Source organism: Rhynchophorus ferrugineus, unplaced genomic scaffold (genome assembly GCF_030347505.1).
Source record: "Rhynchophorus ferrugineus isolate W39M unplaced genomic scaffold, kcgeb_rfMv2 rfM2, whole genome shotgun sequence".
Lineage (NCBI taxonomy): Eukaryota > Metazoa > Arthropoda > Insecta > Coleoptera > Curculionidae > Rhynchophorus > Rhynchophorus ferrugineus.
Window position 1 is genome coordinate 831904 of NW_027472581.1, and position 72089 is coordinate 903992.

At 33.8% G+C, this 72089-nt stretch overlaps 2 protein-coding genes across 2 annotated transcripts in view; one reads left to right on the top strand and one right to left on the bottom strand.

Moving 5' to 3' along the window:
- Nucleotides 1-4264: 4264 nt before the first annotated feature.
- Gsc (goosecoid homeobox) lies at nucleotides 4265-58555 on the bottom strand. The gene is made up of 4 exons (XM_076395775.1): nucleotides 58488-58555; nucleotides 56199-56836; nucleotides 43483-43730; nucleotides 4265-4554 (listed from the first exon to the last, which is right to left on the bottom strand). The coding sequence occupies exons 1-4, from the start codon at nucleotides 58553-58555 to the stop codon at nucleotides 4384-4386; spliced, it is 1125 nt and encodes a 374-aa protein (XP_076251890.1). The 3' UTR covers nucleotides 4265-4383.
- Nucleotides 58556-68600: 10045 nt separating this feature from the next.
- Nucleotides 68601-72089, top strand: part of LOC143190895 (uncharacterized) — a 6566-nt gene continuing 3077 nt past the window's right edge. The window contains exons 1-4 of the mRNA XM_076395477.1: nucleotides 68601-68791; nucleotides 68844-69312; nucleotides 69392-70012; nucleotides 70700-70864. Of these exons, the coding sequence (XP_076251592.1) occupies nucleotides 68633-68791; nucleotides 68844-69312; nucleotides 69392-70012; nucleotides 70700-70864 (1414 nt within the window). The 5' untranslated portion in view covers nucleotides 68601-68632. The remainder of the gene's footprint in view (nucleotides 68792-68843; nucleotides 69313-69391; nucleotides 70013-70699; nucleotides 70865-72089) is intronic.

A 72089-nucleotide genomic window follows, 5' to 3' on the forward strand; every position in this document is an offset into this window, starting at 1 on the left:
CGTCTGGTCGGTCGGAATGTGTAGCTGTCGCTGTTTGTTTATTGCGATATTAAATGATACATGTGGTCGACGGTAGAATTGACCGGACATTAGGTTAGGTAAAGGAAGTAAGGTAGCGCTGTGGAAGTGGTACTGTTACAAGGGGATGGAGAAAAGAAAAGAGAGCGAGACGTCGTCGTGGTGGTGTTTTATAGCCGGGAACTGCATGATACCAATCCACCAGCGTTGCCAACCCTTGAACTTGCTATAGGTGGATGTGTGGTAGCCTAAATGGTTGTAGCGGTCGCTACATAACTCCCCTCCTAGTGGAGCTGTCGTGGAACGTACCTCTATGTGGTGCAGGTTCCGGAGTGCACCCGCAATAACGCATTGAATCGCCCAGGGACTGCTTATGAGATTTGTTTGAGGGTATCTATAAGTTTGGTGCGTTACATGTCTCATTTCGTGATGCAAGGGTGTTCGTGTGTTGATGTTATGCATGAGGAGCTTCTGTGGTCTTCGTCCTTCGCGTAAGTCTCGTGGGATAACATCGACCATGTGATGTTGATGGGTTCCGTTCCTTGTTCTATCCTTCCATGAACGTGTCAAGCACCTGTCGAGTGACTTATGTTGAGCTGGTTTACCTGTTAGGCACTTCGATCACGTCGGGGGTCTCTAATTGTAGGAATGTTCGTCTGGCCGGTCGGTCGGAATGTGTGGCTGTCGATGCGATTGTTTGTCTGAACACCCACTACTATTTTGTGGAAGGAATTCGCTCTGAATTTCGCATGGAACTGAAAGCACTGGTTGAATAAAAACTTGTTTATTGCCATATTAAATAATTCATGTGGTCGACGGGGAATTGACAGGATATTAGGTTAGGTGAAGGAATTACGGTAGCGCTGTGGAAGTGGTACTGTTACAAGGGAGTAGAGAAAAGAAAATAGAGCGGGACGTCGTCATGGTGGTCTTTTATAGTCGGGAACCGCATGGTACCAATTCACCAACGTTACCAACCTTTAAACTTGCTGTAGGTGAATGCATAGTAGCCTAAAAAGTTGTGGCGGTCACTAAAATACCAATACCCAATAGGGTATAGTCTATATCATCAATAAAACAGATTTTACGAACAGTTACGTCACCGTACAAGATATAATAGAGTTTGTTATGTAGGATTGACTATTTTGTAATAAATTGGGAAATTTGCGGAAAATGCAATAATTAGAAATTAAATAGATACTAACAGGTCAATTGAAAAGTCCCCGGCCTATCATAGTAAAACACATTTTTTGGCAAAATTAGTTTTTTTTATTTAACATCATTCCCTTCAAGGGTGATGATTATAGCGACCCTCCAACTTTTCGATACCATTTTTGTAGTACGGTTTATTCTTTGCTTCAAAATAGGCCTCAGTTTCGGCGATCATCTCTTTATTCGACGAATATGTTTTCCCAATAGAAAGAGAAAATAGTCGCTGGGGGCCAGATCTGGAGAATACGGTGGATGAGGAAGCATTTTTGCCATCGTTTTCACTGACTTATGACACGGTCATTGGTGAATTCATTTCTTTTTCTTCAAATGCGACATGTTTTTTGGCGATTACGTCCTTCAAACGGTCTAATAACGCTATGTAATAGTCGCTGTTGATGGTCCTTCCTTTTTCAAGGTAGTCAATGAAAATTATTCCATTCGCATCCCAAAATACAGACGCCATAACCTTGCCAGCCGACTGTTCCGTTTTTCCTACGCTATGGAACGTGTTCATCGTGTGCAGTCCACTCGGTTGACTGTCGATTGGACTTCTCATCGTTTGGAGTGCCATTGTCACATATCGACACAAAAACTCGGGTTTATAACGCTTGACCATCTTCAAACACTGCTCCGAATCATCAACTCGTCGTTGTTTCGAGTTTTCTCATACCCAAATATTCGTGAATGATAGGATGTACACGTTCAGTTGATATCTTTAGAGTGTCTGCTATTTTATTCAATTTCAATGTATAGCCATTCAAAATCATTTTGTGGATTTTTTAATGTATTCGTTGGTAACAACCTCTTTTGGGCGTCCACTGCGTTCACCTTCTTTGGTACTCATTTCAACACGTCTAAACTTAGCATACCAATACTTGATGGTTGATTTTTCTGGGGCAGTGTCCGGAAACTCGGCATCAAGCCCAGTTTTTGCTTCAACTGTATTTTTCCCTTCAATAAGCAATATTTTATTAACATGCGAAATTCCTTTTTATCCATTTTTTCACAATAACAAAAGTTGCTTCACTCAAAATGCTATAATTCACAAAATAATGTTCCGACAGCTGTCAAATTTATACACGTATTTTTTAAGGGTTAGAGCTAACTAAAAAATATATGTATTTAATTCTAGTAGTGCCGTATTATGAATGATAAATAGCAAAATTAACTGTAATTTTAACTTTTTTTTTGGCAACAATAAGTAATATTTCGATTACTCTCTTGATTTTTGTTAAAACTATTTCCGGCTAATAATAAATAAAGTATTTACTTTATTTGAAAAAGCTCCAGTAGTTATTGGGCGATCATTTTTAATTATGTCATGAATTACTTTTTTTCTATGATTAGGTATATGCTTAATTTTTATTTAGTGTTATGGTTTAAGTTCTATTGTATTGTCTATATTTATTATAGTATATTATTTGAGAATAGCAATTAACATTACACACAAAATACGATAAAACATTTGTGGGGTATTATTCCATTCCATAAAAAAATTCCATTCCTTTTTACAGATCCGCCGAACATTCAAATATAAAAGTAATTCTACTTCGTTTAAAATGAAATTATCAATTGCATGTTAACAGTATTCAGTAATTTTTTTTTCTTTTTTAAAGTTAGTAATTGAGGGAATATGTACATCTCCGTCTCGCTTATACTACCGTTGGAAAATATAAGCTCATGTAAGATTAACTGGTCCAAGCGATTGTCTCCGTCCTTTCCTCTCTCACAATTTTTACAGGAAAGGGTTCTTGCATCTTCGTCCGACATCACGAATTGAACAAGACAGTCGAACCGTGCATTTTATAGTAATTACTATTTTCAGTCGCTATTTTTTTGAGCTATCGACTGTTTCGACTGTTTTCAGTCGATAGTTCCCAACGCTAGTTAATATCACATACTATTATTTTATTTAATAGGTAACAATTTGTCTTGCACCAATAACTATATCTTGGGAAAAGGGAATATAGAAATAATACACCATTTTATACATAATACAAATTGTATTGTACATTTTACATAAAATAAGAACACATAATACGACCTCAAATTAAACTCGTAGGAACAATAAGATATATCATATATATAATATTTACAAACTTAATCATAAATATACAGCAATTTTTTTCATATAAAGTACGATTTACATTATAGATATGTGCTAAGTGGGTATACGTAAGTTGTAACTGCTAACATGTAATGTTAAAATCTCTTCAGAAAACGTTTTCATAGTGACAATGTCCTTGAATCAATTCTTATTTACACAGTGAACTTGTTTAAGCTTTCGTCTCTTTTATATATACGCTTATAATCAAAAAATGTGAATATTTCGACAATGCTGACTAGGTTGAAATTGACCGATTACGTCTAAAACCACTTTCGCCTGGGTACCTTATATTTCAATCAGTTTCGAAATCAAGGAATGTTTAGTAGCATCAATCATCTATACTAAAATTAGTATTTTACATTTTATACATAAACTATTTACAATAACAATTGACTAGACCTCCAAACTTAAATCTAAACGAGAACAAAACACTTTATTATAACACAAACAGAATTTGTATTTGATTTTCGAACAAAATCACGTACCAAGGGGCGTTCAAAATGTATCAATCAGTTTGTTGTGTTGGTGTAAACTGTTGAAGTAAAATAAAAAAAAAACATGGTTAATATGTTGACCATTTGAAATTTGTGATTACAAAAAATTCCGTGAATAATTTCATCATAGTTTGGTGCTTGGAGCTTCTGAAGTTTTTGCAGAGTGCCAGAACATCATATTCTCTCATAGCAATACTATTCCATCTTATCAACAGATATTTGTGACTAATTTCTTCACCACAAAGAGTATTTATTACCATCAAATATTTGCCATATTCGCCTGATTTAGCACCATATGATTTCGTTAAATCTATTTTGGAAAAAATAGGGCAACAGCATAATTCTGATGTCATATTAATCAAATACCACAAAACGCTCATTCACTATTATTCTTCTAACATGTTTTGCGAAAAAATTAGTATTATTACGTTAATACCTGGGTGTAAAATGTAGAACTTCCCCTTGTATATATAATAAAATAAATAATTTCGTTAATTTAATTAAGTTAATTAAAATAACCGTGTTAATTTTATAAGTTATTGTCGAACATGTTTATGCCACTTCCAAATCTGAAGAATCGTCGTCACTAAACTGCTGGGTGGGTGGCAGGATTCTTTGAGGATCGATGTTCGATCTGTTATCCTCCTCCTGGATTTTTCTTAGTCTTTCCTGTTCCTCTCTCTTTTGTTTCCGCCATTTTGCTCGGCGATTTTTAAACCAGACCTGTAACAAAACGGATGCAAAATCAATATTGAGTTATTAGTGTGTAATAGGATTAAAAGGAATATTTTAGTCGAACGTAAAAATTATATTTGGTTGCGTGAAAAGGAAATCTCCGTTTTTATTTCAATAAAATGAAGCAGTTTTGAATCTTTTCAGCAGTTAGTGTAAGATTGAATAATTTGTTTGTTGTATGCGATAAGAAATAAATTGAATCGTGATGCTTGTAGAAGTTTGAAAGTATTTAAACTTCAAAAATGATGAAATAAGAATCAGTTAAAGCCAATTTGGACCTATGAGGTTGCAAATATGGGGTTGCACTAAAACATCAAACCAACTAGTAATCCAACGCACCCAAAACAAAGTTCTATCTATAAGTGATACAAGATTTTGCCTTGAAACAAAGTTGTTAAATCACAAATCGTGGGCGCAATACAGCTACTGGACAACATGCAAGAAATCAGAAGATTTAAGCGTACCAAACCATATGAACTTGTTTAGTTTATAAGTGTATTATTAACTTTAATAAAAAAGTAGTTTAGTTTTATTTTAATTTGGGATACTGATGTACTAATTAAGATTGTACAAAGCATATCTAATGTAAGATGTAATTAATTAAAACAAATATATTACCCTGTTGTATTGTTTTCAATTTATACTTATACAAAAGAACGATTATTATGAATTTGGTTTTTGTTCTATTAATTTGGTGATTTTGAAGATTTTATTCTTCTTTGAATTTATTCTATATCTTCTATTATCTTTATTATTATCTTCGCTTTTAGAAGTATGGTTATATTTTTACCATTATTTTTGAGATTGCAAATCTAATATATCCATCATTCAACGGTTCCAAAATAAGGTGTTGCGTGCCATCGTTGATGCTCCGTACTATATTTCAAATAAAGTGATACAACGCGATATTCCTCTAGAACCTATAACGAGTGTAATCCAACGTGTTTGTATGAAGTACTTCGAAAGAGTGTCAGTGCATCCCAATGTACTCGCTAATCAGCTAAATATGCGACGTGATAGTGAAGTGCGTAGACTAAAACGTTTAACACCACCTGATCTGATTACTGGACATATATAGAGTTTAGAATAAGCATTAGAATAAGACTAATTAATTAAGATAATATTTTATACAGAAGATTGCTTAATGAAGTGATTTTCTACATGCCATGTATATATAATATAAACAGAAGAAATACTTATTGCCAATAGGGCAGATTGTGGACTCACGAAGAGTAATTAAAAAAATTTTTTTTGAGATTATTGAAGCTTGTAATTGTTCATTTCAGTACTGAGTACAAAGTTCAGAACAAATTGTAAAGTTCTCCTCTAGTGCTAGTATTCATGACATATGGTATTTTGTCATATTTTCTGAAAGATGAATATAACCTTCTAAGAGTTTTGGTTCCATCACACACCAAATGTCACAATTTTTAGAATATTGTTGATGTCATTTGTTGTTTAAAAATTTGTCAAAGCTTACTGAGCTTAAATGTTTTAATAAATTGATTTATTATCGAATACCCATTGAATCTATATAACTACAGGACCACTACACCAAATTTGATAAGTCGATCTTTGTTGTGTTTTTCACTGTCAGGATAAGGTGTGTACGAAAAAAAATTGAAAAAAGCTGACGAAAAAGTTTTTCACGCTCAAATTTCAAAGGCACGTACAACGTTTTCACATATTTTTTATTTAAAATAATCAGATATTTGTGTATAATGTTATTGCAGAGCTGATGACAATATTATTTTAGGCCGGCTTGGTGGCGCAGTGGTAAAGGCGATGGGATGGTCCTCCTACTGTTGCGATAGCCGCGGATTCGAATCCTGCTGGGGCATGGTCGTAAATTGATGTTTGTGATTGTTTAATATTTGTGAATGTTCTAGGCAAGAGTGTAAAATCCGACAAGGAAAATGATCCCAGTCACGCCAGTAACCAGTCTGGGTAAGACCGGATGTCTTCTGGGATGATTTCTAAAGTTGGTCACTCGCCAGTCGGTAGGCTTAATGCTGAGAACCGTGGTTTGGAGCCCACGTTAAACTTTAGGCCCAATCCAGATAAACCCATAGTTGGTAAAAGGAGACTTTAAAATATATATAAATAATAAATCTTATTTTAACTACTACCAACTGATCATAGCTACTACCAACATGATTAACTACTTTAAAGTCGGTGTCGAACCCAAACAATGTAAAAATAATATAATTTTGTAACATATACAAAAAATTAAATTACGAACAAAATAAATCTAAATTAATATAACTGTTTGGGTTCGACACCGACTGATTAGTTAGTAGTAGTTAATAATATTGTAAATAGATAAATAGGTTTAGGTAGGTATTAAGTTAAATTATATGTATATAGCAGAATATAAAATACGTGTAGCATATAGGTTATATAAGGTTTTGATTGTTTTTATTTAGTAATTGCAACGATTTTTTTTTGTGTTAAAAATATAAGTTTTATATTTTTAAATTTTTAGTGAGTTTCTAATTTATTTTTTGAAGTAGGTTTAATTTTTTTGTTAATAATATTTTATTTTTCTCTTTTTAGTGTTAGATATTTACTTAATAAATTATGCAGTTATTTTATTTAATATTACAATGGGTAGGCCAAGTAAAGTACAGCCGTTTGTAAGCTAGACGCTTTGACCATTACAACATAGAAGCATTTGTTTATAATATTTCTGCGAGGTCCGATATGCTATAGTGCTTAAGAAGTAAACTGAATGGCTTTTGCACTAAACGACTTCCGATTTTCCGCCACATCAGCTTAGCAATAAACTATACCCAAATATCTGATTATTTTGGATAAAAAGTATGTGAAAACTTTGTACGGGTCTTTGAAATTTGAGCGTTTCCCTCGAGTTCCCCCCCTTCCCCTAACAGATCTTGATTAGGTTCCAGTAGCACTAGGAAGTGCACTCTATCGAATAAAAAAAGAATTTTGTAAATCGGCCCACAATTGAAGAGAAATATATATATATATATATATATATATATATATATATATATATATATATATATATATATCACTACATAGTATAAAACAAAGTCGCCTTTTCTGTCCCTATATCCCTATGATAGAGTGATTCAAGAGGAAGGTTTATATGTATAATACATGCATAATATACTAAGGCGACATTGCTAATTTTAGAGGTTTCTAACGTGATGTCGTAAATTAACCTATTTTTTTAGGCTTATTTAGCAATTAGCAAAAACTCTGCCTAACCCTACGAGATAGATCAAATTAATGTACTACAGTATTGTACACCATAAAAAGGTCTACAAAAAAGTCCGCGAAGGTATATGTTTATCTTTTAGGGATAACCCACATTAACCATTTTTATTGTTTACTTTTTACTTGAGAAAATGGCTTATTTACGAAGCTATTTTAAGCAATACGGCATTAATCCTTATCGAATTAAGTACCTTAAATACAGTGTGCAATTAATATAGATCAATATGGTTCCTTACAGCATGTAAATTAAACAAATATTTTCGGAGATATTACAAATTTAAAATTTGCGTTTAAAAATGTGTAATGTAATAAAAATTGTATGAATTTAGATATTCCAAAGATAGCAGGAAATCTTCGTAGTAAGTATAGGGGAAGAGGAATTGTTTTACTCCAAATTTAATGCGTGCAGGCCAAGGGCAGTAATGAATGAACCAAAAATACTGGATCGATTTTAATCATTTTTTCATTGAGTGACATAGGCATATACATTTTATGCCCGTGCAAAGTCGGAGCGGGCCGCTATGTTTTTATATACAACGTTCATATTTTTTCTGTAGTGTATTTAATTTAGTATCAGCATTGCACCCGTGCGAAGCCGGGGCGGGTCGCTAGTAGGTTATATAAGGTTTTGATTATTTTTATTTAGTTATTACAACGATTATAATATACCCTATTTTTTAAAGTATAAAATCAGCCCTTTCAAAAAGAAATATTATCTTATCCGTAATTTCGATTAAAATCCGACGACATGGCAAAGTGCTCCTCGTTCCCCCTCTCTACACCCCCACCCCCCAAGCCCAACAACCAATCGCACTTTTTAACATAAATAAACGAACCCCCAATTAAGCGGAGTTAAGGGCGCGCCGCGAGAGGGATATCCGGAACTTAGTCCCCAACAATAACATATTTAATACTTTGTTCCATTGTTCGATCCCGAATCGGCCGTTAAATCCACATCGGGAAAGCGGCCCATATCATCGCATTAATAAACACAATCGCTTGCCTGAAATAATTTTCGTGTTTGTTTTAGGTTTGGGCGGGCGGTTAGAGCACAATACGCGTCGAACGATCGTTTTCGGACGGGGAAAAGACATAGAAAACGCTAAATCGAAGTCGTTCCCGTGTTGTCAGGTTATTTTAGCTAATTGTATTCGGTTGCGTGAAAACAGTATGGTTTTGGTAAAAAAAAAGTATCGGTTAATAGGAATCGGCTTCAGTCCAGCCAGGATACCGAAGAAATATCGATATATCGTTATAAAGGGCAAAACCATTTCCTAACTTTTGCAAAAATGATCTGTTTATTGTACGATATATGGAACATTTGGTTACAGCTCATTTATATCTTCCATCAAATGAGAATGGCTGTTTATGTTAGAGGAGGTAATTCTAGTTTTGATTGATGCACAACCACCAAGTTCGCTTCAGTATTCTGATTTCTTGGGTATTGTTCAGTAGCGGTCCAAGTTGACTCTATGACTGATAACATAATCTCTTTGATTTTAGGTCAAGTTGAGAGTATCTGCCGACTAAATAAATCTGTTCTGCTTTTTTATAATTTGATGTTTCCAATTTAAGCTATTATCGAGAGGAATGCCGAGGTATTTTGCTTGAGGAATCGGGCATCCATCAAGCGATATAATTAGATTTTTGTCATTTCCCCGCAACGCAAAATTAACATTTGTAGCTATTAGGCTCTATTTTCTAGTATCTAGTCGATTTGTAGATCTTGTAGATTGTTGCCTATACTTTTTCCACAACTTTAGACAGAGACACATCTTTCTCCATGATAAATGTGTCGTCGGCAAATGTTCCAAGTACTGTTTCTTTTGTTGTTGGGATATCAGCAGTATAGAGCAGATATAGGAGTGGTTCCAAGACACTACTTCGTGGAATTCGAGTCGAAATAGGTTTATGTATTGAGAATCACCCATATGAGACTGTAGATTTTCTTTCGAATATATATTCGGCAGTAGTAGATTTATTCATAATAAATAATTAATTAATATTTCAATAGTAGATAAATTAAGTAAACATTCTATATTTTCTAGATTAAGCATAATACAGATTAATGGACGACTCCCTTTTTGACGAAAACGTTATTTAAGGTTCAGTATTACTTGTAGTTGAAGTAAAATTGTTCTTGCTTAAGAACTGGTAGTAATTTCTGTATTTTTGTAGTAACTGTAGATTGTATTAAATTTTCCCCTAAATGTCATTGGTATTAACTTCTAATCCAAAGCATTACATAAAATGATAATTTTAAATAAATAAATTTATTGATAGGACAAAATAAGACAGCTGCTCTTTTAAAGATCTGATAGTGGAATAAATAAGTGAAGAACGATGCATTTTTGTTCAAAAATGCGGATTAAGAAAATAAATTAGCAAGAAAAAATAGAAGTTATTCTTTTATCAAATTAGCCTGGTTTTTTAATAAATTTATTGTTTTTCAATATATATTTTAGGTAAAAAGTATGTACAAAAGATAGAAATTATATTAATGCATAAATGAAGTAATAAAAATATCAAGATAATGTGAAACTAACTATATAATTTGCCTAGATGGGACACATGAGACAAATAAAAAAAACCAATTTATTAGCAGTAATTTGGTAAATATTTTAAACCGCTGATAAATCGTTTTTTACCATGTTTAACGATTAGTACAATAAAATTTATAACTATTTAACTATTTATTCTTTGAACCTTTTATTGAACCAATTATTTTAGTTATTTGCTTTACAGACCTAAGTTTCGAGAAGTCAATAGTTCTTTTAATGATTGTAAAAACATTACTTTAATATGCTTTCTATATCGTAAAATATAGATGTCCAATTGTGTTCTTTATTGTTTCAATTAATATACAAATACGTATTAATGGGCGTTTGATGCTCTAAAGTTGTTAATAAAAAAGACGAGTGGTGTTAGTTCTTGAAATAGTTTGCATGTATTTTAAAGTACATGGCCTAATAATTTATTCATTTAATCGCAGTTATGCTTCACAAAGAAACTTTTTATTTTTTTGGTCGTTGGACTGTATCTCATGGAAATTGGTCAATGAATTTACAAGAAAGAAAATTACTGATTTTCTGTTAAATCTATATTATAGCTATTATTAGCTCCAAACGTTTATATTCAAATATATTAATATACATAAAAATTCGGAAAAAAATTTCAATTTGTTAAAATTATTATTAAAATACTATTTAAATATCTTGTAGAATTGTTAATTACACAAATTTATTACATTCCTCGGTGAAATCATAAACATATCTTACGCGACTTCTTTTAATATCGTTCTCGTCAGTATTTAATATCCATTCGTTAAAATTCTATTGCGCTGACCATTATAAAATGTTTGCGCTACAGCGATTTTAATTTCGATGACATTTAATTTATTTCTTGTTAAACGTATTTTTAAATTTTATGTTGTATTTAAAGGCATATAGAGACCATTATACCGTATAGTGCAAGTTTCAAAGCTTATTAAATTATCATGGAAGATAGTTATAAATGGAAATTGATACCTTTGGATCAAGCATCAAATATAAGCGTTTGTTATGATTAATGGACAAAAATGATGGGGAGTTCTTCGGATTTGTCTCATTGTAGTACGTCGTTTTATTTAATATATCGAACGAAGGACATGTCCTTTAGTAGAATTGAATCATCATGAACTTCTGCAGGCAGACAACGTTAAATATCTGAGAATGCATTTTGATCGACGTTTGACATGGAAAATACATATAGTGGCAATCAGATAACAAGGTTTTGCTGTATAAGTCAATATTAGGCCCATTTGGACTTATGGTATTGAACTGTGGGGTACTATTAGCAAATCTAACTGAGGTTATACTATATTACGTGACGTACAAACTGATTCAACACGATATCTCCTGAAAACCCATAACGACTGTGATTCGGAGTGTTAGTGCGAAGTACTCTGAAAGACTATTAGTGCATCCTAATGCACTCACCAAACAGTTAAACCTGCGCGATGAAGTGTTCAAAGTGCTTTTAGGGTCAAACGCAAACTACCATACGAACTAATAGACAATAGACACATAGAGTGGGATTTAATAATCTCTAGAATAAGTTAGAATAGTACGTAGAATAAGATTTAGATTATAAGTTGTACAGCATTTACTGAAGTGATCTTTTACATGTTAAGATGGTTATATAACCGAATTCATCATACAATAATACTTATTGCCCACAGGCAGATTGTTGATGTTCTATATATATATATATATATATATATATATATATATATATATATATATATTTATATATATAATATATAATTTTTTTGGCACTATATATTAAGTACCTGCATGTATCTTGATCAATGATATCTATTTATGAAAATGCGAAATATTCACCTAAACCTAGAATAACTGTTAGTTTTTATGATTTTTAAACTTATCTACATACGGTTTTCTATTTAGTATTATTGATTTATTCGGTATATACAGACGCTAATCATATACGGCCGTTTTTCGTGTAGTTCTCAGTTTAAAAGCATTAATCGTAGCCGATAGCGATTCCCATGATTTCATTAGGTTTTAAAAGCTCATAGTATACCACATCACACTCATCCCACCAAACACAGAGCATTCGCTTGGAGCCATAGATATTCGGCTATGCGATTGATATTGATACATATTCAGGTGGTCTCCATGCTTTTTTCGCTTTAGATTATCGTAATTGATCAATTTTTCATTATCAGTAACAATACGGTGCAAAAAACCTTTCCAGTGAATAACCAATAAGAAAAAATATATACACAAAATATACACAGAAATCCAAACAAAATAAATTTTTAAATACTGTTGGTGCTGTGCATAGGACTTCGCTCGAACAAAATATTAAAAATAAATTTGAAAACTTAACAGTTAAAAAAAAACAGTACTTAGGGCACAATTTTAAACACAACTGACTTTAGAACTAAACAACTTGTAATCCTTTGGCCGTCTCGGATAGAATTCACCGCCATACCACCCGCTGAACCCTCAGGTCATCCGGTTTCAATGAAAGACGCGGACCAGCGGTGGACACTGGACGAAAACCTCTCCGAAAGTCATTTAAAATGTAAGAGACGAAGACCGACTTTGAAGACGGCTTAGCCAATTACCGTAAATTTTATATTAGAACCCACTTAATCCACTTAAGGGAGTTGGGGATGCGAAAAAGGATAACTTGGCGATGTCAATAGAGCGATAATTAAATATTAACCAGGAGTGAACGGATCGATTGTTTGCGAGTTTAACGTGTGGAAAATGTTGTAAATGTTAATAGGATGACCATGTAATCTTGTTATTTGATGATTTTTGTCCGATATTTTAGTACTTCTCAATGGGAAACGGTAGTAAGATGGGGATAACCAAACCACAGCTTAAAGTAACATTTGAAAGAAATGGACCTTTTAATATTTTGCATTAGGTGTGAAGTTAAGTGTGTAATTTCTCATTCCCAGAAGGTATTTATTATATAGGTCACGGAAGTAAACGAAAAACCCACATTGTAAATACAATGAAGTGTTTTCTTGCTAATTTATATTGAAGGATTTCTTTGTCAATTGATATTATTACAAAAAACATGTTCGTTGTATTTTTCCAAAGTATTGCAAATTACTAGCTATTTTTTAATTATTTTTTTTTGTTTTTGAGCCTCATGCAGCACGTTATTAACACGTCTTTTGATATACTATAGCCAGTTGCTTGCTTATTTCAAAAGTGTATTAGTATTGTCTATAAGACAAAACATCTGACACTAATATATTATATGAAGAATACAACTAATTTTTTCAAATTTTGAAAAAAATAGATACAACTAATAAAATGAGATTCTTAAATGTATTTGATATTAACACATGTTACAAATAGAAATGACAATATAAAAAATTGCAATCGAATTTTAGATAGTAAAAACATTATTAAAAATATAAAGGTATTATTAGTTACAATTGTTTGGTAGTTTTTCCTTCATTATTTCAGTTTTAAAACAGTTTTCTTGCATAATTAAAACTATATTGGTTTAAAAGATTTTTATTTCTTCAGTCTCTGGGTAAGTACGCTACTAAAAAAAAATTTTTTCTTTGGTGACTGTTGGAATCCATAGATCTTTCTCCTTTCTAATATATCATGGGGCCTTAACAATGCTACTATTACTTTATTTTGGTGAGTTTGAATCACGTTAATATTGAATTTCTTTATGCAACCTCATAGTTGCACATTTTAAGCCCATACTGGGTTCAAGATTTGTTTGTATTATAACAATTTATTGTGTTTTGTTAATTCGAATTGTCGTCCAAGCAACTTCTGCTCGTTTCTTTTTAAGTTCTTTCCATTTGAGCTTGATGTCAACCAATTATCAGTGACATAACAGGTCACTTGAAAAGCCTTACCATACTAAAACACTTATTTTTGGCAAAATTATTATTTTATTCAACATCATTCCTTTCAAGGGTGATACACTGATTATAGCGACCCTCTAACTTTTCGATACCATTTTTGTAGTACGAATTGTCCTTTGCTTCAAAATAGGCCTCATTTTCGTCTATCACCTCTTCATTCGACGATAATTTCTCCCCAACGAGCACTCTTTTGAGATCTGAGAACAGTAATTAGTCGCTGGGGCCAGATATGGAGAATACAGTGGATGAGGAAGCAATTCGAACCCCAATGCATGGATTTTTGACACGGTGCATTGACCTGGTGAAGCATGACTTTCTTTTTCTTCAAATGCGGCCGTTTCTCGGCGATTTCGTCTTTCAAGCGGTCCAATAACGCTATGTAATAGTCGCTGTTGAGGGTCCTTCTTTTTTCAAGATAGTCAATGAAAATTATTCCATGTGCATCCCAAAATACAGATGCCATAACCTTGCCAGCCGACTGTTGCGTTTTCCTGTGCTTTGGAGCGGGTTCATCTTGTGCGATCCACTCGGATGACTGTCGATTGGACTTCGGACTGAAATGATGGAGCCATGTTTCATCCATTGTCACATATCGACACAAAAACGTTTATTACGCTTGATCACCTTCAAATACTGCTCCGAATCATCAACTCGTCGTTGTTTTTGGTCAAAAGTGAGCTCGCGCAGCATTCACTTTGCACAGAGCTTTCTCATTCCCAAATATTCGTGAATGATATGATGTACACGTTCAGTTGATATCTTCAGAGTGTTTGCTGTTTAATTCAGTTTCAATTTACGGTCTTTCAAAATCATTTTGTGGATGTTTTTAATGTTTCCGTCGGTAACAACCTCTTTTGGGCGTGCACTGCGATCACCGCCTTCGGTGCTCATTTCACCACGTTTAAACTTAACATACCAATCCTTGATCAACAAAATCATCAACTCACACTCGATCAACTCTATTTTGGTTGATTTTCCTGAGGCAGTGTTCGGAAACTCAGCATCACTCAGCAGTTTTTTGCTTCAAGTGTTTTCTTCAAAAAGCAATATTTTATCAACACGCGAAATTCCTTTTTATCCTTTTTTTCACAATAACAAAAGTTGTTTCACTCAAAATGTTATAATTCACAAACTAATGATCCAACAGCTGTCAAATTTATGCACGAATCTTTTGAGGGTTAGGGCTAACTAAAAAACGAATAGATTTAATTGTATTAGCACCATCTATGTGTTAGGTCGGGGACCGGCTTTTCAATTGACCTGTTATGTGATTTGTAGATTACAATATAGACATAATGTAGTAATGGCATATGTAGATTTTGTGGCTTATTATACAAGGATATGAGTATCGCTTATAAAACAAATTTCCTTGCAAGCATATTTATATTGTGAAATATAATTATTTTATATTATGTAATTATTGAAAATATATCTGACATTAGTACATTCTAAAAGTAGAAATAAAATAAAGATAAAGCACTATACCCTGAACTACATCTACTGACAGTTGATTCTGGATGATTCATTTTTTTTGAATGATATCTTTCATTTTAGTATCATGGCTTCAAAAGCAATTTTGAAACATATCAAACTAGCTCAACTATTTTCTTCTCACCAATCGTCTCCCTTCCGTTGCTTTAATACTCTATTAATAACTTCTTCACATCAGTTAAAAATACAGATTGGTATTCTATATAAATTATTTTCCCTACGGTACTTCCTATTGTTTTATCCTATTTTTACGTTTGAAATATTTTTGATGGTCTGTACTCATCTGTTACACTTTCTGCTGTGATTTTCATGGTCATTTGGAACATTTTCGTTCTTTCCAAATGAGTTCATTATAACACCAAATAAGTCTACGTGTATCACATTATGGATTTATTTTAATATACAACCGTGATTCGTTCTTCTATTCCATTTGTCATATCCATTTAACCAATTAACTTCTTGGCTTTTTCATCTACTGTTTTTCAACCAATACTTACTTGAATTTCTCTGCAGTTAAATTATTCTTGTTCATGTAACTGTAAATTTTGTGAATTCCATTTAGATTACATACTTCTTTAGTATCATGAGTATCCAACTGAGTGAGCAATAAAACAAAAACGATATATACACTAGAGTAAAACGTGTATACACTGAAAGAAAAAGAAAATTAGACAAGAAGTAATATGTAATTGTTGTTGTTGTTGTGTGTTGTGTTGTGTTGAAAAGTGTTGAAAAATTGAGTTAAAATAATTTCCTAGAACTATGCTGTTCATTTGAGTAACCGTCATTTTGAGAGAACTTAAATTCAGAAGGCCTATCGTTTATTTTTCGAATCACATGGTAATACAGACTGAAGTGGAAGAAGTTGGTAATAGTTTAAATAAATTAAAGAGATATTGGGGCTTTTGGTTTGAATACGGTATACCATTACATTGTTCGAGTCGTTTTAATAAGGTTACCAAAAAGAAACCAAAATAAAGATTATTGTACAAGACGAACATGTTCTTCAGACTTCATTTTTTAATAGAATTAAATAGAACATGTCTAAATGTTGTTAAATACCAACGACAAATAACATGATATTAACATCAAATATGTTTTGACATTTAGGTTATAAAAATATCTCCATAGTCGAAGCTGATGTTGACCTATTTGAATGATTCTAATATGTACCCAAGAAGAATGAGGCCCTGGACATTAAAAGAAGCATCGAGTACTCATCGGTCGAGTGTCCGAAAGTAAATAAGCTACCGATTTTTATCTAAATGTCTGTTGACACGGGACAGAAGATTGGTAGTAAGTTGTTGACCGAGCACTAGCGATTAGTGATTTTTAAGGCTAGATATGTACAGTTTAAACAAAGCGTACCTTGGGTGGTACTAAACTTGTCCAACGTCATGACAGAGGCGTAGATTTTTTGTTTACAATTAAAATATATTCCGAACCGTGGTGACAGTCATGCGTATCCGGTGGACAATATTGACATTCGATTTTTGAGGTAATTTTCTTTTAGAAAATGGTTAAACAATAAGTTCGTCCTTAAAAATATAAAATCATCATATTATTCTTTATAATCCCAGTGATTTTCAATAACATACGATAATATGAGAGAAAATGAGCAGAAATTATGAAAATGGTAAAATAATCGCAAATTTTCAAGACTATATATATGGAAAAAGAGTAAAAATGTATTATCTCTCACAAGATTTTTTTTATTATTTAATTATTACATTATTACTAGTCGTTTCAGTCTAACCTACAATTTGTCTTTATGATAACTTAAATCTCGGTATATAACTAGGAGGACCTATCGGCCCTATCTCAGTCTCTGGTGAAATAATGTTTCTACATGTCACTGCTGTATTTTTTATTATATGCACCTCATGACACAACACTACACAAGATCAGATGGTTTAATTCTTTTGAGTCTGTGTCCTGTTCTGGTGGTATCCAAAAGCTGCAATACTTCAATATTCTCATGAGAATGGAGCCTTTCCTCATGCCACCTTGCAATTCTCTTGATTTCTTGACTGACTGTGGGTATCTGAAGGTCTCGATGTAGGTAATCAGTCCTATAGTATTTGGGTGTGCCCAAAATACCTCTTAGGACTTTGTTCTGAAAAATTTGTATTTTATTTATGTTACTCTTTGCAGAACATCCCCATAATTGGACTCCGTATGTCTATATAGGTTTCAATATTTGCTTATATAATAGCAATTTATTATGTACTGATAATTGTGATTTTTTTCCAATTAGCCAGTTCATTTTCCTATATTTCAATTCCAGTTCTTTTCTTTTTCTCTTTATATGTTCCTTCCAGCGAAGTTTTGCATCAAGATTCATTCCGAGATATTTAGCGTTGTTGCTATACGGAATGAAAGTATTATTTAATGTTATTGGTGTTTGTACGGTCTGTTTGTAGGTCAACTGCACATGTACAGATTTACTTTCATTAATTCTTACTTGTGTCCAATTATTTATATTGTCACCTGCCTGTAGTAATTTTCGTGAGGCTTCGTATCATCAGCAAATGTAGCCATCGTAATATTCTCCATTTGTGGTAAATAACAAGCGTAGAGTAGATAAAGCATTGGCCCCAGTACACTTCCTTGTGGTACACCTGCTTTAGCTTCTTTTATTGTAGAGTAAGCTTCTTCTTATTTGACTCTAAACATTCTGGTTGTAATGTATGGTGTGTTGTTTTGGTAACATTTTCTGTAGTTTATGAACAAGGCTTTCATTTCAAACCTTATCGAAGGCTTGTGCTACATCTAAGAATATAGCTGAGCATACTGTTTTACTTTCCTAGGCTCGCATAAAGATAAAACTCCAAAAGTATATGTATATTGGGCTGAAGAAAACGAAAATCCATCTTAGATTGGTTTATAATCTAAAGTTTTCATGATATGTAACATATAAGTGTAAATTTTTTGAAAATTCATTATTTATTGTGTAACTAAAAATGTAAAAGTGTTATAAAAATTATTATATTACCATTACAATCAACGTTAAATTATCTATAAATACTGCAGTTTTCATTAACTTTTGATTGTGGGAAGGGATATGTCAATAGAAAATAATATGTATATATATCGGTCGAAAGAAACAAAAACTCGTGTTAAATTATTTTGAATTTAGAATTCTTAAGATATATGATGTAATATGATTCGTAAAATTCGATATAATCTTAAATTATTTATAGCTCTTGTAATTTTCATTAACTTATCATTGTTTGAAAGGAATTGACAACAGAAAATATGGAAATATAAAAAAATCGAAAATTTTCATCAGAAGGAAAATTATCTCTCGTAAATGATCTTTAAACTGGTCAAATAATGAATTTGGGTTATTATAGCACTTTTTGAGTTACTTTGCTAAAAGAATCTATTTGTAAGAAGATAATTGAAACTTTGGAAGTGCAGTATATATTAAATAATGAAATGTAATTCGAGCTTTAACATTGTGTTCATCAAAAGACAAAACCTGTTGAACCTTATTCAAAATTAATACAGATACCTAGTTAGTGGTTATAAATATTGTCCTAAAAATCCACGGAGTGATAAACAATATGATTAAAATTCCAAAAGAGTCACAGTCATTGATTTACCGAATATTGACTAAAAACAAACTAAAAAAATATACTAAAAAAATCCAGATTCAGATAGCCTGAAAACAACGCATGAGAAAATATAGATATACGAAGATGCGATGGAAAATATTTTGAAAAATAATAAAGTACATAATAAAGTCTTGAATCTACAAAAAATATTTTAGAAATTATTTCAAGGTAAAAAAAATTATTGATTATAAAAAATATGCTATATTAATAAAAATTTAAATCTTTTTTGTTGATTATATAAAAAGCAAAATTGCTGAATTTGAAATGAGGATGATTCTCAAAAACTTCAAAAATACAGTTCTGCTCACGAATAGGAAAAACAGATACTAAAAAAGTAATAATAATTATTTAACAACAATTAACCAATTGATTGAAAATCAGATGTTATAGATATATTATAGTTATGGATATGAATATATATATTTATTCGCTTTAAAAAGGAACGTAATAAAAAAAATTGATATAGTAGGTATTCATTTTCCACCATTTTTTTGGTCTCCTTCTTACCAACGAGGGTTTTATCTGGACTGGACTGTACTATCGCAACAGTAGTTAAACCGTCTTGTTGCCTTTACCACTGCGCCAACTTTCCATCATTTTATAAAACTTATTTCAATGTTTCCATCAACATGACGATAACGTGTGATATTGGTTTGACAATGATCGAATTATAAATCTATTTTCGCATTTCTTCAGTATTTTAAAAGTGTGTGGCAGCCAAGCCATGCTATGTCGATCTTAACAAGTGATAATCAGAAGTGGCTCTAAGTCAGGTGAGATGATAATCACTCGAGCTGCAATGGTGTATACTTTAAAATTCTTTTAATGTGTGGCCAAGCCTTGTCAAGCCCATGTAAGTGGATAACTTTGAGTCAATTACTCGCTATTGTTGGCCTCGGCGTCGAAATATCTGATTAGAATGGGATATGACGGAGCAGCATCATCATGAGCTCCTAAAAATATTTATTGGGCTCCGGCAGTAGATCTCGTCAAATCAAACAACAAAAATAACGAATGTTGAGAATGCAATGTTGAGTGTTTAATAATTAACGTTTGTATGCACTGATTAATCCAATAATACTGAAAAATATTTATTTTATGCAAATACATTAGTCTACAAATATCTCCGAATTTGGCGCATGCACACTGTCTTGCATACAATAAACCACAGAAAAGGATAAACTATATTATAGTCCTTTTCTAATGTCGGTACATTCTTTTGGAGTTAATTGGTACAGTCGATCAAGTCAAAGCAACAAAAAAATCTAAAATATTTAGATTTTGAGTTACTAATAATCATTTTATAGTAATAATAATTAAATTGTTGTGTTATTCTTGGTGGTTTAACATACATTGGTTTTAAAAAATGTGAGAACAAGGGTAAGTGCAGAGGTTACATTTTTAAAACTTATAAAACCAAACAGCATCAATTTTTTTTATAGTGGGAATGTTAGCTGTCAAATTTATCACATCATTTTCAACGATAATCAAATAGGTATCAACATATGCCAAAAAACTTCAGAGAATCAGAGAAGAAGAAATTAGACAGCATTTTGCTAAGATGAATTAACAGTGTACAGTGATACTATGAAATAATTACATTTTCTAACAAAAACAAATCGGGATCAAATCAACAAATTATAAAACTATCAACGATACCCGAATGATCTAATGACAAGGAAAATACAATGGGTTAATGGGGTTTGTGGATCAAGAATAGTAGAATTTCACTGCTTTCATATACAGTGGTGGCTTCTTCGTTTAGTTTTAATTACATTCTTGTTAATTGTTCAAATATGTAAATTAATTTAAATATGATGTTTTTAAAAAAATAGAATAACTGGGCATATATTAATTATATTTTTATTATTTCGTTTTATTCGATACTTTTTTAAATAAAATGTGTTATTTCCAAAATTTTACCATTTTTATTTACCTCTAGAACCTATTTACCTGCTTATATATATATATATATATATATATATATATATATATATATATATATATTCGTAGCCTTGTATTCATTTTTGTAACCTATTTTATGCAGAGAAATGACCACATTATTGTTTCTAACCGTTAGTTTAAGATGATTTACAATTGTTATTTTTCATTAAATAATTGCAAGCACCTAATGATAGCTTGGTGACCACAATGTAACATATAGTCCTTCCAATAAAACATCCAGTGCGCGTCACCATCACCATCGAACGTATTGCCAAATTCAGTTTATAAAAATGTAAAATCTTTTTGAAACTCGGATCATTCTTCTTTCTCACTTTACTGATTAGCAGTACTCTAATTAAAAAGAGACGGAACAATTGAACGTCATAATTAAGTTAAGCGTTGAGTTCGGAGTATTTAAATGGCTCAATGTTTACGTAAAGACCTTTGTAGAACTTGCAATAACTAGACTAGACGCACTAGATTAAGGTTTTCTTCCATTGAAAGAATAGGAACTGGTCGTGGTGTTTATTCATAGAGGGCGCATACTAATTTCACGAAATTTATTTAACATATTTTATCAAATTTCGACCAAGCTATTTAACTTTTATGTATTTTTAAACATTTGTATAAGAAACCCTTTTAGTTTTATAGGTAAGTATGTTGAACAAGAGCCACCACTGCCTTATGGGTGGCATATACACAAACACACAATACCTGTTGTATCAGAAATTTCCCAATGTCATCGAAAACACTCGAAAACCCGACTACATTAATACTATTATTTATTCAAGTATTCGCCACTGTATTGAAAGAAGAATTTCAGCTTTTAAGTAGATAATAACTGCCGATGGGTATTTTTATTGTATAATTTCCTACTGTACACATAGTTTATATTGGCTTGAATCGATTTAAAATATACGGAAAGGTTATTAAAGAGTTTAAATATGTAAATGTCGTGAGATTCGTTTTACTGCGTGCGTAATATAATATTTATTTTGGGGTTAAATTAGGTGCGTGGAAAAGTACTTTTACGTTTAAAAAGTATTAAACGCTTCATTTTGCTCGAGTACATTTCTAATATTAATATTTCTCGAATAACGAAAATACTATAACTAAATTGTATTAACTAGTATTATGTTAACTATCCTACTAAATCAAGAGCTTAAAGAGTGGAGTGAATTCAATGTTCTGGTTTCAAATTCTGTTGCTTAATTCAGACATTTTCCAAGGCATTACTATTTATTTTTGCGCTTATTGATATTGTTGACGAATATGCAAGTAAATTTCGAGGACTTGAGGCTTAAATAGTTGTTTTATTTGATCTCTAAACCGTCACCGGATAGTTAAGAGCTGTAATCGACTGACTGATGTCTCGCAGTGGTTCTAGATTGTATCTTCAGGTCTAATTATTATTTTAAATGATGAAAAAATTATAGACTGGTAAAAGGTTGTTGAAGGTAGAGAGTTGAAGTAATGGTTAGGTCAGATTAGAATAAGTAATGATGAACCTTGACAATATCCAGGGCTTTGCAACTGTTTGTGAAACTTCTCTAGAAAGGTTTTTGTATATTCTTCTTCCGGATAAGTTCACCGTTGTCCACGCAATCTCTCGGGCAAACAGTGTAATTTCCTAGCTAACCGTTGGCATCCTTACATTTTTGTGGATGTCCTCATTTTTAGTATACTATGATGAGTTAACAGCGATACAAAGAAGTCTGTTTTGTAAGTTTGATTTAGGTTGATATTATATTATATTACTAGCGACCCGCGCCGGCTTCGCACGGGTGCAATGCTGATACTAAATTAAATACACTACAGAAAAAATATGAACGTTGTACATAAAAACATAGCGGCCCGCTCCGACTTTGCACGGGCATAAAATATATATGCCTATGTCACTCAATGAAAACATGATTAAAATCGATCCAGTATTTTTGGTTCATTCATTACTGCCCTTGGCCTGCACGCATTAAATTTGGAGTAAAACAATTCCTCTTCCCCTATACTTACTATGAAGATTTCCTGCTATCTTTGGAATATCTAAATTCATACAATTTTTATTACATTACACATTTTTAAACGCAAATTTTAAATTTGTAATATCTCCGAAAATATTTGTTTAATTTACATGCTGTAAGGAACCATATTGATCTATATTAATTGCACACTGTATTTAAGGTACTTAATTCGATAAGGATTAATGCCGTATTGCTTAAAATAACTTCGTAAACAAGCCATTTTCTCACGTAAAAAGTAAACAATAAAAATGGTTAATATGGGTTATCCCTAAAAGATATACATATGCCATCGCGGACTTTTTTGTAGACCTTTTTATGGTGTACAATACTGTAGTACATTAATTTGATCTAACTCGTAGGGTTAGGCAGCGTTTTTGCTAATTGCTAAATAAGCCTAAAAAAATAGGTTAATTTACGACATCACGTTAGAAACCTCTAAAATTAGCAATGTTGCCTTAGTATATTATGCATGTATTATACATATAAACCTTCCTCTTGAATCACTCTATCTATTGAAAAAAACCGCATCAAAATCCGTTGCGTAGTTTTAAAGATTTAAGCGCACATAGGGATATAGGGACAGAAAAGGCGACTTTGTTTTATACTATGTAGTGATGTCGATATTATATTATAGGTCTACACTGGTTTCGATATTTGTTTATATAATGATAATTTATTATGGTTTGTTAATTTGAATTATCGTCCAAGCAATCACTACATTTTTTGAACCTCATTCAAATTTCTGCTCGTTTCTTTTTAACATTCTCTTTCTAGTTGAGTTTGGTATCCACTGTCATGTCTAAATATTTTATTGGATTTGCGTGTTGAATTACTCTAGAATCAATTACCACTTGCAGATTTTTGTTAAAGTACAATCGAGATATGTAGAGTTTGTAATATTCAATTTTTTTCGACATTTTTGACTCCACTATGTTATGTTATTGATAGCTGTTTGTATTGTATTTAGTTATCTCAATATTGATATTCGTAGCAGTTGTTACTCCTTCACATTTAGTGATATCATAAGTATAGAGTAAATATAATATTGGTTCACGGACACTACCTTCTGGTACAAACGCATAGAAATAACGATTAGAAATGCAGAATTTAAGAATATGGCTCATGTGGCTTGCGTAATTATTTTGCCAAGTTGTATTCTAGGCCCTACTGCAATAATTTGCCAAAGTCTTGCGCGACGTATAGAATTATAGCTGAATAAACGTCGAATAAAATATTTTAATATCAGCCAATATTCTCTTTCTCATTTTATTCCTGTTAAAAAGGGGTACAATACTATCTGATACATTCGAACATGTTACCAAATAAGCCTGCAAAAGTAGCTCTGTCCTCAAACGCCATCAAAATAAAAGCATATAAATGCAATGTTTAATTGTGTTTTATATAATTTACTCTTTTAGTAAAAAGCCTGGAAAAAGATACACCGCATTTTAGATGTCTGAACAATACGACCACATAGGGTCTTCCTCTCTATCACTGCATATTCAATCAGATCGAAATGTTGAAGAACGTACAATCAAGAACTGTTTGGCTATGTGGAAAGGATTCTTACAAAGAGGACGAAATTGGCTAGTGATTGAATTGTGAACTGAAATTGGAAATTAACAGCTTAGTTATTGACTTAAATAGTAGTTCATAATGTGACAGTGAGTGAATAAAACTTTCTGAAGAAAAATGTACACGGGTGGTAAAAGAAGAAACAAGAACAAAATATAAAAAGGTTCTAAAATGTTCTCTAATGAAAATAAAATACATTACTTAGATTAGATTAGAGAGTTAAATGTAAATATACGAGGGTGGTTCAAATATGATGGAGACAAACGCTGTAGATGGCGCGTATGTATGTTTTGAAAGTCGTGGCTTGAATATGTGATAGTTGGGTCCCTTACGAACAGTGTGGCATAGTTTTTGGTAGGGCATGTTTTACGCGCGTGCTATGACCATGACTGAACGTCAATTGCCGACCGCCGTAGCGCATGGGCACGCTATTATACTCCCTAAACCAAGATGTCGTCTAAAGAGTAGAGGAAGAAGGAGGAAGGGGCGCTAGTCAAAGTGAAGATAATCAGATCCGCTGGTCAGGTTCTGTGTATAGTGTTCTGGGACCGGCGGGGCGTAATGTACGTCGTTTTCCTGCGCACCCAACGTACCATTAATACCATTAAGTAATATACCAGCTGCATACTACTCTAACTTTTTGAAGACACACATGAAACCAAATCGAAATGGAGGAGAATTCCAACACAAAGTGCAATTCTTCTCCAGGATAACGTGCGCCCTCATACCGCGCGTCTCACGCTCGATACAATATTGAAATTCGGATGGGAGGTACTGGAACACCCCCTACAGTCCGGATTTACTTAAGGAAGCCCTCGGAGGTTAAAAATTCAACACCGACAGGGAGATAGAGGAGTTCGTGCGCACATGGCCGTCCAAGTTGCCCAAGGAATTATTCGATACCGGCATCAAAAAATTTCTGGAAGGATGGACAAAATGTGTAAGTGGTGAAGGGAAATACCTAGAAAAACTGTAATTTTATAAATTTTTTCAATAGTAAATAAACGTGTTAGAGTATTTGTCTCGATCATATTTGAACCACCCTTGTAATAAAATAACTCGAACGCACAAACTATTGTTGCTGTTTAATTTACTGTAGTTTAAATCCTTCGATAAATATGCATTAGATGTACTATAATGTTAAAATAAATTATATTTTGTGACATTATTTTTGTTTCATTATTTTATTTATATTAGTGCATTGGCTTTTTTATTGGAAGGACTATACCTTCCATTTCCATTTTGTCGATTAAATTTGTACGTACGAAAAAAATAATCCACTAAGTCCCCGGTCCTGTCGCTCGACCATTCGCCACCACATATCTCTGGCCAGTTCCCCGGCTCTAATTCAATCAAGTCGCCATCGGGTCCCCGCCCGTCCCTCGACCCCCGCTCCACCCCGTCGTTTTAGCATCGCGGCAGTCAGATTATTCTATTACCGCGTATCAACATCGGTGCGGCCTAATTTTGTTTAGTCTGAAAACAGCCCATTGTTTCAAGTGGATCAAAAATTCAACGCGAGGTTAATTATTATGGCCGGGGCGTCGGTCGACGTCACGAAGGTCGCCGCCGGCAACGACCGTCTCCTCACCCCGTCGCCGCCCCCGAAGGAGGGCGAGCGAGAGAGGTCCCCCGGAAAAACTCGGGCGTCGAATCGGGAGACGGACTGAAAAACGTCCGTTCGATTCCCAGTTGTTTGAGGTGCGCGGCCTCTCGTTAAAACTGCGCTTAGAGAACGGCCCTCTCTTCCCGCCGTTTCTTTTGTTTTTATTTTCGATTAATAAAAGATCGTCCGTTCGCGTTTTAATAGCCTCTTTTCCGGAATGCAGCAGCGTTCGTTTATGTTAAAGGGTTGTATTTGTCGATCTTATATAATAATAACGTCGATCTTCTTTCTTCTGTATATAGTTCTTCCAATAAACACACACTTCCAAATGCACGTCATCAACATCATCGCACGCATTACCAAATTCAGTTTAAAAAACGTAAAATCCCTTTTAAACTTGGAGCATTTTTCTTTCTCATTTTACTAATTAGTATGACTCTAGTTAAAAACAGACGGAAAAAGTCAGATGCATCTGAACATGTAACCTAATTGTGTATAAAATTCGATTTGTGTTGATACTTGGACGGTAGGTCCTTTCAAGTGAGTATCGGTGACGCAGTCTCCTCTGGAAAGCACATCTCCGAAAAGAGGAGTCCCGCAAGATGCTCCACTAGCCCCTGCCCTGTTCAACCTTTACATGGCTGATTTCCCACTCCATAGACATACCCACAAAGCATTTTATGCAGATGATACAGCTTATGATACAGAATCTGAATGTGGAATTATAATTCAATGCTGATAATTTCCAAGATAACAGATCAATTGAAAAGTTCCCGGCCTGACACATAGATGGCGCTACTAGATTTAATCCATAGATTTTTTCAGTTAACCCTAACCTTTAAAAAATGCGTGTATAAATTTGACAGCTGTCGGATCATTAGTTTGTGAATTATAGCATTTTGAGTGAAGCAACTTTTGTTGTGAAAATAATGGATAAAAAGGAATTTCGCGTGTTGATAAAATATTTATTTTTGAAGGGAAAAAATACAGTTGAAGCAAAAACTTGTCTTGATGCCGAGTTTCCGGACACTGCCCCAGGAAAATTAACCATCAATTGGTATTGGTATGCTAACTTTAGACGTGGTGAAATGAGAACCGAAGACGGTGAACGCAGCGGACGCCCAAAAGAGGTTGTTACCGACGAAAACATTTAAAAAATCCACAAAATGATTTTGAATGACCATAAATTGAAATTGGATGAAATAGCAGCACTCTAAACATATCAACTGAACGTGTACATCATATCATTCACGAATATTTGGGTATGAAAAAGCTTTATGCAAAGTGGGTGCCGCGCGAACTTAATTTTGACCAAAAACAATGACGAGTTGATGCTTCGGAGCAGTTTCTGAAGATGATCAAGTGTAATTAACCCGAGTTTTTGCATCGATATGTCACAACGGATGAAACATGGCGCTATCATTTCATTCCGAAGTCCAATCGACAGTCATCCGAATGGACTTCACACGATGAACCCACTCCAAAGCGTGGGAAAACGCAACAGTCTGCTGGCAAGGTTATGTCGTCTGTATTTTGAAGTCTGTACCTTGAAAAAGGAAGGACCATCAACAGCTACTATGACATAGCGTTATTGGTCTGTTTGAAGGACAAAATCGCCGAAAACGGCGGCATTTGAAGAAAAAGACACTACTGCTTCACCAAGACAACGCACCGTGTCACAAGTCAGTGAAAACAATGACAAAAATCCATGAATTGGGGTTCGAATTGCTTCCTCATCCGCCGTATTCTTCATATCTGACCCCCAGCGACTATTTCCTGTTCTCAGATATCAAAAGAATGCTCGCTGAGGTATGGTACAGAGAGTTTTCAATTGACCTGTTAGGGTTATGAGAGTGGAAACAATTAAAAGTGAGTACATATTTAATATACGATAACTGTAGGAAATTGTATGGTAGAGTGTGATAGATTTATATGAAGAGATATAATTGTTCAGAATATACATGAGCATTTGGTTAAAATTTATGAGGAGATAAAGAATACTAATTATTTTGCAGATATGACAAATGTATTAGGGAGTGGCTACATCTAGTTTTATCAATAAACACTGTACCGATGGAAAGATTAATTCTTCTTGTATATATTACGTGGATATACAATTATTAATTAAGTGGATTAGGTGGTGGGGAAAAGAGTTCAATGTAAATATAATAAAACACAACCCTAATATACAAACTATTATAATTGTATAATTAATTTTAGTTTAAGTCATTCGATGGTATATGCAGTAGAGATATTATAACGTTAAGATAAATTATATTTCATGATATATTTCTTTCATTATTTTATTTAGATTAGAGTTGTGTTATGTCAGAGCCAAAATGAACTAAAACTCAAGAACTAATGCGACCACATTGCTGCATGCCTCAGTTTAGATGACGTAAGTTCACTGTTTTATTAAACGGACTATTGCAACAAAAAAGAACAAAAGCAAGTATCGTCGAAACTCGTATCCTATCGATAAGAACTCGCGCGAAATCCCGCCTTTTACGGAACGCGCGCGACCTCAAACGACGAGAGACAAGGCTCGACGACATCCGGGCGACGACAAAGCGTCGCCCGATTTAAAATAATTTCAGGTGTTCGTTAGGGCTTTTCGCTTTAGCCCGAATAATACCAATTACCTCGCTCGTTTACCAGTCAAAGGGAGGCCAGTTTTAAGTCAGTTTTATAGGAAGGGCGCGCGCGCCCGCCCTTTGATGTCGCGCTGCCAGGCGAGATTGCGAGATCATCCGACCGGAACCGATTCCAATTTACCCATTCCTCGCGACATCACGCGCGCTCCTCTCTACCGGAAATCTACCTGCGTACGATATTGGGCACGCCGATTCCAATAAACGTCATCGCGTCGCTGGGCGGAGGGGGGGTGGGGGTTGGCGCTGAGGGTCGCGGGATCGTGACACGGTATCCCCCCCCCAATCATCCGGGCCGGCTCCGGCATTGCCATGGGGAGATTTTCGGTATCGTCCTTTGTTTTATATAAAATGGGAGTCCGGGATGTTCGAGATTTATTTTAAAAACGTGTAAAGTGATGATTTGAATCAATACTTTTTATGTTGTCATCAGAAAAAATACTGGTGGAACTATCACTGTCTATAAAATAAATTTAAAGAACTAACAATAGATTGTGTTACTATTGCATAGGGTACAATTAGTAGGTCAATTGAAAAGTCCCCGGCCTACCATAGTAAAACACATTTTTTGGCAAAATTAGTTTTTTTATTCAACATAATTCTCTTCAAGGGTGATACACTGATCAACTTTTCGATACCATTTTTGTACTAAGATTTGTTCTTTGCTTCAAAATAGGCCTCAATTTTGTCGATCACCTCTTTATTCGACGATAATTTCTTCCCAGCGAGCATTCTTTTGAGATCTGAGAACAGGAAATAGTCGCTGGGGGCCAGATCTGGAGTATACGGTGGATGAGGATGCAATTCGACGCCCAATTCATGGATTTTTTCCATCGTTTTCACTGACTTGCGACACGGTGCATTGTCTTGGTGAAGCAGCACTTTCTTTTTCTTCAAATGCGGCCTTTTTTCGGTGATTTCGTCCTTTAAATGGTCCAATATCGTTATGTAATAGTCGCTGTTGATGGTTCTTTCTTTTTCAAAGTAGCCAATAAAAAATTGTATTATATTTTTCATTCGATGAGACGATATTGGAAAAATTGGAGGAAATTGAATCAATTCGGTTGACATTTCGATAAGAATACGGCGATTACCGACATCCAGCAATTGATTGAAGAAATATTCAGCAGATGGAACTTTTTTTTTGTTCTGGCCTAAAACCAGGAGTTGCAACGCCTCATACTTGATCGCGGAGACTTGCCCTTGAGTGACAGGTTGGACCGGGTTGTGTGAGACTGCCTCTGGGCTTACCAATACACTAAACCGAAACCGCCTCACAGTTAACCCCTGTGGCTGTACTGCAACTGTTACTGCATTAAATTTGGAGATATGACACCCGCTAATCGGACAATTGTTATTGGGCACGAGGACCCTGCGAAATAACAAATAGTGAAACTATTGATTCGCGAACTTGAACAGACGATTGGATGCTGTCGTATGGAGGCAAAAGTTATAACTACAGCGACAGATGAGGTAGTTTCAGCCTGGAAAAGGGGAGGTTAGAAGTGACGCGGTTCTAAGCTCCCAGCATGTCCACCAGCTCGCGAACAAGTGCGTTTTCAGAACTTGAGTTGAGTTGTTGTTTGTGGAAGGATTGAGATATGAAGTACTTGATTTCTGGAGTGTCAGTTTCCCTGTGAATTTGATTATTTCTGACAAACCATGGAACGTTTCAGCTTATTTTGGAAAATTTGAAGTCGTTTCACCCAGTTAGGTGTAACAAACAACACCTAGTTGGGCGTTGGTGTTGTTGGTTGTGGTAAGTAGTATCATGGACTTATATTATTACCTTTTCTCCTTGGGTGGATTAGTGGTATAGATGTATAGTCAGTACAATTACCAAGAAATTCAAATGTTTATACATCCTCTTAGTAATAATCAGATTCGTTAAAATCGTTATTATGCTAATTAACAAGCCTTTAACATCCAAATATTAAGAAATAACAATAAACAAAGAATAATAAACAGAGACCGGCACAACCGTTTCGTTAATTACGACGTAATGCTCGGGATTTGGATATCTGTAAATAATCCACCGGATGAAATACGATAAGAAAACTGTTCGCGGTAGTTGGACCGGAAAATTTAATGTTAATTAATTAGTCTGGGTCCGCCCCACGGGCGAGACGCCATCCCCTCCGAAATCTCGCTCGACCCCTGCCGCTGCTTAACATCTGTTAAATCGAGGCCGTTTGTCCTTTGATGTCGCTTTTAGTCAAAATAATCATCATCAAATGTGAGGATAATCGACATCTTTTAACTGCTTTATGTCGGGTCCCCCTCGGCACCGTCGGTAATTATTTAAAATAATTAGGAAGTACGAATTGTTCATTTTAAATGTATGATTACAATAATTGTGCAGATATGACTGATATTTTCTCGAATAACATTAAACATATTTGTTAACAATTTCTTTTAACGAACTTTTGGTTCGATACATGATTACATTTTTGGAAATACATTTTGTCCAGCTTTTTTCCAATTGTTTAGTCCTTCCAAATAATAAGTTTTCTCAAGGCACTTAAAATAGACGTTTGTTTAATCGATGACCTCTTCATACAACCTAAATTTCTTACCACTCGGCCATTTCTTCAGGTTTAGAAACAGGAAATAGTCGCGGTGGGCTAAATCTGAATAATATGCTGTATATGGTAGCAGTTCTGTCCAAAATCAAATCTATCCAAAAGCTCTGAATAATATTTATTTTTCCTTTTAAAGATAATTGATGTGAATAACTTGTGGCTTTGGTAACCTCTAAAACATAAGAGTTTTGTTTTATACCTAGCCACTATCAGCTTCACTAAAAAACAATTAAATATGAAAGTAGCTGAATAACTTTAAGGAATAACGTAACTAGAAAGGATAGAAAACAAATTAAAAGTGTATCTAACTATCAAAGTTTTAAGATCTATTCGAAGCAATTATATAAATAAACGTTTAAAGTCGCTAAATAACCCAAAAGTGTTGAAGCAAGTATAATTTCTGAAAAAGTGTATCTGATTTAAAAAATATTACTTGCGTAGTATATTTATAAATTCCGGTTATTACCATACTGGTAACAGTTTAGTTGTTCCTGTTTATTTGCTTTTGCAAAACTTTAAAATGAATAGCTGAAGTGACTTTGAATAATGTATGAGTGTTACTGGTAAATTTTAGCTTATTAGAATTGTTATGGGATGTGGCAGACAAGTACTACAGTAGATATGCAGGTCGAGAAAGATATACAGGCAAGGACTGTTTGGATATATGGAAGGGATTGTCTACAATTACACCATTCGTTTTGGATGAATTAAATCAGATACACAGAAGAAGAAATTGATAAATGATGGAATTGTGAACTAGTATTAGATTGGAAATTAACAGCTTAATTATTAACTTGAATACTGGCTCAGGTTGTGATTCAATGGTAAAAATACTAAAACAGAGTGATGAGAATTGAAGAGTTTGTAGAGTGTTTGTAAGTAGAGAGTAAAAGATTTATATGCATAGTTATGTGGGTAACAGGTCAATTGAAAAGTCCCCGGCCTACCATAATAAAACACATTTTTTTGGCAAAATTGTTTTTTTATTCAATATAATTCCCTTCAAGGGTAATACATTGATTATAGCGACCTTTCAACTTTTCGATGCCATTTTTGTAGTACGATTTGTCCTTTGTTTCAAAATAGGCCTCAGTTTCGTCGATTACCTCTTCATTCGACGATAATTTCTTCCCAGCGAGCATTCTTTTGAGATATGAGAACAGGAAATAGTCGCTGGGGGCCAGATCTGGAGAATACGGTGGATGAGGAAGCAATTCGAAGCTCAATTCATGGATTTTTGCCATCGTTTTCACTGACTTGTGACACGGTACATTGTTTTGGTGAAGTAGCACTTTCTTTTTCTTCAAATGCGGCCGTTATTCGGCGATTTCGTCCTTACGGTCCAATAACGCTATGTAATAGTCACTGTTGATGCTTCTTTCTTTTTCAAGGTAGTCAATGAACCATCAATAACCTTGCCAGCCGACTGTTGCGTTTTCTCACGCTTTGGAGCGGGTTCATCGTGTGCAATCCACTCGGATGCCTGTCGATTGGACATCGGAGTAAAATGATGGAGCCACGTTTCATCCATTGTCACATATCGACGCAAAAACTCGCGTTTATTACGCTTGGTCATCTTCAAATACTGCTCCGAATCATCAACTCGTCGTTGTTTTGGAAATTTGGTTAAAATGTATGCGGAGGAATGAATACTAATTGTTTTGCAGATATGGTAAATGCATTAAAGATGCAGCGATTAAATATAATTTTTTGTACAATGTACGCAAATACTGACAGAAGAAATTAAGGAGAAATACAGTGATATCAGAAAGATTTTACAAGAAAACACAGCAACGAAGGAACAGGAACTAAATATAAAAATGTAAATATGTTAATTAATGAAATTAAAATACATGAGTTAAATGTATTATTTATTGATTGAGTCTCCAGGCGTACCATAGGTGGTTTAGAAAGGAGTTCGTATTTAATAGAACAAAATAATTCCTACCTAGAAATTATTGTGGCCGCTTAATTAACTGTAGTTTAAATTATTTGGTAATACTTGTATTAATTATATCTACTATAATGTTAAAATAAATTATATTTCATAACACTTTTGTTTCATTATTTTATTTATACTACAATGTTGTTATATCGAAGGTAAAATAAACTAAAATAGGTAATATTTCTACGTTAAATTTCAACGTTTTGACGTCCTATATTGAGATAACGTAGGCTCACTGCTACTTTACGTAGATTAAACTTCAGGAATCAAGAATCCATAAAATAATAAATAGAGAAGGAAAACATTCGAAATAAATCAACTATCCGACGGTTAAGGCTCGTTAAAATATTTCCCTTAAGAATATCCGACGAACCGAAATCACGGTATCATCTTAGCCCGTCGTTTATTCACGATAAATATGTATTAAGTTGGCAGAAGGAAAAATACCGCCGCCAAGGTAAGCCGGTCCGGAGCGCCCGGCCCGCGCAGCCTCCCATCGATAAGATAACAAACGAATCGCAATTTTCTCTCTCGATTTGTTATTCGATTTGGTGGTGAGGGGAGGGGCGCGACGCGCGGGTGGTTATTTTATAATTTTATCGTCGTAATCGAGCTCCGATATCCGTCTGACGGCGGCACCGGAAGGCTCTCCTGCCAAAACACTCGCCCCATTTGCTAAACTAACTAAACTGCTTTGCCCGTATTTATTCTGCGGGGACCGGGATCCTTCCCCGCAGTGCCATTTCCTTAAATTTAAATATTATCCCTGGAAATGTAACCGGCGCGGTTATTTGTATTAAGGTCGTCGGCGACGGCGAAGACGACAGCGGCTGAAGGGGGAGGCGAGTGGGCGACCCACTATGGGTCGGACGACGGTTGATATCGGGGTGCTTTTCTTTTACCAGCTCGATTTCGAACGAGGGATTTCGCCGGTATGCCGATTAGAAATTCAGATAATAGTATTACCAGGTGTGTCGGTAATTAATTTTCAGCTCTTATAACAGGTTTCACTAGCCATAATAACAGATCATTTGATCATCCCCGGCCTGACACATAGATGGCGCTACTAGAATATAAATACATATGTTTTTAGTTAGCCTTCGCGACGGTTTTTCCGCGATTTCGACCTTCAAACGGTCCAATAACGCTATGTAATAGTCGCTGCTGATTGTCCTTCCTTTTTTAAGGTAGCTAATGAAAATTATTCCATGCGTATCCCAAAATACAGACGCCATAACCTTGCCAGCCCACTGTTGCGTTTTCCCACGCTTTGGAGCGGGTTCATCGTGTACAGTCCACTCGGATGACTGTCGATTAGACTTCGGAATAAAATGATGGTGCCATGTTTCATCCATTGTCACATATCCATGCAAAAACTTGGGTTTATTACACTTGATCATCTTCAAACACTGCTCCGCTTCAAACAACCTCTTTTGGGCGTCCACTGCGTTCACCGTCTTCTTTGCTCATTTCACCACGTCTAAACTTAGCATACCAACCCTTGATTGTTGATTTTTCTGGGGCAGTGTCCGGAAGGTCGGCATCAAGCCAAGTTTTTGCGCCAACTGAATTTTTTCCCTTCAAAAAGCAATATTTTATCAACATGCAAAATTCTTTTTTATCCATTGTTTTCAAAATAACAAAAGTTGCTTCACTCAAAATGCTATAATTTATAAACTAATAACCTGACACCTGTTAAATTTATACACGCATCTTTTAAGGGTTAGGGCTAACTAAAAATATCTAGATTTAAGTCTTGTAGCGCTATCTATGTGTCAGGCCGAGGACTTTTCAATTAACCTGTTACCAATAAATATAAGTAATATCATTATCGCATACAGTAAAAATGCTAAGTATCTTGTGATGAATTTTGATGCAAAACTTCGTTAACAGAAGCATATCAAAAATAAAATAAAAAAATCGACTTAAAATACAGAAAATTTATTGATTATTTAGAAGAAAATTTAAATTATAAATACAATATAAGTTGCTGCAGTACAAAGCAAATAGTAAAACCTATATGGACCTATGAAATTCAGTCATGGGGATGTCTTGTAAGAACTATTATGGTAAAGCCGGTCAAGGAAACGTTGAAAGCACTTGGATAGGACATATTAACAGATCCGCTGTATTCTTCAGACCTTACCCCGTCCGACCACCAACTTTTCGCAACAGTGAGATATGCGCTTGCAGCACCTTGCTATTTTCGAAGAAGTAAGAAAATGGATCGATGGTTGGTCGAAAAAACCGGTAATGAGTTGCCGCTAATTAGTACACTATACACCTAGTCCTTACACACAAAATGAGCAAACTGCTCTCGCAAAATTACTGTCAACTGCTGGGATTTTTGCGAAAGAAAATTTAGAATTTCGCACGAAGGGGCATTCACAATATTTAAACCTATTTGGGCTGGAGTTCCACAAGGTAGCGTCTTGGGAACACTCCTGTATCGACTCTACACTTCTGATATTCCAACAACAAAAGAGACAGTACTTGGAACATTTGCCGATGACACAATTATCATGGCTGTCAAAGGTTGTAGAAAAAGTACAAGTAGTAGTCAACAAGATCTACAATTGGATCAATCTATGTATCCATGTTAATTTTGCATTGCAGCAAAATTACAAAAACATAATTATATCACTTGACGGATAGCTGATTCCTCAAACGGTGTCAGCTAAATACCTCAGAATACATCACGATGGTAGGCTAATTTGAAAACATCATCTTAGGCAAAAATCAGAGCAGATTGGACTCAAAGTCAAGCAACTGTAGTGGTTAGTCGGAAAATACTCTCGACTTGATCTGAAATCAAAGAGATTGGTCTACCAGTCAATCAAAAAGCCAATTTGGACCTATGGGGTGCAAATATGGATTTAGCATTAAAACATCAAACTAATTAGTAATTCAAAGCAATCCAAGTCAAAAAAAAAGTGCTACGATTAAGTAACAATACTTATCGCTACGTATAATACTTAAACCAAACCAAAACGAATGATCCAAAATTTTGCCTTAAAGTATTAAAGGTTACCAAATCACAACAACGTGGAAGCGATAGAGCTACTATACATCACGCAGGCAATCAGAAGATTGAAGCGAACCAAACCACATGAATTTGTTTAATGTATTAACCTATTCTTAACTTTAGCTTAACTATGTGGTTTAGTTCCATATAACTATGTGGTTTAGTTTAGCCTTGTTTGCTTGCCTATTAATACAAGTACAAAAGAAAAGTAGTACTCATACTGATATACTTTATTATATCCACTAATTATTTAAAACTTTATGGAACTAATTATGATTATATTTAAATCTAAAAACCTATGGGGATATTTTCCGCGATCATTCGTCGATCCGCTTCATTAAATCACCTTCTTCGAAACTTTTGCTAATTTTCCAAAGCTCCGGCTAATTGGAAATTCAAAGAGTTCGATCCGAACGCTGCCGGTAACCGCCCTTCTCCCGTTCGTCCCCCGTCTGCCTTTCTTTAAGATATTTTATTACTTCATTAATTACGACCAATTAAAATGACGCCGTTAAATAGAAAATTAATAATATAAAGTCACCAAGTTTTCTACCAGTCACTGTTATGTCTTATACTCGGAAAGTTTGCCGGTGAGAACGATTTAATACGATTTTAATTAATTTTCGTGGAGGGAAAGTCGACGATATAGAATTGTTAAAAGTGTGCTGAAAGAACCAAACTTGAGGACATAGTTCTTAACCAACTATTTTTACCCTCTGGAGCGTCTAAAAAAACTGATATTGATCTTTATTGTAATATCGTAATAAAGTTGAGAAAAAAGCAATTTTGGTTTTAAAATGCCTAATAAGATCTAACGAAATATGTAGAATTTGCCTTAAGCATTTATACGCATACTCAAACGCTGACGATACAGCGGTTTTATCATCACACGAGGATCCAATATCAGACACACGAAACCCCCAACCTCATCTTAATAAAGTCGAATTGTGGTTGAAAACATGATGTATCAAAGCAAATGAGACAAAATCTACCCATGTGACATTTACCCTTTGTAGAATAACTTGTCCCTCAGTAATATTGAATAATTATGAACCTCCGTAAGCAGACAACATTAAATATGCATGGAATGCATATTAATCGACACTTGATATGGAAAAAATATATAGTGACAAGACGCAAACAGCTTGGCCTATAATTAAACCACATGTATTGGCTGATAGGACGTAAATGGCGTAAATCTAAATTATGATTAGATAACAAGGTTTTGCTGTATAAGTCAATACTTAGGTCCATTGGGACCTATGGTATTGAATTGTGGGGGTACTACTAGCAAATCTAATCTAGCTATCCTCCAGAGGTCTCAAAATAAAGTGTTGCGAGTGTTGATAGTCGATGCTCCATATTACGTCTCCAACAAGCTGATTCAGCGCGATATCCCCTTAGAACACACAACGAGTGTGATTTGAAGTGTTAGGGCGAAGTATTCTGAAAAACTATTATTACATCCGAATGCATAGGCTCAAACGCAAACTAGTAAGTAATAGAGACATAGAGTGAAATTTAATAAGCTCTAGAATAGTTTTTATAATAAGTTAGGATATACTTTAGAATACGCCCGAATATTATCTAGAATAAGATTTAAATTACAAGTTATACAGCAGATCAGTTACTGAAGAGATCTTCTACATGTCAAGATAGTTATATCATATAACGCAAATCATATAATAATATCTATTACTCACGGGCAGATTGTTGAAGTTCTAAGAGATAACTCTTGTTGTGGCAAATTTAGATAGTTTTTGTATTTTTGAAGTTTTAGAAGTTATTTGATGCATTACAGCGTTGTCCATTATTAGCTGCGACTTTTAACAATGTTTTAGACCGAAGGGTCTCTAGCCACCTTGAGGCATGTCGAATTTAACATCGTGGAATAACAGTCAAAAAAGTACCCAGAAACATAATTCCAGATGTTGAACACGGGCGACAACTAGAACACGATAACGAATAGCTTGCAACCCCAGACGTTTATCTGGGATGTTATTGAAGGGTGTTTCGATGATTCAGTAACCGACCATCGTTTGGTTTAGACGTGCCACCATCGACTGCCCAACCCTCGTCTCCAGGTAACATCGCTGCCATCCGTTTTATCTATTTTGTATTTTCTACATTTTTTATACTGCCAATAAATAACGGCCACATAATGTAGACACCATTGTTTCATTTCGTTTACCTCCATTCACCGAACCATATCATGTACCCTAAAGGTCAATGTGGAATGAATATAGCAGTAATGGCAGTGCTTTCTATTTTAGGCATTTCCATGTCCATTTTCATGTATTTTCATTTCAGGTATTTGCAAGATATAAACAAACGTTCTCATGTTGCGAAATCTCTTAGATTCATCGTATACGTATTTTTACTTTTTTAACAAAATAATCAATAAAATTAATCAGAAGGTACAATCGATGCTTAAAAACAATTTGTATAAGCTGTCCAAGCAGAGTAACGAGCACGTACATCCCTGTGGGTGTTTCTTTAGGAGGGAGGTGTTATGTTATACAGTCCTGACTTATCTGTTTATCTATTTTAAAACTACGTCAATGGTGAACTGAGTGAAATGAATTGGTCTGTTTTCTAGTAGACCCGCAGTGTCGTTTTGTTATCGTATATACATATTATTAACTGTCGGTAACAATCTGTGTTAACTGCTTTTACAGATTTCAACAGTTTATGACACCAACTTGGTCCTGGATCACTGGCACCAATACTGGCAAATAATGGTCTTGAACCTTGCAGTCGATGCGATTCATTGACGATTTTCTAACGGCCTCTCATCCAATTCATATAGCACTCATCTCTCCATATTTTGGATCTTTCCCAATCGTTCACTAATTGAGATTCGGTTCATATTCAACCTTTCTGTTAATTGTTTTTAAGTTTGTATATGTTTCCTACAATTTCGCATCTTCAAACCAGAACGTCTTTATCTAGGACGTTGAAATCACCACATTTTTTATTGTTGGAGCATGTTCGCCGTAAGTCTCTACCAGCAAGCGATTACTCAGAGGCTATTTTCTTTTGATGAAACAAGAAAAGTAATGTATGCCAGAAAGGTAGGTTTTCAGGCATAAGACTCGATTTTAAAAAAATTATAACTGTATAACGCCATTATTTTGGCTAAACGTAATTTGTATAGTTTTGTGGTTTATGTCAGTAGAATATAATAACATATGTATAAAATCACAATATTGCGTACTTATCGCTAGTGAAAATGTTACAAAAATCGAAATGTAAGTAAGAGCTAACAAAATTTTTTTTGTCATGTTCGGTCTAAGCAGTAAGATGTGACTCGTGACGTGAAAAAAACATTCTATTTTGTTTTTTTTGTTTGACTAATATAATATACTAGCGACCCGCCCCGGCTTCGCACGGGTGCAATGCTGATACTAAATTAAATACACTACAGAAAAAATATGAACGTTGTATATAAAAACATAGCGGCCCGCTCCGACTTTGCTGAAGATTTCCTGCTATCTTTGGAATATCTAAATTCATACAATTTTTATTACATTACACATTTTTAAACGCAAATTTTAAATTTGTAATATCTCCGAAAATATTTGTTTAATTTACATGCTGTAAGGAACCATATTGATCTATATTAATTGCACACTGTATTTAAGGTACTTAATTCGATAAGGATTAATGCCGTATTGCTTAAAATAGCTTCGTAAATAAGCCATTTTCTCACGTAAAAAGTAAACAATAAAAATGGTTAATGTGGGTTATCCCTAAAAGATAAACATATACCATCGCGGACTTTTTTGTAGACCTTTTTATGGTGTACAATACTGTAGTACATTAATTTGATCTAACTCGTAGGGTTAGGCAGCGTTTTTGCTAATTGCTAAATAAGCCTAAAAAAATAGGTTAATTTACGACATCACGTTAGAAACCTCTAAAATTAGCAATGTTGCCTTAGTATATTATGCATGTATTATACATATAAACCTTCCTCTTGAATCACTCTATCTATTGAAAAAAACCGCATCAAAATCCGTAGCGTAGTTTTAAAGATTTAAGCGCACATAGGGATATAGGGACAGAAAAGGCGACTTTGTTTTATACTATGTAGTGATGGAATATTAACCGAGACACTTTTCATTTTATGGATAAGACATCGAGGATTTTTTCGATCAGTTCGATTTAATTGATGATCGTCGTCGCTATAAGCAGCGGGCGTCGGATACGAGCGCCAGACGCCTTACAAGTGAAAATCGTTTTATTTACATAAGATCGGGGAGCTAATAAAATCTCGGGCAGGCCATTATCGCGGCTTTGTGGCCCCGGAAGCCCCATCTGGTCGGCGCACGCAAATTACGGTGCCGAATGAGTAAACAGCTATTTTGCTTTTAATATGAAAATCGATCTGCGAATCCGTATTTTTCCGCGTTCGAGTTTAGATGCATTAGTGTCGGAAAATCCTAATTGTGTACCGAGAAAAGTTGTTTTTCGAGTTTTTGGGGGGCTTCCGCGCGATAATAGCTATTACGGAAGATGGAGAGAGAGAAAGAGGGGGGTCGGATTTACGATAAACACGCATGTTAGTCCATTTGATTATTTTTTATTTGAATCTCCCACTTTGATGTTACGATAGACATGACGATTCATTTTGGAAAATTATTTCATGACAATTCTATGCATTTATAAGCGTTATTTCTGCAAAAAATGAGATTTAAAAGAAAAATTGACGTTTGAAATAGTGTAATTTTAAATGGGCGCTAAAACGTTTTAAATATGTGCTAGACTTAGCTTTGTTTTGGTCTTACTGGACGGTTTGTACTAATACAGGTCTTACAACATTATTTTAATAATTCTGTGTTATAATTAGACGTTATAACGTGCAATAACCACTCATCAATCGACCAAGTGCACAGAGTAACAGCGGTTGTTGAAAAGATATTCAACGATAGGAAATAACAGGTCAATTAAAAAGTCCCCGGACTACCATAGTAAAACACATTTTTTTAGCAAAATTACTTTTTTTAGTCAACATAATTCCTTTCAGCGACAATTTGTCCTTTGCTTCAAAGTAGGCCTCAGTTTTCGCGATCACCTCTTCATTCGACGAAAATTTCTTCCCAGCGTTCTTTTCAACATTCTTTTGAGACATGGATTTTTGCCGTCGTTTTCACTGACTTGTGACACGGTACATTGTCTTGGTGAAGCAGCACTTTCTTTTTCTTCAAAAGCGGTCGTTTTTCGGCAATTTCGTCATTCGCACGGTCCAATAACGCTATGTAATAGTAGCTGTTGATGGTCTTTCCTTTTTTAAGGTAGTCAATGAAAATTATTCCATGCCCATTCCAAAATACAGACGCCATGCGTTTTCTCACGCTTTTGAGCGGGTTTATCGTTTGCAGTCAACTTAGATGACTGTCTATTGGACTTCGGAGTGAAATGATGGAGCCATGTTTCATACATTGTCACGTATCGATGCAAAACCTCGGGTTTATTACACTTGATCATCTTCAAACACTACTCCGAATCATCAACTCGTCGTTGTTTTTGGTCAAAAATGAGCTCGCGCGGCACCAACCTAGCACAGAGCTTTCTCATACCTAAATATTCGTGAATGATATGATGTACACGTTCAGTTGATATCTTTACAGTGTCTGCTATTTCATTCAATTTCAATTTATGGTCATTCAAAATCATTTTATGGATTTTTTAATGTTTTCGTCGGTAACAACCTCTTTTGGGCGTCTACTGCGTTCGCCGTCTTTGGTGCTCATTTCACCACATCTAAACTTAGCATACCAATCCTTGATAGTTGATTTTCCTGGAGCAGTGTCCGGAAACTCGGCATCAAGCCAAGTTTTTGCTTCAACTTTATTTTTTCCCTTCAATAAGCAATATTTTATCAACACGCGAAATTCCTTATTATCTATTTTTTCACAATAACAAAAGTTGCTTCATTCAAAATACTATAATTCACAAACTAATGATCCGACACCTATCAAATTTATACACGAATTTTTTAAGGGTTAGGGCTAACTAAAAACATATGGATTTAATTCTAGTAGCGCCATCTATGTGTCAGGCCGGGGACTTTTCAATTGATCTGTTACTGTCCCGCAGTATTCCTGGACACCTCACCAGCTTTTAATCGAGTATGATATTTGGGATTTAACTACAAAAAAATTTAGAATTTCGTATGAAGGAGCATTCTCAACACTTCAACCTTTTTCTGCTGGAACTCCACAGGCTAGTGTATTGGGACCACTCCTTTATCTGCTTTATACTGCTGATATCTCAACAACAAAAGAAACAGTACTTGAACCATTTACCAACGACTCAGTTATCATAACAAAAAATATATATCTGCCTGAAAAAAGTACAAGTAGCTGTCAACAAGATCTACAAATGGACTAGAGAATGGAAAATACAGCTTAATACTAACATAAGTAAGGGGATGCAATATAAGGTTAGTGGTTAGCTTTTGTGTCTTTGACAATACAATAAATAACCAAGTAATGTTTCTTGGTAGAAATATGATCTTTTCAACATGGCTTTTGAAATGCTTTGAATATTCCATAAAAATCTACATAGAAATGTTACCTATCCGCCATATTTATCTGACATTGCTCCTTCTGATTAGTATTTATTTTTAGCAAAAGCAAGTGATTTGTCTGAACAGTATATTCATTTATAAAACTGACTAGACCAATACTGACTAGAGATTAACGCTTTTTCACATCAAATATTCAGTCTTTATTTTAAACAAATTCGCAAAAATGAAACATTTTAAATAATATTAACAATTGATTTAGAACTAACCTCAACCCTTTCTTCTTTTAAATCCACTTTTAAGGCTAACTGCTCCCTAAGGACCACATCGGGATAGTGAGTTTGCTCGAACGTAGCTTCCAGCTGTTCCAGTTGCTCCTCGCTAAAGATCGTCCGATGACGTCGTTTTCGTTTGGGAGGTTGATGATGATGTCCACCGGCTGTAGCTAGAGAGGCAGCCTGCGAGGCTGCTGCTAGAGCGTGGACGTATCCGGGATATAAACCAGGATATGCCATAGCTGGAAATAGATATGATTATTTACAAAGCTGTTAAGTAGGGTTTTTCTATATTATTGTGTAGTATTCAATATAAATAAGTACACTTTTTAGAGTTGTCTTTTAATTTAGAAGACTATAAAAATAATCTTCCACGATTGTTAGTATTTAGCGTACTAAATAGACTTTCAACAAAAATCAACCCCAAGAATTATTACTCTAACGGAACGGTGATCTTAGCACGGCATGAATTGACATTTGTAGATATTATTCAAGTCCAGGACAAGAGACAGTTTGACGTTGGCGTTCTAATCGTTCAAAATATCCCTCGATATAGTTTACTGGAGTTCGAGCAAGAGCGTGGCTGTTGAAGATGTAATATCACCAAAGACGGACTGAAATGCTCATAGTGCCACTAGTAGTGAACTTGTAAGTTGTAAACATAAACATTTTGTTGTAACAGAAACTGGTTTTACCACGGTTTGTCGAAGTTTGGGTAAACACATCACAATTCAAGGTGTAAAGTTACCAAAATAGAAGTAAAATCGTCCGGAATACTCTTAACTATGGTCTATTATATTTCGGGAACCGAAACTTAGGAAATCATTCAATAGTTCGAATAATGTTGTATAATAATATATGAGTAGAAACATTGCAATTATGAATACCAGTTAATCTAGATGAAGGTATAATCGATACTTATTCACAAAGGACACTGATAATTGACCAGACGAGACAATGGCCACAAAATAAATCCATACAGTAAAAATATATATGTAATATGTATTAGAAATATGTACTAAATTAAATTAAACAAAAATTGGCTGCTTTACATTGATTTATATCGTTTTGTTAATCGTACTGTTAATCAGATGTATATTGACTTTCCTCGTGAAATTTTTTAAATTAAATGACACGTTTCTGTAAAAATTCTAGTAATATAATTTCATAAGTCGCTTTTGTTGATCACCGGTGATAAATATGAAGTTCTTGAGGCATTGGTTTGCCTTGTACTTGGTCAAATTTGCAATGAATAACTGTCCGTATGAGGAACTGGGTTCTACAGTGATGAATCGACTTTCTAACGTTGTTGTTGTGATGTTCACACGTTCCGAGTACAATCACAGTACAAAATAATTTCTAAGTGATTTTTGTTGCAGAAACGTGCAGTGCTGCCACCATCCGCAAACTTAGAAGTAGAACACTAGAACCATTTTTAACACACTAATCGAAGATCTGAATTCTTATTCAAATAATGTTAAAAATCGTTCTCATTTGCTTGGCCTTTTGCCAAAAATACATTCGCACTTGTATACCTGTGTTATTAACGATTTTTAAAAATCATTTAGCAATATTGTTTTTACTTCTGTATTATTTTTGATCATTCTAGTATTCCAGTATTCCTGGGATATGGAATAACAAAAGAAAATTGGAAAAAATAGTAAAATATGCTTTAATCAAAATATTTTTTATTATTTTCTACGACGTTTTTTCCATCTTTCTGACATTGTAACAATTGTTACAATCAGTACAAATGTATTCATATTGGATACAGTTCAGTTATCTTACTGCAAATCATATAAATATCACAGATTAATATGAAAACACTGAGCAATATGACATAGTTTCGGTATGTGCGATATACGAAGAGGACTGCCGAGTAGGACACATGAAAAATATGTTTAAATTTATATAATTTCCAGTGCCTGAAGATAATATCTATGGTCTAGTGTGTTCAAGATTCATGTTGTCTGTTTTTTTTAATAAGAGAAGCAGACCTACCACAGCTGTAACAGCAAACATATGAGTGGAATTATTAAAATGTTACTGTATGATGCCGTTGTGATAGTCACGGGTTCGAATCCTGCTGGGTCATGGTCGTAAATTTATTTTTGTGATCGTTTATAACATAATTATGATTGTCCTTGGAAAATGATCCCAGTCATGTCAGTAACCAGGATGTGTAAGATCGAATGTTTTTTGGGACGATCACACATCAGTCGGTAGGCTTAATGCCGAAGACTGTGGTTCCAGTAGTAGTGGTAGAAAGGAGACTTTAAAATGATCATTATTTATGAGTGATATAAAAATGTTTAAGAACTCGCCATTTCTTTTTGTTTTAAAATGAAATAATTTCAAGTAAAATGGTACTATTTAACATACAGTTTGTAACCCACCAGTTCGCTACCTTTTTGACAATAAATAGAATAACTAGACATTCAGTTTGGGTGGGCAGATTTAAATTAATCAGCATTTTTAAATCAAATTAAACATGTATACTAGTTCCGCAAACTAAAACAGTCAGAATCAAAGTTACCCGATTGTTTTTTTCCCGAGAACCAATAAAAACGAATTTTCGACGAAATTCGGAGAAGAGGAAGAAAGTTTCGGCGCTGCCCGAGGCCCGGAAGGAAGGAAATCCAAACAAGCCGACGGCCGAGCGATTTTTTCCTTTTTTTCTCCACTCGCGTGTAACCGGAAAAGTTTTCCCGACCGCGCAAAAGAACGGCAAAGTAAGCTTTTAAACGCAATTCCCTCAAGATTAAAATCGCCTTACCCGGCGCACTTTTTAAGTTACTTTTCTTTTAGTTTAGACCGGTCATGCATGCGAAAAAATCGGCGAACGGATTTTTTCCTCTCTCGTCACTCCCCCCCTAACGCCGCAACACCCCTTACACGCCATCCACCCCGTCGAAAAGCATAATATTATTATTTCATATTTAAAAAGCCCTCCGGGGGGTAGGGCGGCAGGGCGATGGGGTGTTCGTAATATCGATTTTATTTTCGAACTTGTCGGGGCGACGTTTTAAAGGGATTTAAATGGATACAAAATAAAAATTCGCTTTTTTCTCCCTCGCGCTTTTTCGGAAAAACATTCGCGCTAAAACTGTGCGCCGCGAGAGGGGGTAGCGGGCACTATTTAATCAACCCTGCATATTAAATACGGCCGTTTTGGCCGAGAAAAAAACCGCATATTTTTTTATTATTAATTTTCTATTTGGATCGGTTTTGATTTTTTAATTACCGGAAACGGGAATTTGTTGATTTTTCCGTGTGTTGACATCGAAAGCTGGTTTTAAAATAATACGGGTTTTTTTAATTAAATTTAGGTTTTTATTATTACGCTAAAAATATCCACAAAAGTCTAAACTATAAACACTAAAAAAATAAAAAAATAAAACTCTAAAAACGGAGAATGTTTTAGTGCGATCTTTTTCCTAGCTATCTAGCAACCTGTGTCAAAAAAGCGATGTTGGTTGGGCAGCGATCCTATCTTCCCTTTGCATTTCGAAATCGTGAGTCTCAGTAAGTCGAAAATAGAAGGCGAGATAGAAGATTCCCCAGTAATCCAAATCAAATTTCTCAAATTGGGGAATAAATTTGCTGATTTCGTCCGAATTCCACTCAAAATATATGGAATAAAGTATAATGTGTCCATATTCTTCTCGCAAACATTTTGCTTATTGGGTTAAACTTGACATTGTCGCCCAATTCCTTAATTCATTCTCACGTTGTCATCAAAGACACTACAGTGTTTGTATTTAGTCGATTGTGGTTTTCTGTGTTTATATTTTTAAGGACACTAAATTTTCGCTCAAATAGTGTGTTAGAAAAAAGCAGTATAAGGAAAGTATAAGAAAAAGTATAAGAAAATAGCAAATCTCAATTTTACAAGTATTTTCCATTTCTAAGGTAAAATGCTTTATCCCGTCAATATTATCTTCATAAAGTTCAAGCGCATGTTAATCAAAATTCAGCATAGCATGATATCACCACTCGTTATCTAATTTTTGTGCTATCACAGATGTACGAAGCACTGGAATTTGCTTCAGCACTGGCGCTGATGACTTACTTTGTAGCTGTTCAGCTTCTGATGGATTTAGAGTGAATATAAAAGACAATAAAAGATCGCTGAAATCAAATAACTTATCAATATGATATAAGCCATTACCTCTGCCTTTCTATTAGTAAAGAAGATATGCATTTGATTGAAACAAGGTATTTAAATTTAGTAGTAGTGAAAGTATACAAGACAGGAATACTAAATATATCACAGTTCATTAATTGTTCATTACTAAGATGTAGTTACATGTCAACTGGAAAACTGACATTAACCCCAGGAAATCACCAGACTACGATTTAATAACAGGAGAATTACTGCAAAAACTATCAAGAAAGGGAATTATAAAACTCACCAACTTAATCAATACAGCATTTAGATTAAAACATGTCCCAGACATTTGGAACAATTGACCAGGTCTACAGAATAACAAATGTTGTTGAAAAAGCCTACGTAAGTCAAAAAGTATGCTCAGCTATATTCTTAGATGTAGCACAAGCCTTCGATAATGTTTGGCATGAAGGTCTTCTTGTTCATAAACTACAGAAAGTGCTACCAAAACAACACACCGAACTATTAAAATCATACATTACAACCAGAATGTTTAAAGTCAAAGAAGAAGAAGCTTACTCTACAATAAAAGAAGCTAAAGCAGGTGTATCACAAGGAAGTATACTGGGACCAATGCTTTATCTACTCTACACTTGTGACATACCACAAATGGAAAATATCACGATGGCTACATTTGCTGATGATACTGCGATTATAGCTGTCGGAGACAATGGTGAAGAAGCCTCACGAAAATTACAACAGGCAAGTGACAATATAAATTATTGGACACAAGCTTGGAAAATAAGAATTAATGAAAGTAAATCTGCACATGTGCAGTTCACCTATAAACAGACCATCACACTAAACTCAACGTAACAGACCAATAACATTAAATAACACTATCATTCCATATAGCAACAACGCTAATTATCTCGGAATGAATCTCGATGCAAAACTTCGCTGGAAGGAACATATAAAGAAGAAAAGAAAAGAACTGAAATTGAAATATAGGAAAAGGAAGAAAATCACAATTATCAGTACATAATAAATTGCTATTATATAAGCAAATATTGAAACCTATACGGACATACGGAGTTCAATTATGGGGATGATCTGCAAAGAGTAACATAAATAAAATACACATTTTTCAGAACAAAGTCCTGAGAGGTATTGTAGGCGCACCCAAATACTATAGGACTGAATACCTACATCGAGACCTTCAGATACCCACAGTGCATATATTAAAATATTCACCAGTGACGTGTATAAACATTACTTCACCAGAGACTGAGTTAAGACCGTTAGATTTAAGTTATCATAAAGACAAATTGTAAGTTAGAAGGAAACGACTAGTAACAATGTATTAATTAAATAATAATAAAAAAATTAATTCTTCATTGTAATCGGCATTTCTTCGGTAGTCTTCAACGAATCAGAAATACTATTTCTATCAAGTAGGCTTTTAATGGAATGTACTACTCTATGTACTCCACTTAAAAGATCTCTTGAAGCTTGTGGTTGTCAATGTAAAATTGAGCTACGACAGAACGCAAAATATCCTAAACATATCCAGGTAATTTAGGGCAAGTTTTAAATGACGATAAGTGTACCATGTGATAGGCGACCATGTGACAATTATTCAAATGACATGTAGCAGATTGTGGAACTACTAGGGGTAATAATAAAAAATGATAATTTTAATTTAAATAAAAGTCTTATATTAAATTAATAAAGCTCTAATGTATATCCTATATAGAACTGGTTGACTACAAAACTACTTTGGTAACATATACAGACGACATAACAATCTTAGAATCACACAAAGATCCATTAGCAGCATCAAGGAACTTCCAAATAGCATACAAGTGTTGCTAAATACATGTCGAATCAAAGTAACTCAAACACAATCAAGCCATGTAACTTTTACCTTGCGTAAAGAGCATGCCGACCAGTAAAATAAATTATTGTTAACTCCCTCAAACCGAGGATGCTAAATATCTTCGCATTCATCTAGACTAACCCCTTACTTGGAAGTAGATAAAGCAGATAGTAGAAGGAACAAACAAACAGAAAGAAAAAATATATCGAATGTATTGGCTCATCGAGTGCCAACCCAAATTATCATTGGACAACAAGGTATTGCTGTAGGAATCACTACTTAAACCTATATGGAATATAACTATGGGGTACTGTTAATAAGTAAAATATCCATCATTCAATTATTCCAAAAGAAGGTGTTGGGTGCTATCGTTGATGCTAATCTATGAACCCATAAGAAGTTTAATTCAGAATGTTTGTAATAACTATTTCGAAAGAGTATTAGCACACCCCAATCTGCTTGCTAATCAACTAAATGTGCGAAAAGTAAAATTTCGTTGACTAAAATGTTTAACGCCATCCGATCTGATTAATAGACATATATGGACTTTAGAGTAATATTTAGGATAAGATATTTTATACAGGAAATCAATTGAAGTCACAATAAAGTGATTTTTTACATATTATGTAAATTAGTTATCTTAATAAATACTTAATGTCCACTGGGTAGATTGTCGAACCACTAAGGGTAATAAGGCAGCATTCATTTACTACGTACCACAATTTTTTGCCAATTTTTGACCCCCTTCACCAAATCATATTATATAATAAATGAATGACCCCTTATTTTTAAAAAATTATAATTTTTGTTCAAATAAAACAGTTATAGCGGTTATTTTATCGACACTGTACATTTTTTTCTTTCTAACAAGACCACCACTGCCTAGAATTTAACATAACACCTTGAAGAGTGTTAGCTGTCGACCGCATGCTTCATCCGAGACGCGTTAAAAACCTAAGCTGGCGTAAATTTACAGTCGACTGGCGCCGCACATTAACCGCCAAATCTCCATATTCTTACCCGATTTTTAAAAAGGTGCCGCTTATTGATTTGCTATTTACTTCTCCTTGTCCCGATACCTCGACAGCGTCCTCCAACGTTCTTTCGTTCTTTTATTCGTGATAGATTTGTCAGAATTAAATGGATTTTAATCGATATAACTTATTTTTATTATTATTTAATTAATTTATTGTGACTAGTCGTTTCCGTCTACAATTTGTCCTTATGATAACTTAAATTTAGGTATATAACTAGAAGGACCCATTGGCCCTATCTCAGTCTCTGGTGAAATAATCTTTATACATGTCACTGCTGAATTTTTTTATATATACACCTCACTACACAACACTACACAAGATCAGATGGTTTAATTCTTTTGAGTCTGTATCTTGTTCTGGTAGTATTCAGTAGTTGCAATATTTCAATATTTGTATGAGAAGGGAGTCTTTCCTCATGACCCCTTGTAATTCTCTTGATTTCCTGACTGACTATGGGTATCTGAAAGTCTCGATGTAGGTAATCAGTCCTATAGTATTTGGGTGCACCCACAATACCTCTCAGGAGTTTGTTCTGAACAATTTGTATTTGATTTATGTTACTCTTTGCAGAACATCCCCATAATTGAACTCCGTATGTCCATAGAGGTTTTACTATTTGCTTATATAATAGCAATTTATTATGTACTGATAATTGTGATTTTCTTCCAATTAGCCAGTACATTTTCCTATATTTCAATTCCAGTACTTTTCTTTTCTTCTTTATATGTTCCTTCCGGCGAAGTTTTGCATCGAGATTGATTCCAAGATATTTAGCGATGTTGATATATGGAATGATAGTGTTATTTAATGTTATTGGTGCTTGTACGGTCTGTTTATAGGTGAACTGCACACGGGCAGATTTACTTTCATTAATTCTTATTTTCCAAGCTTGTGTCCAATTATTTATATTGTCACTTGCCTGTTGTAATTTTCGTGAGGCTTCTTCACTATTGTCTCCGACAGCTATAATCGCAGTATCATCAGCAAATGTAGCCATCGTAATATTTTCCATTTGTGGTATATCACGAGTGTAGAGTAGTCGATATAACTGAACAGAAAACGTCTTAAAAATTATGAATATCATATTTAAAGAGATTTTATATTATAACGCCAAGAATTAGTGTTTCTTAGTGCATAATGACACTTTACATTGTCAAATTAAATTATTAATATTCTTCAGCGTCAACGTTCATCTCAATATTCATTTCTTTTCTTGTATAAAGCAAAGACATTCTCTATCAAGCTTCATCAAATACTCGTTTTGAATGGTTTCTTTACTCATCGGCAATTTTTTATTTCGCTTATCGTCCAGCAGCAACAGTTTCATTCAATTTCTACGAACATTCCGATTCGGTGTCGATATGGATGGCTCTTCTGCACTAACCGAAGACTTTTTGTGCTTGGAATTATTATAGTAGATCTTTTCATCGTCACTTACAATCCATTCTAGAAAACTTTTTATGTTTTGCCTCTAACAAGCAATGTTGAAGCGGTAAATAGTTCACCTTATTTTAGATATTCCAACGCACGTAAAGTTTTGGAAACATCTGATTCATCAACTGCTAGCTGAGCTGTCTGAATGTTCTTTGAGATTATGAGTTGGGTTTTCGTTCAATAAGTCTTCCAATTCATTGTCTCCGAACTTTTTTCGTCCTCTAGGCCGATCTTTCCTACTGACATCAAAACTACCACTTTTAAATCATTGAAATTAAAACCAACAATTGAGATATGAGGAGGAAGTGTTTGACGGACTTCGGCAGCATATTTTTTCTAATTAAAAATAAAAATAATTAATGTGAAGATATATCGCCAATAGATATCGCTGATCGACATACATACAAGCGCCTAATATATAGAGGAATACTAATATTGCTCAATGTATAAATAAATAAATAAATATTATTTGGTTTTCCATGATCTTTTCCTTATAATACTTATTTCTATTAATGTACAAACAGAACGTAGATTCCATATTTGTTTAGGTCTCATTTATTTTAATTATTAATGATCTCTAAGTTAAGGTAATATTAGCTTTGCATTTTAAGTTAATAATTACATTGACTTTGTGTATTTGTAGTGATTTTAGATAAAATATATTTAATTAGATATGTGTGATTTATTTTATTCAGAAAAATCTAGTGACCAGTTTAGATATACGTCTACTAAACTAGTATATGCGATGAAAAATGAGTTAACGCTGGTAAGCCTAGATTGTTTGAAGGGCCTGGTAAATATAAGAACGATACTTAGAATGAATTTATTTTTAAAAATGACAAGAACTTAGAATATAAATTAAATAACAAGTATAAATATGCAAATATTAGTAAGTTAATGACTAAAAGTTAGCAGGTTTCTTGTTATTTTAATTATAATGCGTGTTTTCTAACTGGTTAAACATAAAGAGAGTGAAATGAAAACTTTTGGTTTAAGAAATGAAAATAGGAAATAAGTCCTTTAATAGTTATTGTGGTCAAGCAACATTAAAAATGTAATTTATTACTTAGATATTATACGGAGAAATGTCTAATACATACAAATCAAATTGTTTTATAAACAGACATAGAACTACGGATATATTTAGCTATTATATTAAACTATATGTTTAGCTGTAGACCCAGTTATAATGTCTGGTATCAGGGGCTCATACAAAAGCATTGAAGCCGTTCATGAAACACTGAAGTCTTATATTTCATCTGCAATGTTTAACTTCAAACAGAAGGAAGACTATACAATAACATAACAATAAAATAAAGACTTAACAATAAAGAACTAAAGGTGTATTGGGGCTAATTATGTTCTATTTTACACACGGAAAATATAACCATGTCTAAATTTGCTCATGGTACTGCGATGTTGTCTATTGGTGACATGAAGAAAATAGTTATGGAGATATTTTGCTAGAAGTAACATTAATGTAATACAAAATTTTCAGAATATACAGATCCGAAGATTTATCATAGATATATCACATCATAGATTGTTATTCAGAAAATAAAGAATGTACAACAACAGCAAGAAGAGCATATGTTACTTTGTTTTGATGTATGGCTACTCTTACATTGACTCACGTCACTAACATTGAAATAGGACGTATAATTGAATCAAACCATTTAGGTCTACGTGTAATTAATTAAAAAGCTTTTAGTCAATGCATGCAAAGTGGTACTGTAAACCAGAACCAAATGTATAGGCTTGTCGGACACAAATCAAAATTATTATTAGATAACAACGTATTACTGTGACAATCATCACTTACTCTTATAATTACTTACGATGCATAACTATAATGGGTCTTTAATGAAGTGATGTAGTTTTCTATCCTTCTAATACCATAACAAGTATGACTCAAATAGAGATACTGCAACCAAATGTACTTGACAATCATCTAAGTGTGCATGATAACAATTAATTGCATAGACTAAGATAAGTCTTATTACAAGGAATATAGACTTTGGAGTAAGATATTTTATATAGGAAATACTTACTAAAGTTATTTTCTACATGTCATGTATACAAATTAACGATTATAGTTCGAGTATAGTTATTAAGTGTTAGTGTTAAATAATACGATAGAGTGTCAGTGCACAACAATAGAGTTGTCAATCAGCTAAGTGTGCGTGATAACATTTAAGTGATATTCGGCATGTTGTCTGTAATTATTATCAGAAATTCTTATTTTCTGTTAATGAATTACGTTAGAGACAAGTAGAGCAGATCAAACTCAAAATCGCAGAACTGTATTGGTTAATTGCAAGATACTCTCAAATTGATCTAAAATAAAAAAAGGTTGATTTATCAGATAAAGTACTATTTGTACTTATGGTAAAATAAACCAGTAATCTATGGCAAAACGAAGTTCTTCGATTCATTACCGGTACCGATGAATGATTTCGCCTTAAAATATGAAATACGATTATTAAATCATAACAATATAGGCGCAATACCGCTATTAGATAACACGTAGAAAATCAAAAGATTGAAGAGAAACAAACCACGTGAACTGATATAGCGTATAAGTGTTTAATCTCAATTTTAGCTTAAGTAATTTAATTTTAAATTCAGAAATGTGTACTGGTTATCCCGTACACGCTTTGTTTAACTAAATTGGTTAAATAACCCCCCGGTCTTATTTAACCTCTTTATTTCAGATCTGCCAAGAAAAGAGCACATTGTCACTGCTCTCTTCACGGCCGCCAGGTTCGAAGTTACAATTCATGAACGTTTACAGAAGCAGCTCGATCATGCGGTCAAGTGTTTCAAATTCTGGAGGTTGCAAATCAACCCCCTGAAAACCCAGGCCATCATTTTCCATAAGAAGCGGTACGCACTGCGCGTCTCGCAACTTAAGATCGACACCGCAATAATTCCATGGCTGGATAACGTCACGTACCTAGGTCTTCACTTCGACCGGCGGTTCGGTTGGCATTCAAAAGGTTCGGGGATAGCAAACCTGCTATCTTCTCTGATCTGCCCTTCTAGCAGACTTCCCATCTCCATCAAATGCTTATTTTACAAGATGTTAATTCGGCCCATACTCCTCTACGGATCTAGTGTCTACTTCAAGTTTGTTACACCCAACCAGGTCAAACGGCTTCAAGTTTTCCAAAATAAGCTCCTCAGGAGAATATTAAACGCTCCATGGTTTGACAGAAATAATCAAATTCATAGGGAAACGGACACTCCAGAAATCAAGCACTTCATATCTCAATCATTCCACAAACAACAACTTAGCACAAGTTCTTTTGAAAACGCGCTTGTTCGCGAGCTGGTCGACATGCTGGGAGCTTAGCACCGCGTCATTGCTAAGCTCCCTTCCCTTTTCCAGGATGAAACGACCTCATCCGTCACTACAGTCATAACTTTTGCCCCCATACAACAGTATCCAGTTGTGTGTTAACTTAGGTTCGCGAATCAATAGAATCGCCGGGCCCTCGTGCCCAATAACGGCTGCCCGATCAGCGGGTGCCATATCCCCAAATTTAATGCAGTAGCAGTAGTGATCCACAGGGGTCAACTGTGAGGCGGTTTCGGTTTAGTGTATTGGTAAGCCCAGAGGCAGTCCCACATAACCCGGTCCAACTTGTCACTCCAGGACAAGTCTCCGCGACCAGGTATGCGTCATGCATTCCACCGCCTGATTTTTAGGCCAGAACAAAAAAATAAATAAATAAATAAATAAATGGATTCCAACTATGGAGTACTGCTAGGACGTCTAAAGCTTTCAAATAAAGTGTCGTGTGCCATTTAAGTAATATACAATGGTAATAAATGAAGATTGTCTGAGCATATTTAATGAAATATATGGCAGATCGTTAAAGTATCAAGGGTGTTAAAAAGTACAAAGTGTATTTTTATTACCGTGAGATATATTTGAATTGGAATTCTTAAGGAAAAAGTTGTTTTTTCCCCAATATATTTAATTATATAAACCCAAAAGCCTCGTCATATCGTTCGCTTGACATGAAATTGCATTACCGACTAACATATTGGAGAAATAGTACTTGATATTACTACGAAAAACCCTCAATATGAGTGCTGTTGAGTCTTTACATACGGAATCAAGCGATGAGTGATATATTTTAAAGTATAAACTTAAAATCTCGTGTCGTTCTCCAGGCATGAAATACTGGCTAACAGATAACAGTCATGGCATACAAAATTAAGTGATGTATTACAAACTTACCCAGAAATTCCGCCGAGGCCGTACCGAATCCCGCGCTCGCCGCCGCTATATGCCCGAACCCGAACCCGCCGGGATGCCCCTGGAACACCGGCGGTCTCGGCACCGCCGACGTGGTCGGCCTGGGCCTCGCCAGGATGCTGTCGATCGTGAACAGCGAACTGCCGCCGCTCGCGGTGGACGCCGTCGTCGGCGAGCCCGCCTTCCGGTACACCGGCTTGAAGCCCTCGTTCATCTGGTTCAGGAACATGAAGTGTTGCGGCAACACCGAGCCCTGCGGCGCGGACGTCTCCACCATCCTGCTGCCGAACGGATCCTCCTCGCCGTAATCCTCGGCCCCGCTGGACTCGCACCAGTCGCCCAAATCGCCCGTCTCGCGTTTAACGTTAGCCAGCGTAGCGACCTCGTCTTTTCGTCCAGCCGCCACCACCACGTCGGACCGTCTTCGGATGGAAATCGGGTCCCATTTCTGTCGACACCGTCGCCCGGAATCCGAGAGAGGCGCGGCCACGCCCATCACGGCGTCCGATTGGCCTTCGACGGCCAATGGGAACGGGTGTGACGGGGGGACCGAGGTGGTAAAACGTGCTAATATGGCGAGGGGAAGGAGGAGGACGCGTCGTTTGTCCCTTTCGCGATATCTGCTGGGGCGTGTATCGGTAATCGGCTAGTTATTCAAATTAAAGGCATTATGCTCTCTCCGTACGGCATCGTGATATGGGTACTTTTTAGGGTGTGTTCCAGGACGATGATGGAAATATAATCAAGGAGAAAAAAATCGGAGGTATAGTGTGTGAAACTGGGATTAATGTCCGGACCGGGATTATCTCTTAACGTATTTTGTCGCTTAGGCAGCGTATTAACCGATATTTTATTTAATGTCTGCGAATATTGAATAATAATCTCTCGCCAGCGGGTTAATATTATGTTTTCAGTGACACCAGTTGACATACGTTGTTTTGAAGCATGAAGGTTCAATAACAAATGAGCATTATTGATTCTTTGGCCTTCGTTCTTTAATAATTTAGTATATTACCACGACATCCATATTTATAACCGACTTAACTCACAATAAGACTTGTTTTATTAATATTTTTATTTATCGGTTAAAATGGTTCAACAATCCGCGCAACGGACCGTAAATATTTCTTATTAATTTTTATTCTGCATTAATTACATCTTACTTTAGATATGCCTGTGCCTCTAATCCTTACAATTTACAAATTAATTTATTATTACTGTACCGCTGTACTTGCATTAATGGACAAGCATGACGAGTACCAGTTTAATACACCATTATACATTTACTAAATTAGAATAAAACCGATCAACTTAAGCTGAAGCTAACAATATACTCAAACACTAACTAATTCGTGTAGTTTGTTAGCTTCAAGCTTCTAATTTCTTGCCTATTGTCCAACAGATGTATTGCTTTCATGATATCGTGATTTAGTAACCTTGTTTCATGATTTAAGACGAAATCTTGGATCAACTCGTGTATCCATTTGATTTCGAGGTCATCGTGTAGTCTTTCGTTGGTTATCTAATATCAGCATCGGTAATTAATCGTAGAACATGGTTTAATATTTTAATGCAACTCCATATTTGCACCCTGTAGGTCTAAATTGACTTTATGAACGACTAATGATCTAATCCCTTTAAATTTTATTTTTTTATTTTTGACTAACCAGTACAGTTGATTGCCTTTGAGTCTAATCTTCTCTGCTTTGTAATATGGATACTTTTTAAGGTGTCTCAAGATGATGGAAATATAATAAAAGAAAAAAATCGATGGTATAGTGTGTGAAACTGAGATTAATGTCCGGACCTGGATTATCTCTTAACATATTTTGTCGCTTAGGCAGCGAATATTGAATAATAATCCCTCAGTAGCGGGTTAATATTATGTTTTCAGTGACATTAGTTGACAAACGTTGTTTTGAAGCATGACTGTTCAATAACAAATGAGCATTATTGATTCTTGGGCCTTCGTCCTTTAATAATTTAGTATATTACCAAGACATCCTTATTTATAACCGACTTAACTCACAATAAGACTTGTTTTATTAATATTTTTATTTATCGGTTAAAATGGTTCAACAATCCACGCAATGGACCTTAAATATTTCTTATTATTTTTTTATTTTGTTTTAATTACATCTTACTTTAGATATGCCTGTGCCTCTAACTCTTACAATTTACACATTAATTTATTATTACTGTACCGTTGTTTAATATAATTACCTAATCAACTTAAGCTGAATCTAACAACATACTTCTACAGTAAACTACTTCGTGTAGTTTGTTGGCTTCAATCTTCTGATTTCTTGCGTGTTGTCCAGTACCTGTAATGCTTCCATAATGCTGTGATTTAACAAACTTATATGATGTTTTAAGGCGAAATCTTGGATCAATTCGTATATCCATTTGATTTCGAGGTCATCGTGTAGTCTTTCGTTGGGTATGTATTATCAGCATCGGTAATTAATTGTAGAACATGGTTTAATATTTTAGTGCAACCCCATATTTGCACCCTGTAGGTCTAAATTGACTTTTTGATCGACTAATGATCTAATGTCTTTGAATTTTAATTTTTTATTTTTGACTAACCAGTACAGTTGATTGCCTTGGAGTCTAATCTTCTCTGCTTTGTAATATGGATACTTTTTTAGGTGTGCTCTCCAAGATGATGGAAATATAATAAAAGAAAAAAATGCTTCCATAATGCTGTGATTTAACAAACTTATATGATGTTTTAAGGCGAAATCTTGGATCAAGTCGTATATCCATTTGATTTCGAGGTCATCGTGTAGTCTTTCGTTGGGTATGTATTATCAGCATCGGTAATTAATTGTAGAACATGGTTTAATATTTTAGTGCAACCCCATATTTGCACCCTCTAGGTCTAAATTGACTTTTTGATCGACTAATGATCTAATGTCTTTGAATTTTAATTTTTTATTTTTGACTAACCAGTACAGTTGATTGCCTTTGAGTCTAATCTTCTCTGCTTTGTAATATGGATACTTTTTTAGGTGTGCTCTCCAAGATGATGGAAATATAATAAAAGAAAAAAATGCTTCCATAATGCTGTAATTTAACAAACTTATATCAGTTTTAAGGCGAAATCTTGGATCAATTCGTATATCCATTTGATTTCGAGGTCATCGAGTAGTCTTTCGTTGGTTATATAATATCAGCATCGGTAATTAATCGTAGAACATGGTTTAATATTTTAGTGCAACCCCATATTTGCACCCTGTAGGTCTAAATTGACTTTATGATCGACTAATGATCTAATCTCTTTGAATTTTAATTTTTTATTTTTGACTAACCAGTACAGTTGATTGCCTTTGAGTCTAACTTGCTTTGCTTTGTAATATAGATACTTTTTAAGGTGTGCTCTCCAAGATGATGGAAATATAATAAAAGAAAAAAATGCTTCCATAATGCTGTAATTTAACAAACTTATATCAGTTTTAAGGCGAAATCTTGGATCAATTCGTATATCCATTTGATTTCGAGGTCATCGAGTAGTCTTTCGTTGGTTATATAATATCAGCATCGGTAATTAATCGTAGAACATGGTTTAATATTTTAGTGCAACCCCATATTTGCACCCTGTAGGTCTAAATTGACTTTATGATCGACTAATGATCTAATCTCTTTGAATTTTAATTTTTTATTTTTGACTAACCAGTACAGTTGATTGCCTTTGAGTCTAACTTGCTTTGCTTTGTAATATAGATACTTTTTAAGGTGTGCTCTCCAAGATGATGGAAATATAATAAAAGAAAAAAATGCTTCCATAATGCTGTGATTTAACAAACTTATATCATGTTTTAAGGCGAAATCTTGGATCAACTCGTGTATCCATTTGATTTCGAGGTCATCGTGTAGTCTTTCGTTGGTTATATAATATCAGCATCGGTAATTAATCGTAGAACATGGTTTAATATTTTAGTGCAACCCCATATTTGCACCCTGTAGGTCTAAATTGACTTTATGATCGACTAATGATCTAATCTCTTTGAATTTTAATTTTTTATTTTTGACTAACCAGTACAGTTGATTGCCTTTGAGTCTAACTTGCTTTGCTTTGTAATATAGATACTTTTTAAGGTGTGCTCTCCAAGATGATGGAAATATAATAAAAGAAAAAAATGCTTCCATAATGCTGTGATTTAACAAACTTATATCATGTTTTAAGGCGAAATCTTGGATCAACTCGTGTATCCATTTGATTTCGAGGTCATCGTGTAGTCTTTCGTTGGTTATATAATATCAGCATCGGTAATTAATCGTAGAACATGGTTTAATATTTTAGTGCAACCCCATATTTGCACCCTGTAGGTCTAAATTGACTTTATGATCGACTAATGATCTAATCTCTTTGAATTTTAATTTTTTATTTTTGACTAACCAGTACAGTTGATTGCCTTTGAGTCTAACTTGCTTTGCTTTGTAATATAGATACTTTTTAAGGTGTGCTCTCCAAGATGATGGAAATATAATAAAAGAAAAAAATGCTTCCATAATGCTGTGATTTAACAAACTTATATCATGTTTTAAGGCGAAATCTTGGATCAACTCATGTATCCATTTGATTTCGAGGTCATCGTGTAGTCTTTCGTTGGTTATATAATATCAGCATCGGTAATTAATCGTAGAACATGGTTTAATATTTTAGTGCAACCCCATATTTGCACCCTGTAGGTCTAAATTGACTTTATGATCGACTAATGATCTAATCTCTTTGAATTTTAATTTTTTATTTTTGACTAACCAGTACAGTTGATTGCTTCTGCTTTTTAATATGGATACTTTTTAGGGTGTCTCAAGATGATCGGTGGTATAGTGTGTGAAACTGAGATTAATGTCCGAACCTGGATTATCTCTTAACATATTTTGTCGCTTAGGCAGCGAATATTGAATAATAATCCCTCAGTAGCGGGTTAATATTATGTTTTCAGTGACACTAGTTAACATACGTTGTTTTGAAGCATGACTGTTCAATCACAAATGAGCATTATTAATCCTCGAGTCTTCATATTTAATTAATTTAATATTTTACCAATATATCCTTATCTATAACCAACTTAGTTCATAATTTAGAGTCGACTGCCCTCACACATTAGCTGCCAAATCTTCAAATTCTTACCCGATTTTCAAAAAGGTGTCGCTTATTGATGTTCTACTTACTTTTAGTCTGTAATTATTGTACTTTGCTAATATTGTAAAACATTTTTATGAAGAAATTATTTTTTTATTAATTACATCCTTACTACTGTTCTATTGTACTTCCATTAATACATAAACAAGGCGTGTACTGGATTCATACATCAGTATATACGAGGGGCAAGTAAATAATAAAGTTCCCACATTTTTTTCAGATGTAAGAAAATTTCTGAAAATTTCTATCTGAAAGCTTCTACTTTTTTAAAACGATTTTTCTGCATAGTCTCCAGATTTTTCTACGCATTTTTCCTGACGAGTTATCCACTTCTGAATACGCACTTCGCAGAACTCTTCCGCTAAGCCGCCGGTGAACTTGGTGGCCGCTTCCTTCACCTCTTCATCTCTACCGAATCGCTGTCCACCGTCAATTTCGCTTTAATTTCGGAAATAAGTAGAAGTCGCTGGGAGCGAGATCAGGGCTGTAGAGGGCATGATCAACCGATGCAAAAATGTTACAGATTTTTTCTTGATGTTATATTTCTCATTTCCAATTTTTTTACATATTTCTACAGTAAGATACTACATTTAATTAACCTGAAAGTTTTAACCGAAAATGATTATCTTATTAGGTAACAATATTAGGAATGTTCGTCTGGTCGGTCGGTCGGAATGTGTGGCTGTCGATGCGATTGTTGTTCGAACACTCACTACGATTTTGCACGAGCACTAAAAACACTAGTTGAAGAAATACTTGTTGGTAAAAACATGTGGTCGACGGAACAATGGACAGAATATTAGGTTAGGTAGAGGAAGTACTGTGGAGCTGTGGAGGTAGTGCTGTGGAAGTGATAGTGTTACAAGGGGGTAGAGAAAAGAAAAGAGAGCGAGACGTCATCGTGGTCTTTTATAGCCGGGAATGGCATGGTACCGTTTCACACGTGTTGCCAATCTTTGAACTTGCTGTAGGTGAATGCGTGGTGGCCTAAAGGGTCATAGCGGTCGCTACAATCGTTGTTTCTATAATTAGATCTATTATTATTATTATTAGTTTCTATTATTAGATAATTTAATAATGGTCGTAATTACCCATTCTAATTTAAAATATGTATACAACGTACGCTATAAACATTTATCTAATATTTATTTTTGTTTTTTTTTTAATAATTGATTTTGTCGTCAAATTCTTGACCGGCATTTGGGATTAATCTACAAAATAAGGACATTTCTACCGCGGAATTACTATCGACTACTGGAATCATATTTTTTTGAAAGAAAATTTAAAGTCTCGTTTGAAAGGACATTCTCAAGACTTAAATCTATTTCGCGTTGAGTTGCATAAGGTATTGTCTTGGGGCCACTCATGTATCTACTCTAAACTGCTGATATCCCAACAACAAAAGAAACAGTACTTGGAACATTTGCCGACGACACAGTTCTCCTGTCAAAGGATATATTTCTGCCTAACGCTATAGAAAAAGTACATGTAGCAGTCAATAAGATCTACAAACGGACCTAAGTAAGTAAGGGGATGTACTAGATAGCTAAAACTCGAAAACTAAAGCTTAATAGCTCCAAATATGTCCATGTTAATATTGTGTTGCAGTGAAATGACAAAAACCTAATTATATCACTTGACGGATGTCCGATTCCTCAAGCAGAATCAGCTAAATACCTCGGCATACATATCGATAAAAGGTTAATCATGTTAGACAAAAAGCAACTTTCAACTTAACCTAAAATCAAAGAGATTGGTTTATAAGTCAACCATAGAGCTAATTTGGCCCTATAGGGTAGAAATATGGGGTTACACTAAAACATTAAACACACTAATAATCCAACGTACCCAAAACAAACTTCTACGATTTATTATCAATGCTCATCGCTACATATCCAACGGAGAGTTGCATGCTGACCTCGAAATCAGATGGATATACGAGGTTATGCAGGATATCGCCTTACAATATGAAATAAGGTTGCTAAATCACAACAACGTGGAAACAGTACAGCTACTGTACAACACGCAGGAAATCAGAAGATTGAAGCGAACCAAATCACACGAACTTTTGTGTATTAGTGTTTAATTAACTTTAGCTTAAATAGTTTAGTCTTAATTTAATTTAGGAAACATACTGATATATTAATCCCATACCCTTGTCTATTAATGCAAGTACAAGAGAACAGTAAGATAAAAAAAAATTAAAATTATATAATTAATTAATTCTTGATGAATTTAATTAAAGAAAAATACGACTTTATAGATAAATTTTAATATTAAGTGTTAAAGATTAATATTTTATATTAATACTTCACTCAATAGGTCTCGAATCTAACTAATAAATAAACTTGAAGGTACAATTCAATTTTATTCATCAGGACACTAATATTTCATAACTTTTCAGTAATGTTCAACAGAAGTCGCAAATAGATAGTAATTGAGGGCCAGATCTAGATTGTACGGATTACGAACATTAACGAAACGTTCTTTTTTTACGAACACATTTATTATGCTGCAATTTTTAAAAATAATAGAAGTTGTTTAACAAAAACCACTATAAATTAAAAAAAACACGATTGTCATGTAATTTAAACGGAAAACTCCATTTTGCTTTTACCCATTACTCATACCCAAATTAATTAACTAATAGTGTTGCCTAATTAAATAAAAATAATTTATAAAATATTTAATATTATTTTTAATGGGTTTGTAAAAAGATTGTGTCATAAAAATTAGAAAGGTAGCTATGTCTATTCAAAGTTTTTTAGTAATGCGTCATGGATATTTGTGACGACAAAACATTGCAATGTTGCCGCATCAACTCTGAGTTTTAGTTCAGTTTCGCTTTGACATCTAAGAAAATTCTAATCTAAAGAAAATAATTGAACAAAAATGTTATTAAATATAATTTATTTTAACATTATAGTATATCTAATACATATTTTATCGAAGGACTTAAAACTACAATTAAGAACCCATGTATAACAGTTTGTAGGTTAGATTTGTTTTGTTTACATTGAACTGTTTTCCACACCACCCATGAGGTAGAGTTTCTAGGCGCGTTTTTTATGTAGTGGTATCTCCCTGGAGGCCTAATCCACCTAATTAACAATTGTATATCTGAGAAACGTATTTTACTTTCATTCGAGAACATATTTACCTTTTTACGTTTAGTTCTTATTTCCTTTGATGGTGTATCTACTTGTCAAGTCATTTTGGAATCACTATATATTTGATTTCTTCTGCTACTATCTGAGTACACTATTCTTCATAAAATTAATCACTGAATTCTGCCTAATCCTTTTACCATATCTACAAGTTAGTATAGTATTCTAACCTAATGCTCATGTTCAATTTTGAATAATTACAATCATATCTGTGCACACAAATCTTGCACGCTCTACAACACCATTTTCTACAGTTATATTCAATTAATTATGTGTATAAATTTAGTTTATACCACTCTCATTACTCTGTCTATGGAATTTTCAGTCACTTTCACTTTCCGGCTCATTGTCCAATTCAATCACTAAACTGTTAATTTCTAATCTATCTAAAACATGTTCACGATTCCATCATTTATCAATTACTTCCTCTGTATGTCTTATCGAGTTCATCCAAACCGAAGGTGTTATGGTTGACAATACTTCCTTCCACATATCCAAACAGTTTTTGATTAAATATCCTTCTCGACCAGTAGTATATCTGCAATTAATTACCAACAAAACCTAATCGAATGCTATAACTTTTATATTTTTCCATCAATGTTTGTTGTCTTTACGCTTTTTTGGTTACTGTCTTGCCAAGAGTGCCACAATGAACCATTTGGAAATATTCAAGTTTCATCAAGATACACAAATTCAAATAGTTTACCTTCCTTGGGCTTATTTTATACCTTTAACAATTGAATTCTTTTTAAGGCAATGTCTGGAAGTTCCATTAAATCTTTTCGAGGGTTATCTTTACACCATTTTCCTCAAAAAGCTACATGTATCTAACTCTTTTATGTATACTTTCCAGACAGGCAATTTTCTCTAAAATAATTTTATTAAATTTTGTTAATATAGATAAATTAGTTTGTGTACTTACTCTTCTTATACATTTCGTAAATTTGATCTCGAATAGAGCCAGATATTAAGATGGTCAATCTAAGGGGTGAATCTAACGTATTACTCTTCATTTTGTCAGCGATGTTATTCACAGTATCTACACTCATATTTAGCGGGGCAACGAGCCGCTAACAAACATTTTCAATAAAGCGCAGTAATAATAACTAATATTTTAAAAAAATTTGCGTACGTCTGACAACCGGCTGCCATCCGTTTGTCAGACGTATGCAAAATTCTTTAATGCAATAGTGTTAAGAGGTTTTAACTCTTACCTATTAATTATTGGGGCTGTATAATCAACTGTACTTTTCATATATACTATAATGTGAAAATAAATATTATTTGAGAACATTTTTGTTCAATTATTTTATTTATATTAGAATTTTCCTTGTAGGTCAAAACCAAACTGAACTGAAACTCAGAGTTGATGCGGCAACATTGCAATGTTTCGACGTCACAAATATCCATGATGCATTACTAAAAAAACTTTGAATAGTCTATACATTTATTTTCTAATATTTTAATTCGTATAACTACAGAATTTGTACATTTATAGATTCGCATTTACTTTTTTCTACATCTCCACAAAAATAACAATAAATTTTATTGACCTCAGGCCTTTAACAGGCTGGTTGAACAATTTCTATCATGCCGGCTTGAGTGGCGCAGTGGTAAAGGCGATGGGACGATCCTCCTACTGTTGCGATAGCCGCGGGTTCGAATCCTGCTGGGTCACGGCCGTAAATGTATGTTTGTGATTGTTTAAAAAAATTGTGAATGTTCTAGGCAAGAGTGTAAAATCCGACAAGGAAAATGATCCCAGTCACGCCAGTAACCACCAGTTAAGACCAGATGTCTTCTGGGATGGTTTCTAAAGTTGGTCACTCGCCAGTCGGTAGGCTTAATGCTGAATACCGTGGTTCGGAGCCCACGTTAAACTTTAGGCCCAGCCTTTTTTCCCCAGTTTACTATTTTACGTATTATTAATTTATCATTGTTCGTATATTTCTTACACACCGTATATAATATATAATTAATATATTTATCAACGCCACTATTATTTATTTTTGTTTTACATTAAATTTTTAATTTTAAAGAAGAAATAAATGGTAAAAAACGTGGATTATTATTTCACACTCCTAACAACTTAACTTATTTTTAATTCAGAACCGTCATAACTTAACAAAACTTATTCTAGTCTGGGCACAATTTTCTATATAACAGTTAATATATAACTCTAAATTATATAGTAAAACGATAATAAAAAACAAAATAATAAATATAACAATAGATAACTATAAAAATACACACTGGCCCGTCATTTGTTGTGATATTTAAGTGAAAGGGTGAGCGAAACAGTGACACGTCTTTCTCCGTTACGGTTCAGGCATTGGTTGTCGCTTTTATCACGCAGGATTAAGGGGATTAGCGAAGGAAATGAGAAAAGCCCGCCTCGTCCAATCGTACATATTTCATAGGAACTCCGCCCAGTAAAACTTTAACCTGGTGGGAGACAGCAGATGTTGAGCATCTCCGCGGAGGACTATCGACTTTTCCATTCGATTTAGACACTTAAAATTATTAAATAAAATAGCGATTCGTGGATGCTCTTTGTTCGTTTATGTATTATAGTTCATAGCTAAAAACTGTGTATACTATTTATTTAATCGAAAAAATCTAGTTAACTATGCAAAACAAATGTGAAAACTCAATAATAGTTCTTGTTATCGGGTTAATATTATGTCTTTAATGACGGTAGTTGACATTCGTTGTCAAAGGGATGACATTTCGACAATAAACTAGTATTATAAATCATTTACATTCTCTTAACTTTTAGATTTCATAAAATAATGTAAAATAAATTGTACTTTATTAAATTATTTGAATTTAGAATCAATAAAATAATATACCCTAAAATAATTTGAAAAAAAAAACAAAAAGGTAATATTTTTAGTGTTTTAGGTCGAAATTAATTCTGACAGAAATGATTGACAGATTATATTTTAAAGTAGATTATATCGATAGTAAACTAGCATTATTAATTATATGTAAATGTATGTTCAATCTGTCTTCATATTTCAATTTTATAAAACGCATTTTATCAAAATATTTTTAGTTATAATTTAAATTAATAAGAAATGAACAACTAATATCTACAAGGTTTCAAAATATAATGACAACATTTGACAGTAGTTGACAACGTTTTTATTTGACGTTAATCATCATATGACGGTAGTCAGATTTAAACAAATTATGAAAAGTAATCAACACAAATAATAATAAATCATATCTTAGCCTTGTAGGTATCCTCAATAATAAATTTGTTTCTCCAAAAGGTATAAATAGAAATTATATTCTGTATCTTCAAATTATATTTTTAAATTAAAATTACATATTTCATTACCATATCAAATGATAATGAGTGAAGAAATGACTGAACTCTATGATGGATATACCTGAACCTCGCAACTTCCAACAGTTTCTTGATAAGTTTCTTTTTAGGTATGATTGTTATAACTTAGAACAATTTGATATTGATATTCTGTTCGCATCTTTAAGACAATCAAACCGTAGAAACCGTTCAAAGTAAACTATAGTGCGTTAAAACACAATATAAATCACGTGAATTAGTTATTCATGCACCTAAGTTAAGCTATTATAAAGTCTACTTAATTTTTTTAAAAATAAACTACTGACTCAAAATATAAAGTTTTCATTATTCAAATAATTATCGCCATTGCAATTGATAATTTACTCTACCAAATATGTTTCAAATTAATTCAAAATGTAAACAATTATATACTAATCTTAAAGTCGAATAAGACTCAAATAACATTAAACGGGTTTTTTAAATTATAGTGTTCTTAATTTAATGTGTATCAAATTAAAGTAAAAAATAATATATAGTTCGTGTGTCATTAAATACGAAATATTGTCAACATTAATATATAGTATAATAGTAATAATATAAGTAGATAAAAATAATTTTAAATTTATCTTGATCCAACTCTGTTTTTATATATGACTTAAATCAGGTCATAGAGTATTATCGTTCTAAAATATATTATTCGAAAAAAGAAGAACGTTCGACCTTGCTCGCTCAACTGTCAACCTAATATTCGAATGCTTTGACAACAAAGGTTGTTTGTCAGAAAATGAATGAAAATGAAAATAAACATAAGAAAATTCCTTCCAGCTCCTTTCCAAATATTTGTAGAACGTGTCTGTTATATACTGAGTTATTTTTAATTGATGAAGTCTGCTGGGAAGGCTTAAGTCTTGAAGAATTAATACAGAACTGGACGCCGTTAGAAGTAGGTTTTCCCAAAAATATATATTACAATATAATTTTTTGTGTTATTTTAGATAAAAGAAAATGATGAAATGCCAAGGAATATGTGTAAATCTTGTATTAAACATATGTATCAAACTTATCATTTCCTATTTAAATGTAAAAAGTCAGAAACATTTTTATATAGTATACTGGAAAGTGAAAGAAGCTCTGAAAATAAAACAGCACATATAGGTCAAGGAGATAATATTTTGGAATCATTAGAAAATGATAGTGCAAACAAAAATCAAGGGGATAATGATAATAGAAGTGATGTTTACTCAGATCATAATGAAAATGAGAATGATGATCCAATAGAAACTGCACTTGAATCAAATGGTCCTTGTAAAATCGAAAACACTGAAGATTTTAATGTAAAATGTGATATTAAGAAGGATATTCAGGTAAAACACAAAGTTAAAATGAGAAAAATGGCCAAAGCAAAATTAGTTGCCTACAATGATTTGCCTAAAGGTAACAAAAGACCATATGTATTTCGAAAAGGTGTGTTGAATAATATCTATTGGTAATTAAGTATTAAAACTTTTTAGACAACAGCTTAATTTTGTGGTTTTTGTCTCAGGTCCACCTTATACTTGCATAACTTGTGATGCCTCATTTCAATGTTATGATGATTTGAAGAAACACAAAATTGAAACAAAACATAAAAAGGCACTAAAGTTTATTTGTCCCTTTTGTCAAAGGAGACATGATGCTTATTCTAAATATTTGGAGCATGTTCGCACTCATACTGGTGAAAAACCTAATAAATGTCCAACTTGTGGCAAAGATTTTAACTTTAAAACAGACTTAAAAAGGCACATGATCATGCATATGGATGTGAAACCATATATTTGTAGATTTTGTAATAAAGGTTTTACTAGAAGACAATATTTAACTGACCATGAAAGAAAACATACAGGGGAACAATTGCTATGTTTATTTTGCGGGAGAGGATTTCATTCATATTCTACATTATCTTACCATGAGAAAACTCATAAAGGTCCACCAGGATGTGTTAGAGACCCCATGTCTAAAGACAAATTATTCCAGTGTCAGATATGTGACAAAGTTTTACTAACTGAACAAACCTTAAAGGCACATACCCTGCTACATGGTCCAAGGAATTTCAGTTGTGAAATATGTGGAAAAACTTACATTAGCAAGAACAGATTGCAAGATCACATCAGATTTTCTCATCAAGGTAAGTTCATAATTTGTATGTTAAGCTACTGCAAATTTAGTTAACTATGCAATAGAAATGTTTTTTGAATCTGTTCATGTTACTTCAGTTTGAGAATAGAATAATCCAGTTAGCCATACAAAATAAATTTGTTTGTTTATTAAACAGTGCACTTATTTGTTTGTCAGTTTAGTTTGTAAAATTCCAGTGTGGGGTTTAAAAAAATGGTAACAAACATTCTTATCAAATTAAAATTATCGCGAAACAACTTTCAAACAATATGTGATAAAAGTTTGACATCTGCATTTGATTGATTTTATACAGAAATGAAATTGTAAGAATTTTTTCTTTGCTATTTTCATACGTTACTATTCACTTATTTCTTTATTGTTTAAATTATCAAGTGACTATATTATTTGATTTTGAAAAAATAAGGTTTCGGTAATTTCATATTCGATTAATTTGTTTCATTTTTAGAATCATTTAATTATATTGCCTTCTGGCTAAATCGAACCTTAGAATACTTTTATTTACTTGCCTAATAATCAATGTCAAATTAAAATACACTATAGTGTGACTGGATCTAGTTTAAAATAAATGTTTGAAAATATATTTTTTTTAATATCTATGCAAAATGTTTAGTGAATTGTGGACCTACTTAATAATATCTGAAAAAGATGTATATTTCAATATTTTATTTATTTTTAGAAACTAAATATTCCTGTAACATATGCAATAAGGAATACAAACAAAAGAGTGGGTTGGAAGTTCACATAAAGTCGCATTATGGGCAAAACAATTATCCATGTGAAATATGTGGAAAACATTTTGCCTGTAAAGGATCACTATATCAACATAAACGTGTTCATACCAGTAAGGAATAAGTATTAATATTTATTTTTGTTATAATTATCCGACAACAAAGTATAAGGAGTGTTGATTTATTTTGACCGTGTTTTTTGTAAATGTGATTAGATTTATCAAGCGTTGACATTGGTTGACTATTTAAACAGCAAAGTTAATGTTTTAAAATAGCATGGGTTGCGCCATCTGTTGGGGATCCACAAGAATTCACACTTTCACGGTCCTACCATTTTTTAATGTTTTATATTAATATTTACATTGTTTGCAATTTTATAACTTTTTGAATTTAAGTATTACAATGTAAATATCAATCATGATTTATTCTTTTAAATTGCGTCTTTTTGTTTTTTTAATACTTAATTGTGTGGTATAAAGATTTTTTATGAATTTATTAAGGCTATGGGCTATAAAAAAACCATCAAAAACATCAAAATAAATATGTAGATGTGTTTGTATGGGATTTAATGTTTTTCATTCATGATTTTAAGGTGACTTAATCAGGAATTAATTCTTGTAATTAACCTTTATTGGCTATAACTTTAATGTTAATAATGACCGTTGATAGTATCAAATTTCATAGTGTTCATGGTGTTACAGGTGACTTTTACCCAGCATTATTATTTAGTGTTATCAATATATTTAGTAGCCTTTGCATAAGGAAGTTAGCAGTTGTTAATATGTTTTTCCCCAAGTTTCTGAATCAATTATTTAAACAATTTGTGCTTGAGAAATGATTTGTTATTATTTTTGTTAACTTCTGAGTTCTTTTAATGTTCTTCCAGGAATTATATTATTTCTTGGAGGTTTAACATTAATTTATCTCATTATTATTTGTTGTATTTTCTTAACAATACATTTTCCATGGTGGAATGTATTCATTTTGATCGGTAATTTTGTTTTCTCGCGTATTTAGAGGTAATTTCCACTTGTTCTTCAGTGTGTCTGGTCTAATTCTCATTATATTTAATGGGTGTATGATATTGTGGTCATTTGAACTTTCTTATTGCTTTCCATAATGAATATTGCTAGCGTTTGATTTTCCATGTCATCGTGAAATCTTTGGTTTTGACTTCTTTATCTCTTAATTAGTCATTAGTTTTTATTTTCTGTCGATTTTACTAGTTTTCAAAATTCCTCAAACTTCATTTTTTCTACTAGGCATATAATGGCTGATCTCATTTCGAAAGAACGATGTATCTTTTATCCACGAGTCGACAAATAAATAATCACAGGG

Excerpts from the sequence above, each read along its gene's own strand:
- Gsc (XM_076395775.1), bottom strand. The coding sequence starts at position 58,555 with ATGGAAGCATTACAGGTACTGGACAACACGCAAGAAATCAGAAGATTG. Across the intron at positions 56,837-58,487 it reads AAGCCAACAAACTACACGAA|ATATCGCGAAAGGGACAAAC; the intron begins GTAGTTTACTGT and ends ACGCCCCAGCAG. Across the intron at positions 43,731-56,198 it reads GGCCTCGGCGGAATTTCTGG|CTATGGCATATCCTGGTTTA; the intron begins GTAAGTTTGTAA and ends ATCTATTTCCAG.